At 32.8% G+C, this 72,089-nt stretch overlaps 1 non-coding gene across 1 annotated transcript; it reads left to right on the forward strand.

Annotated features, from left to right (window-relative positions):
• The first annotated feature begins 21,584 nt into the window (after nucleotides 1-21,584).
• Nucleotides 21,585-26,124, forward strand: LOC110640263 (uncharacterized). The gene is made up of 2 exons (XR_009151406.1): nucleotides 21,585-21,855; nucleotides 25,252-26,124. It is a non-coding gene; the product is annotated as an uncharacterized LOC110640263 (transcript).
• The last annotated feature ends 45,965 nt before the right edge of the window (nucleotides 26,125-72,089 follow it).

The following is a 72,089-nucleotide window of genomic DNA, read 5'->3' on the forward strand; positions in this document are numbered from 1 at the left end:
CCAACTCCCAAACTACACATGGCATTCATGGAACTTCTATAAGCAACAATTCATCTCAATTAGCTCAATTTCAAGCATAAGACAAAATCCCCAATTCATGATCACAAACCCTAATTTTAAAGTTTCAATCTCATATGTTCATCCATGCAAATCAATTTCTGCTACTTTAAACTTCATTAATCAACTTCACTAACCAAAACAAAACCATCAATTTCACTTACTTCCTAGGGCTGTCGAAAATTAGGTTTCTCCTAGGTTCAAAATTTTCTTTTGGTTTCATGTCAATTTAACTTAATTTAGCATACTTTTCATGCTTAGTAAAGAAAGAAGGTGTAGTTTAGTGCACTAACCTCTTGTAGCTCAATTTCAAGCCAAAAAAAACTTCAATCCTTTCTCTTCTTTTTGCTATAACTAGCTTCTCCAAGATGTAGGAATGATTTTTAGTGAAGTGAGTTTAGGGTTTTGGGGTAGGAAACTTAGGGAAATCCAGCTCTTGAAAACAAATATGGTGGAAGGACATCCTAAGGTGGTTCGACCAACTCTCCAAGGAAGAAGAAGGTGATGGTCTTTGGTAAATTTTGACTCATTTAATTTCCTTTCTTATCTCTTATATGCATGTGTTTTAATTTAATTGGTTTTAAATTTTTGTGATGTCATAATTAATATTTGTATTTTTAATTCTTTTTTTTTCCTTTTCTTTTTCATTTTCCATTGCACAAATTCATGTTTTAATTCATTTTAATTATTTTATTCTCTCTCATTTTGATTAGCATTTAGGTCATAATTTAACACTGGGGTTGAAATGACCAAAATACCCTTCGTTAAGCTTATCGGGTTATTTTTTGTCTGTACCGATTAATAGATTTTCTTAAATTTTTCTTTGACATTTTTAATGTTATTTATACCTCAATAAACCTTTAATTAACTCCCAAAAAATATTTCATAGGGTTCCTCGTGGGTCTGGGGTCAGCAACTGTCTTCACAGTCGCTTCCCAATATGGTCACCCATCGCCGTGAATCCCAACTCGTTTAACCGACTTGCACTTCATTTCTTTTATTTTTTCTAAATTTTTCTTGGTCATTATTTAACCAACTTACATCTTCTCACTCTAGTTTGAGTGTAGTTCCAGATATCCTGGCTGTCCGAACTGACATTAGTCGTCGGAACAGTAGAATATACGGACTACCTAAAGTGAGGGTGTTACATGGAGAACTCCCCTCTGATGCTCTAGACTGACCTCCCTTCTGAGTAGATTGAGACTTCTGTGTCTGGCTTTGGCCCTGTGAACCCTAAGACCCCCTAGGACTCTTACTATCAGTAGCTGGTGTACTAGACTGGCCCTGTCCAGAACCCCTCTTGCGCTATCTGTCCCTCTTGGACTGCTCATCATCTCTGACTCTCTCCACATTAAGGGCCGATGCCACTACTAATGTGATGTACTATGAAGTATGGTATTGTCGCTCAGACCATCCTCTAACCTATGGCATTTGTTTGCCTCCATAGGCATCATCTCCGAGGCATATCTACTTAGCCTCACAAACTCCAGCTTATACTCCAAAACTGTGAGCTGCCTCTGCCTCAATGCCAGAAACTCTCTCCTTCTGGCCTCTAGGTACATGTGATTGATATACTTCTTTCTGAACTCAGCCAGAAAGAAATCTCAAGTAATCTGTGCAGGATGCACCACTTTAGACACCATAATCCACCACTGATACGCGTCCTCCTAAAGTAGTGACAGAGCGCACCTTAACTGCTGCTCTGGGGTGCAATGTAACTGTTGTAGCACCCTCTCTGTCTACTCTGGCCAATGCTCAGGAGTGGCTAGGTCATTTTCCTTTTTACCCTTAAAGTCGATGGCCCTATACTTTCTTAACTTCTCTAGTGGAGACCTTTCTATAGGCTGTGGCTATGGCTGTGGCTGCTAGATGGCTCTGATAACCTGGCGGAGCATTTGAGTCATCTACTCCAAGAACGCCTGTTGTGCCCTCCCAACGGCACCATGAGATGACTCCTTTCTCTTGTCTCGCCCCTAACTACGGACAGGTATATGGTTGCAACCTCCTCCACCTCCTCAAGTTTAAAAGACCCTTGCTCTAAAGGATCAGACTCTATCAATCCTGTAAAACAGGTAAGAGAACAGATCTGCATTAGTGTCACCTTAACTCCTAAATAAAGGCCCATGCATGTTATGCCCATTCTATCTATCTAGGTATAGGACCGCCTAAACCTTTACTTTGATACCACTAAATGTAACACCCCTTACCCGTCTACAGTGTAGCCAAGCAAGGCGTGCCACATTCGATACCAGAGCACCCTATTTTGTCTTGTCTTGTGCATTATTAATTTAAATTCTATTTATTTATATTACTTCATGTGTTTAAATTTTTTTTAACACAATTTATTTATATGGAGACCCAGACATAGTATCCTCTATTTTATTAGCGTTTGGCGGGTTCTGTTAGTAGTATGCCCTAGAGCATATCATTTTGTATGTATCTTGGATATAATTTTATTAATAAAAGGCAATTACACTTTTCGATTTACATGATCTATTTATGTGTAATTGAAAAGGTCCATTGATATTTTGTTAGAAATTCTATTCTTAAGTTATTAAGAATATGAGTGACAGTATTTCTAGCATAAAGTTTCATAAATTAGCTCACAATCGAGGATACTTTACAAAGGACATGACTTATCTAGAAAGATTATTGTCATGTTTATTCCCAAAGTATTAATATAAGTTATTAATAAGTTGGAATGGCGAGTCTTATGCCACATAACAAATATGATAGGCACTTATATATGATAAGTAGGCCAAACCAATAACGATTATGACAAGCAGGTGGGGTTTGCTCTTGTCAATGTATTGTCATATATCATATCAGTGCATATAATCTTTAGACCTGAGATAACATTGTTATCTTGTATATAGGTGGTTTGAGTTTGATACTACTTTCATACTTGTACTGTGTATGGGTATATGGGCATGTGTTGGCTCCTACTAGTTATATATGGAGATAGGTGTTGATCAAGATGGGATTCGTTACCTTAAGTAAATAGGGATAAAATCCTATGTTCATTTAATTATTCTTGATGATTTAAGTTCCTAGCCAGGACAGATAGACTTATCCAGAAAGAAGTTCATGACAAGAAAGTGTGATTAATCAAGAATTGGAATTAAAAGAGAACATTAGATTCATAGCAAATGGAGTTTGACATTAACCATGATTCCAGTTAGAATTGGGATTTTATAATGGTGAGATCTCAGTGCATGGTAACATATGATTAAAGGTTCATTTAAGATATTCCTTATTGTTAATTGGGTGGCCATTACATACTATACTAAGTGTTAACCATGGTTTATGAGATGCCAAAAATGATTTAGAGAAATCATTTACGGTAAGGAAGAGTTCCAATGATGTTAAGAGTTAATATCATTTCTCATTGCCAATTAATAATGAGCCTAGTAAGTCACACACCTATACAAGTAAATCAACAAGTAAAGTATGATTTAATTGATTAATTAAAGAGTTTAATCAATTAATTAAATAGGTTTTGTTTGCAATAAGATTGCAAAGTCTCTAGCATGACTTGAAACCGAATCTAGGTTGTTAGATGTATAATATAAATAAAATGGTGAAATTAATTAATAGAGATTAATTAATTAATTAATTAATATGTGATATAAATTAATTTGAGGGAGAAATTACAATTTTGGATTGAGAACTCAAAATTATAAATAAGGGCAAAATGGTAATTGCACATGGTGGCATGTGGCACCTATGTGAGTATGCCATTTGTCTTCTCATAATGGAAGATGATTAAATGAAGATTTAATTGTAGCTTGGCACTTGTTTTAATGAGATTAAGATAAATACAAAGCAAGATTGGATCTTAGCTTGACATGTGGTAAGAATTAATTCATTTTTGTCTTACATATATAAAGAAGAAAGAGAAGAAACAATTTAACTTCTTCCTTTTCTCCTTGTTGGACGGCAACACTCCCTCTCTCTCTTATTCTTTTGTTTTTCATTGATTCTTGAAAGAGAAAGCTTAGTTTTCTCTTGAATCAATCATACAAGAAAGAGTTTCTAGTTATTTTACATCCTTATACCTTCACCAAAGCATAAACCCTAAAGTATTAGTGGTTGGCAAGCTTAAAAGAGAAGATTTGGGGCAACCATTGGTGATTCTTGGTGAAACTTGTGGTAGACAAGCTAGAGGGGCAACATTTGGAGCCCTAGGAGCACCCAAAGGGAGTAAGAAAGATTGATTCAGTGCCTTAGAGGTTAGTTGAATTTAATCCCTCTTATAATTAGGATTTAGTGAGATTAAATGCTAGATACCAATTTTTAATGGCAAATGAACTCTCAATGTATGCTAAAAGTATGTTTTAGCATGCCTATGGGCATTAGAGGTTGGCTAGGTGCATAATTAATTTGGTATGCTAGCATGTAACCCTAGATGAATTTTTGAATTCTAACCTAATAATGGCCCTAACCATGCTTCCCATGCCTTCAAATGGTATCAGAACAACTATATTTGCCATTAGGATAGATTTAGGACTCAATTGTGTGATTGGATAAGGTTTAGGTGCAATTTGAACTTGGATCGGATTTAAAAACCCTAGAAAACCCTCACTGCCATAAGAAACACGGCCTGGGCGTGTCCCAGGCCGCAAGTCATGTTACTGGTCTTGTTGGCAGTGCACGGGCGTGTTGTGGTACACGGCCTGTGTTTCTCTCTGCCCGACAGAGACACGAAACATGGTCCGTGTGATTTTCGCACCCCAGCTCGTGTCGCTTCGCGTTTACATAGCCCGAGCTGTGTAAGTTGTTACACGAGTCGTGTTTTTAGCTAGTCATGTAATTTAAAATATAGGGGTGTGTTTGGCTAAATTTTGGGCTTTTTATGCAATTGTTGTATAATTTTGGACCCAAAATGAAGCCTAAACTTAATTAAATGGTTTAATTAGGATTTTCAATCATACCAATAATTTTGAATATTGTTTTCATAAAATTAAATTTGGGAAAGGTTCCTAAATTTAAGATTAATTTGAATAAGATTCAAATTAAATCCTAATTGATTATGTGATATTCAATTTAATTTTAACATGTATATTTTATTTAATTATTAAATTTTAAATATGCATGATGGATGATCATGGACAATAAAAAATCAATGTGATTAGATTTATTTCTTTTATTTTTCTTTGGGATGTAAAATAATTAATTTCATTTTAGTGATATGTATCATAAATGTTGTGATAACTTAGGATGTATTTTCATTTATTTAGGGACTTTAAAGTCCAAATTCTTGTATATTCACCTTGGTATGCCAAGGGTTACAATGTAATTGGATTGCAAGAAGAACAAGGAGGTCAAGAGCATTGGTGAGATCAGTGGGAGGAGATCAAGATCAAGGGTTGATTATGTACTCCTTCAGCAATTCTTGTAAATAAAATAGATGAAATAAACCTAAGAATACCCTAATTCAATTCTTGGTAGCTCAGAATTGAATCCTTTAGAAAGTCCATGATCATGCCATATTGTTTGTTTATCCATGTATGCATAAGATGTGTATGAATATATGCAAATATGTGATATATGCATGCCAATTGGATAATGTGCAAAGTGAGACCATAATAGTAATTAAGCAGACCACAAAATCTTCCAAATAAATGATTAAGTTGGTAATTGTATAATTATGGTAATTATATCATGGCCCTCCCTTCAGATAATTATTTTAAGAAATTTTAAGCACTTGCATTATTAGCTATGAAAACATTGGAATGATGCATTTATTTAAGAGATTTTCTTAAGAGTAATTGTTAAGCATAAGATGTTTGTAAGTATGTGAATGCTTGATTCCAATAATGGATGTGCCTGAGGTCATTAAAGTTATTTGCATGCTTACTAGCTCAATGGAATCAACTTAACTGATGCAAGATAAACCAATAATGGATGTGCCTGAGGTTTTGAGCATTAAGGGCTAAATAAATGATTGAACCTCACATGAGATGTGATGGCCAAGGAGTTGCTCACTTATAGTTTATTGTGATTCCAACAATGGATGTGCCTGAGGATGATCAATAAGAGTATAAGAATTCAATCACCCACTAGAAATCCATCCAACTAGGATTTCTGTTTCCTACTTTGGAAGTGTAGGATTCGTCAAGTTTGTGGGAGGACCAATTTGATTAAAAGACCATACTCATTTTAGTTAACTACTTGATACATTTACTAATTAATCTTGTTATTTTCTGTAATTAAAAATCTGATAATAATGAGCACACAACAACAACCACCACCATCCAATATCCTTGCGGGCATACTTGATCATAATAGGTTGACAGGACCTAATCTTTCTGATTGGCTAAGAAATCTGAAACTTGTCCTAAACCTAAAATGTATAGGATATGTTTTACATTCTAAAATTCCTAGTCCCTTATCTCCAGGGGCCATTCCAGAGGAATTAGAAACTTTGGACAAGTAGAAGGAGCATGATATGAGAGCCAGATGTGTTATGCTTGCTTCTATGACTAATGAGTTACAGAAGTAGCATGAAAACATGCAAAGTGCAAATGAGGATGTCAAAGGGACAGAATATAGGAGATCATATTCACAAGATGATTCAGCTTATAGAGCAGCCGGAACATCTTGATTTTCACATGGATTTCCAGCTACAGACGGATTTCATCCTTCAGTCTCTACTAGAGTCTTTTGGGAATTTTGTGACAAATTTCTATATGATTAAGCAAGAATGCACTCTAGTTGCCTTGCTTAACATGCTGATTATTGCCCAAAAGAATATGCTGGGCAATAAAGGAAAAGAGGTAGCTTTGGTTGCATCTTCCTCTCCTGTTGGAAAGTCCAAGAAGAAGAAGGGCAATAAGAAAAAGAAATCTCAAGTTCCTGGACCTTCCAAGAAAATAGCCAAACATAAGAGGAAGACCGAAGCTGACAAAAGCAACGGAAAGTGTTTCCACTGCCAGAAGGATGGGCACTGAAAAGGAACTGCCCAGAGTATCTTGCGTCTCTGAAGAACAAGAAAGATAAACCTTCAGAAGGTATGTCTATATTTTGTTATTTGGATTTTGATGATGCTCTTAGTTCATCTGCAGCTTGGGTTTTAGATCAAGTTCTCATAGTTCTTTTGATATGTAGGAACTAGTAAGTAGTAGCAGCTTGCAGGCACGAGATGTTAGACTCCAGATTGGTAATGGCTCAACTGTTGAAGTTTTAGCCATAGGATCTAAATCTTTGTACATGTATGGATATATTTGTATTTAGATAACATTTTGTATGAACCTGATGCTTTTAAGAACATCATTTTTGTATCTAGTTTGACTAGAAATGGTTATGAATTTCAGTTCACAAATAATGTTTGCAATATTTATTTTGAAAATAAATTTATTAGCTCAGGTTATATGCATGATGGACTTTATTATTTGGATAATAATGATAAATATAAATTTAATGCAAGCACTCTAAATGAATGTAATGCCATAATGAAAATCAACTCCAGTCCAAAATGTCTTTGGCACTTAAGATTAGGTCATATTGCAGAAGATAGGATTACAAGGCTTGATAAAATGGAGATTTTGTCTTCATTGGGTTCTAAACCTACTCCAACTTGTGAATCCTGCCTTCAAGGCAAAATGACTAGATCACCTTTTGTTGGACAAGGTTTAAGAGCTAAAAATATTTTGGAACTAATACATAGTGATGTATGTGGTCCATTTAAGGAAATGGCTAGAGGCAGTTTTCATTACTTTAATACCTTTACTGATGACAAATTAAGGTTTGGGTATTTGTATTTGATGAAATACAAACATTAATCCTTTGAAAAGTTCAAAGAATTTAAATCTGAAGTAGAAAATCAAATGGAAAAAAGTATTAAAACTCTTTGATCAGATCGTGAAGGTGAATACTTAAGTATTGAATTTGATGAATACTTAAAGGAACATGGCACTATTTCCTAGCTGACTCCTCCGGGAATGCCATAATTAAACGATGTATCTAAAAGGAAAAACTGTACCCTATCAGATATGGTACGTAGTATGATGAGCTATACTGACATGCCAATCTCCTTTTGGGGATTTGCATTAAAATCAACTTTGCATATTCTGAATAGGATTCCATCAAAGTCGGTCTCTTCCACACCTTATGAGATATGGCATAGAATAAAACCGAGTCTTTTGCATGTTAAGATTTGGGGTTGTCCAGCTTACATTAAAAAGTTGAAGACTGATAATTGGAAACCAAATCAGAAAAAAGTCAATTTGTTGGATATCCAAAAGAAAGTTTTGGGTATTATTTTTATTTGCCTACATCACAAAAGGTTGTGATAAGCAGAGATGCCATATTTCTTGAACAACAGTTTATTTAAGAAGTTGGCAAAGGAAGGCAAATAGAGTTAGAATTAGAGAATTATGACCAACCAACAAATCCGATGGATATTGATCCACGTAGTCAACCTATGCTTATTGATAATACATCTACAATAATTCCTTGCAGGTCTACCAGAATATCTCATGAACTAGAAAGATATGGTTTTCTTCGTGAAGATGAACAAGAGTTATTTGTTCATGAAGAATCAAATCATGGAGATGATCTTTTAACCTATGAAGAAGCTATATCAGATATAGATTCTTCTAAATGGATTGAAGCTATGAAATCCGAAATGGATTCCATGTATAAAAATCAAGTTTGGGATCTTGTTAATCCACCTAAAGGTATTATACCTATAGGTAATAAATGGGTTTTCAAGAGGAAAATTGGTTATGATGGAAAGGTAGAGACCTATAAAGTAAGGCTAGTTGCAAAAGGATTTCGCCAAAGGTGAGGAATCGACTATGAGGAGACTTTTTTGCCTATTGCCATAATTAAATCCATTAGGATATTATTAGTAATAGCTACATACTATGATTATGAAATTTGGCAGATGAATGTCAAAATAGCTTTTCTCAATGGAAACATTGAGGAAAACATTTTCATGAAACAACCTAAGAGTTTTAAATCTCAAGATCATTCCAAGGTGTGCAAGCTAAAATGATCCATTTATGGGTTAAAACAAGCTTCGAGGAGTTGGAACATCCGTTTTGATGAAGCAATTAAATCATTTGGTTTTATCAAAAAATGTGGATGAGCTATGTGTTTATAAGAAGGTTAGTGGGAGTGCTACTACTTTCCTTATTTTATATGTAGATGACACATTATTAATAGGCAATGACATAGGTATGTTAACAACTGTCAAGGTATGGTTGTCAAATACATTCTCCATGAAAGACTTAGGGAAAGTAGCCCATATTTTTTGAATTCGTATCTATAGAGACAGAGAGAAAAGAATAATTGTTTTATCCCAAAGTTTATACTTGGAAAAGGTGTTAAAAAGGTTTAACATGCTTGATTCCAAGAGAGGATTGTTACTAGTAAGGCATGGTATCTATCTTTCTAAGGAAATGTCTCCTAAGACACCTGAAGAAATGGAGAAAATGGCCAGGATTCTATATGCTTCGACTATTGGAAGTTTAATGTATGTAATGCTGTGTACTAGGTCGGATATCGCATATGCTGTTAGTTTGACTAGCAAGTTTCAATCAAATCCAGGTTTGAAACACTGGATAGCTATTAAGAATATCCTTAAGTATTTGAGAATAATTTATTGTTGATTTATAGAGGTGGCGACCTACAATTGGATGGTTATACAGATTCTAATTTTCAATCAGATATTGATGATAGAAAGTCTATCTCTGATTTTGTATTTATTTGTAATGGAGGTGCAATTAGTTGGAAAAGTTCTAAATAGTGTACAACTATCGACTCCACTATAGAAGTTGAGTATATTGCTGCATCAGATGCTGCAAAAGAGGCTGTTTGGATAAAGAAGTTCGTGACAGAACTTGCAGTAGTTCCTTCCATTGAGTCAGCAGTTCCTCTCTACTGTGACAACAATGGAGCGATCATTTAGCCTAGGGAACCCTAGTCTCACAAAAAATCTAAACACATAGAAAGGCGCTACCACAATGATCAGAGAGATAGTTGGGTGAGGCGATGTAGCCATGCAAAAAATAGCATCAGCTAAAAATCTAGTTGATCCATTCATTAAGGCTATGTCATAAACTCAGTTAGACTAACATCTTGAGAAGATGGGTCTAAGATACTGTAATGAATGGCTCTAGTATTAGTGGGAGATTGTTAGTAGTATGCCATAGAGCATATCATTCTATATGTATCTTGTACATAATTTTATTAATAAAAAGCAATTACACTTTTCTTTTTACATGATCTATTTATATATAATTGAAAAGGTCCATTGATATTTTGTTAGAAATTTTATTCTTAAGTTGTTAAGAATATGAGTGACAGTATTTCTAGCACAAAGTATCATAAATTGGTTCACAATCGAGGATACTTCACAAAAAACATGACTTATCCAGAAAGATTATAGTCATGCTTATTCCCAAAGTATTAATATGAGATATTAATAAGTTGGAGTGGTGAGTCTCCATGCCACATAACAAACATGATAGGCACTTATATATGATAAACAGGCCGAACCAGTGATGATTATGACAAGCACGTGGGGTTTACTCTTGTCAATGCATTGTCATATATCATATCAGTGTATATAATCTTTAGACCTGAGATAACACAGTTATCTTGTATATAAGTGGTTTGAGTTTGATACTATTTTCATACTCGTACTATGTATGGGTATATGGGCATGTGTTGGCTCCTACTTGTTATATATGGAGATAGGTGTTGATCAAGATGGGATCCATTATCCTAAGTAAATAGGGATAAAATCCTATGTTTATTTAATTGTTCTTAATGATTTAAGTTCTTGGCCAGGACAGATAGACTTAGCCAGAAAGGAGTTTCTAACAAGGAAGTCTGATTAATCAAGAATTAGAATTGAAAGAGAAAATTAGATTCATAGCAAATGGAGTTTGACATTAACCATGGTTCCAGCTAGAATTGGGAATTTATAATAGAGAGATCTTAGTGTATGGTAACATATGATTAAAGGTTCATTTAAGGTATTCCTTATTGTTAATTAGGTGGCCATGGCATGCTATGCTAGGTGTTAATCATGGTCTATGAGATGCCTAAAATGATTTAGAGAAATCATTTACGGTAGGGAAGAGTTCCAATGATGTTAAGAGTTAATATCATTTCTTATTGCCAATTAATAATGAGCCTAGTAAGTCACACACCTACACAAGTAAATAACTAATTAAAGTATGAGTTTAATTAATTAATTAAATAGGTTTGGTTTGCAATAAGGTTGCAAAGTCCCTAGCATGACTTGAAATCGAATCTAGGTTGTTGGATGTATAATATAAACAAATGGTGAAATTAATTAATGGAGATTAATTAATTAATTAATTTACATGTGATATAAATTAATTTGAGGGAGAAATTACAATTTTGGATTGAGAACTCAAAATTATAAACAAGAGCAAAATGGTAATTGCACATGGTGACTTGTGGCATCATGAGATGGTGACACATGGCACCTATGTGAGTGTGCCATTTGTCTTCTCATGCTGGAAGATGATTAAATGAAGATTTAATTGTAGCTTGACACTTGTCTTAATGAGATTAAGATAAATATATAACAAGATTGGATCTTGGCTTGACATGTGGCAAGAATTAATTCATTTTTGTCTTACATATATAAAGAAGAAAGAGAAGAAACAATTTATCTTCTTTCTTTTGTTTTTCATTGATTCTTGAAAGAGAAAGCTTGGTTTTCTCTTGAATCAATCATATAAGAAAGAGTTTCTAGTTATTTTACATCCTTATACCTTCACCAAAGCATAAACCCTAAAGTATTAGTGGTTGGCAAGCTTCAAAGAGAGGATTTGGGGCAACCATTGGTGATTCTTGGTGAAGCTTATGGTGGACAAGCTAAAGGGGCAACATTTGGAGTCCTAGGAGCACCCAAAGGGAGTAAGAAAGATTGATTCAGCGCCTTAGAGGTTTGTTGAATTTAATCCCTCTTATAATTAGGATTTACTGAGATTAAATGATAGATACCAATCTTTAATGGCAAATGAACTCGCAATGTGTGGTAAAAGTATGTTTTAGCATGCCTATGGGCATTAGAGGTTGGCTAGGTGCAAAATTAATTTGGTACGCTAGCATGTACCCTAGATGACTTTTTGAATTCCAACCTATTAATGGCCCTAACCATGCTTCCCATGCCTTCAGGTTCTACTATTCACCTGTTAAAAATACTTTCATATCCATCTCATTTTTCCATGTATCAGATCATATCATCATTTGCTCATATAAATTTCTCGTATTCATTTCCAGTAAATACATTTCATTTTTTTTATGTTAAAATGATGTACAATATTTACAAACTATTATACAATCTCAAATTTAATTACATTACTCACTTATGTACAATGATCAAAATGCAAAAGCTAAATAAACATGGGCCCTACCAAAAATACTCTGCTGAGGTGACACCGGCTCTAGTGCAGATCTGTAGTGTAGTTCCTAGTCCTCTGTCTACTGGGCTGTATCTTCAGTACCTACGAGAGGGAAAAATCCATCGCGCTAAGCATATTGCTTAGTGGTGCATAAATTTAAGTAAAAATTACTAAATAATTGAAGATAATTATTCCATGTATAATTTTATAAAGAAATGCAGATTTCATGAATTTTAAGTCATTTACATATTTATTAAACTTTGGGAGCAAATAAGTTTATCAGGATCTTTTCTGCTCATTTATTGCATGTTCAGTCTTATTAAATTCATATCAGTGCCTAAGTAACCTATAACAGATTATAAAGACTGGATACGCGGGAGTATACTAGTTAGACATCCATATGTCTATCATGTATACATCTGTTATGTCAGGCACAAGGCCAATGGGCAGGCATAAAGCCTGTAGAATTGTAACACCCTCACCATAGGTAGTCTGTATATTTTACTATTTCGAAGACTAATGTCTGTTCAAATAGTCAAAATATCTGGAACTACACTTAAATTATAGTGAGGAGGCATAAATTGAAGGAATAAATGTTGAGAAAATATAGAAAACATTTAGAGAAAATAAAATTAAAATTTAGAAAATAAAATAATTAACATAAATTAAAATTTATGAAACAAATTAGGAAAATGAGAAGAGAAAGAAAAGAAAAGAAAAGAAAAGAAAAGCTAATGACATTTTAAAAATTTAAAGTACACAAAAATTAAAAAATATATATATATATAAATAGACACATAAGACAAACCCCCCACCAACCTTCATCTTCTTCCTCCACTTCTTCTCTTTCCACGAGCCGGCTGCCCTTATTCTCTCCTTCCACCATTTTAGCTAAAGCTTCAAGCATGATTTCCATCCCATTTTCTCACTAAAACCTTTAGCACCCTTTATAAAAAATACTCCCCACTCCATAAGGAAGTTATAAATACCCATAAGAAGTAAGGAAATTGAAGTTTAGCAAGACACCCAAAAAGGTTAGTGCTCTAACTACTATTCTTTCTTTTATAAGTATAAGAAGCATGCTAAACTAAGGATAAAATTCATGAAAATCAAAAGAAAAACTTGAGAAAAGGGAGACATGATTTTCGGCAGCCATGGAACCTTAAGGTTTGATGATTTTAAATGATGAAAATGGGTTTTATGAGAATGTTTGATAAGTTTACATGTTTGGGAGTTTGATTGTGTAGTGTTTGTGCAAATTGAAACTTTGAAACTAGAGTTTGTGTACATGAATTGGGGATTTTGTGACATTGTTGAAATTGACCTAATTGAGTTGAGATTGTTGCTTATAGAAGTGCTATGAATGTTAAGTTGAAGTAAGGGAGTTGGAGGAAATTGATATTGGGAGTGTTTGATTTTCAGCAGGTTGGGACTCAATGAGTCCAGTCCATTTATTGAACCATAACTGAAAATGTGTGACTCCAATTGGTATGAGGCTAATTGGAGGTGAAATTAGACTCAAAATATCCCATTTTTGATGCAGACACCATGCCCAAATTTTGTCAAAAACTTGACCTAAACACTGCCCAAATCTGGATGACCAAACACTGAAACCCAGAAAATGACCAAATGAATAGTACGTGTTCATTTGGTCATAACTCTCTCTATACTGGTCCAAATGACCTGAATTTGATATCATTGGAAAGCTTAGATATAGGGCTACAATTTTCTTGAAGACCACTGAACCCAAAAATGCTTAGAACCTAACCTAATTGCTACCCCAAGTTGAGATACAAATCTGTCCAGAACCCTGATGTCCAGAAATTTGCTGGACATGAGCTTACCTGACCAGATATGGAAAAATGGCCATAACTTGGTCCACAAGAACTCAATTGAACAAAACCAGTGGCAAAATGTCCACAAGACACAGACCTACAAAATTGATATTTGGACCAACACCCAAAAATCAAGAGAACTAGGTCAAATAGTTAGAACAAGTCACTGCATCAAAACCTGGGATCTGACCAAACTTCACTTGAGCCCAGAATAGTTTTTTAGTCATATCTCCCTTTAGGAAAATCCAATTGAGATGAGCCATACCGGAAACCTAAGAGATAGAGCTCCAACTTTGTTTTTGAAACCTATTTCAAATTATGAAAGTAAGAACCTCAAACGTCCACTCGTAGTCACTGACCTGAATTGGAATCCTGTTGTCATAGGGTACCCAGGTCCAGGTCAGTGATTTGGATATAAATAATTCTACAAAATTTGAAAAATTGTGAAGCAAAATTTGTAATGATCATACGACATAGGGCAACAATTTCTATGAAGAACACTATGCCTACAAGTTCTGCAACATGTTCCATTAATTAGGTAAACTCTAAGTCCAAAAACTGCCTAATTAAGGAACCAGAATCTGGAAATAAGTCAGTTATGGTTATCCAACCATAACTTGAGTTCTAAAAGTCAAATTGACATGATTCCAAAGAGAAATTAAAGATAAGACATAGGGCAATAACTTCCATGAAGGAAGTGTGGCCAAACAATGGCTACAAACTGATCAAATGGATAGGTAAAAGTAAGACACAAAAACTGAATCTAAAGAAAGGTTCATGAAATAAATTTATCTTATGGTAGGAAATCAACCCTAACAAGCCATTAAACATTAAATTATATGAAACAAGTATGTGGGACCTATTTTTCCACTATAAAGTGACATGAATATTTTTAATAAATAAGTATTAATATTTAATTGCCCATAGTATACCTAAACTTATTTATTTAGTTTGGATAAATTGGTATATCAATTAGATACTACAGATAGCAGTACTTCCCATAAGAAGAATCATTAACAGATAAAATCTATCTGACATGATTGTTCTACAAGCCCAAAAAATGCCTAGAATTCTGGGTAACATTAAATCTGGCCAGCCCTATTCAAATAGTCATATCTTGGGTTACAAAACTCTAAATGGAGTGATTCAAAAAGGGAAATAAAGTTAAGACAATAAGAAACAACTTCTATGAAGAAAACTTAGCCAAATTTTAATAGCAACTTGACCAATGAAATAATGCAAAACAGGACACCAAATCTGAAATTTGGAAATTTCACCTAAAGGGACTTAAAATTTGAGGAAACAACCAAAACCAACAAATTAGGTAACCAAAATGTGGTATGTGGGTGAAATTGAATTCCCATACCTATTAAGCATGAGAAAGTTAACAAATTGACTTGAATAGTATCGTGAATAGTAAACTCGAAATGCAAATTTTAAAGAACGTCAAGTTAAGCATATTAAAGCTAGAAATAAATAGATTTGGAATTGTTTTGGATTTATGATAAATTATGATACTGAAACACTGTAAAATTGTGTGTTTTAGTTAAAAAGAATACCAGGAAAGAAGCCGAGGCATCGAGTCAAGGCCAAGAGGCGACTCGCATAAGGTTTGTGCACAACATAAAATGTTCTTTAAATTTATCTTTGCAAAGTACATGAAGTGAATTGTGATTTATTTATATTGCCAAATGCTGATTGAAATGCACACTATACTTTTGATCTAAATTGTTGGAAATTTAATGATATGTGTTTTAATTGTCAGTAAATATTTGGTAAAATGTTAAGATAGTTTTGAAACCACAATGTCATGACCATTTATTTGAAGCCTCACTAGCATGACTAGTGGGAGGGATTAGTTTTGAATTTTGATTCTCTCTCTAGCTGAAGTGTTGAGGTGTGTGCTAGTAGAGGAAGAAATTGAATGGGTAACCATAGTTTGAGCTAGCTAGCCTGTAACACCCTCCCGATAACCACTCCGTACATCCTACTGTTCCGGTGACCGGTGTCGGCCCGGACAGCTAGAATGTCCGGAAAAATATTTAAACTAAAGTCAGGAACCATAATTAACTCAAATACTAATAAGAAAAATTTAGTAAAAATTTTAGAAATAAAATACAACCAAGTTAAGCAGTAGGTGCCTAGCGATGGGTAACTGGAGGAAGTTGCGGTTCTCGCAACGAGGAGCCCTAGACCCGGGGGAAAAATTATAAAATAATTTTTGGGACTCCAGAGAAGGGTTATTGAGGTTCCCATGGCATTAGAATGCCAAGAAAATACCTAGAAAAATTTTTCAATCGGTACAGACAATTTTGACCCGTTAAGCCAAACGGAGGGCATTTTGGTCATTTTGCCTTCAGAGGTGATTTTTGGCCGACTTGTCCAGTTGAGTAAATAATTAATATGACATAAAATATGAATAAACATTACTAGAAATTAAATTGAAATTGAGTAGTGGAGGAAAGAAAAGAAATTGAGGAAAAAGGGCTATTTATGACATCATGGTGATGTCATTTATAATTACCAACCAATCACAATTAAGCCCTTATTTGACTAACTAATAAAGAGACAAATTGAAGACTAAATTCATCAAAGATCCAGCAGCCATCTCCTTCCCCAAAACCAGCCAAAAACGTAGAGAGAGAAAAGAGAGGGTTTCCACCATAGTTCAAGCTTCCAAGCTTTGAAACCTTGCTTATCTTGCACCAAAAACCCTAGATCCCTTCAATAAAAATTACCCCCACACCTTGTTGGAGTGTTTGGCAGCCAAGAAAAGCCAAGAAAGTGAAGGAATTGCTTGGGAAAAATCTGCCCTAATCAAGGTTAGTGCATTAGATACTTAAAACTCCTTTTTTCATGATTTGCAACTTGAATTGAGTAAGAATTTTAACTAAAATGAACAAGAATTTTGTGTACACATACTATGAATTTTTGGAAGCCCTTGTGAAGGAATTATTTTGATTGTTTTGATGTACTTAAAGTGGGCTATAGATCAAGTTTAAACCATGTGTGTATGTGATTATTGAAGGAGCTAATAATTAAGGTGTTGTGAAAACCTATAATGGAACTAGGGTTTTGAAGAGTGAAAAATTGGCTTGGCTTGGGAAATTGTTAGAGCACATTTTAATGGTCAATTAGTGACCATTTTAGGTAAGTTGACCATAATTAGAACTGAAAAATAGTATGGTAAAGTGAAGGTGAAATCGCCTAGGACAACAATGGATTGAGATTTCAGTCCAATTACACAGCCATAACTTTGGCTGTGTTGGTCCAATTGGTGTTTGGCCAATTGGACATGAAACTAGGCTTATAATGGCACATTTTTGCTGAAGAAACCATGCCCAAAAGACCAAAGCAAGAGGACCAAAACTTGGCCCCAATCCAGACAACCTGCAACTGATTCTGCAGAATTGACCAAATGAACAGTACCATAACTCACTGTAGATATGGTCAATTGACCTGAAATTTTTACAGAAACAAGTTAAGACATAGAAAAACAACTTTCATGAAGAAACCTACCCCAAATTATGGCCAGAACCTAACCCAAATGGCAGTGGCAGTCACTGTTCATGTTACTGTAGATATGGTAATTTTTGCAGATTGGTAATCCGGCCAGCTTGGGTTTTTGAGCCATATCTGGAGCTACAAAACTCCAAATGGAGTGATTCAAAAAAGGAAATTCAACTAGACAAAATAAGGAACAACTTTCATGTTTTACATTTCTTCAAATTCCCACAGAAACAGTGTCCAATGGAACAGTAAATTTGACTCACAAAAACTGAAAATTCTGCTTGTGTTGGTTTAAACTTTGAAATGGTATAAATGCTTAATGCCAACAAGTTTGGAATGCCAAATGTGGTACGTAGGGAGTGCCAAAGTCAATGTACATATTTTTATTCTAAAAGTCAACATTTTTGTTGACCAATAAGATGAATAGTGACACTAAAAATTTGAAATTCACAAATTGAAGAATTTAAAAGTTTCAAATGCCCTAGTATACCTAACATGATTGGTTTGGATAGTTTGGCATACCAATAGGGTTCGATTAGCGATCGCACATGGCAATATGCCATTCTGTGATTTTATGGCTTTTAGCCATTCGACTTTGTATTGAGCTTTGGCCTTGTGCACGATATATTCTGACTTGTTAGTCATTACTGCCAGGAGATGCATATATGACCGATGGTGTGTGGCCCGAGTACTTGATACGGTGCGGTTACCGTTATCGATCCGATCGTCTAGTGTAGGTTACTTGGGCAACCAAATTAATAAAATTGGACAAAGAAAAAAATATACAAATACAAAGCAAATGAAACAGATACAAGCAAAACACATATAATTTCAAGCAATTTTATTTTATTATATAATTGCACCACTAAGCATTATTGCTTAGCGCGTTGCTTTGCCACGCGTAGGTACGGAGATACAGATCGTGAGCCCGATGGGCCGTGCAGGTGAGTCCATCCTGCGATTACGCACGATGTCCGTGTCACCTCAACCTGCGATTGCATTGGTAGGACATTAGGTGTCATTTTGACATTTTGTAACTTAACTTTGTTTTCTCATATGTAATTAAACTTGTGTAATGTATATTGATGTTTATGTAAATTATGAAAATTGTACTTGTGAATGGAAAAGTAAATGTTTACTTGTGATTTATATGTGATCATCACATGTGATGGATGATTGAGAACTGGAATTGAAATGTTGTTGAGATCTTAATATTGAGATTTTGCTGATAAATTGAAGTTGGGATTGTTTGGTAATTATTTGGAAGTGTTTTTAACAGTTCAAGAAGCTATTTTCTCCATTTTTAGCTGGTACTCCGCCGGATTTTCTTTAAAATTTTCGGAACCTCAAATAAATAATAATTTCGATAAATGGCTTAAATAAATCATATTTCATAAATTGGCTTCAAAAGCATGATACAAATTAAGTAAGGTATATTAGAGTGTGCCAGTACACCGTGTGGCATTACTTACTCGGGTATACTGTACACGGGTAAGGGGTGTCACATAGCCTTGTGATTTCTCATAAGCCTCTGGCTATTGAGATGAATATTATTCTGAATGACATGATATAACTGTCTTTTTATGAATATGTTTTGAGACTATTTTGACTAAAATTATAAATTGTCTTTTGTATCCACGTTTCATTTTCAATACTGTATTTGAATAAATGTGATTTGAATTATGCATAAAATGCTATTTTAGTATGTTGTACACCACTGAGTCATAGTACTCAGCGATGGTTGTTTATTGTTGTCATAAATAGAGGGACTAGTGGAGCAGAAGAGTGAGCTTCTGAGGATTTCGGAGCTATGTCCTTGAGATTTTGTCAAGTATAATTTTATACCCTGATTGTAATGTTTATTTTGGTATATGTAAATGTATGTACATGTATAAACTGGTCATGAGTAGTTGTATAGATTTTGTAAAAATAATATTTTGGATCTTCTAATGTATATTTTGGGTTGATGAATATAAATTAATTTTTCTTTAATGAAATATGAATAAAGTTATTTAGTATTATTTTTGAAGACAATTGATTTAAGAATTGTTTTGAATTATGGAGTTGGGAGAAATGATGTTGATTTATGTTGTGGTAGTGGTTGATTTTGATGAAAGGAATTATTGGAAGTACTTTTACAGGTATTTGAAGAACTGTTTTTCTCAAATATAAACTGCACTCTACTGAAATTTTTCCAAAATTTGCTTAAAAATAAAAATGAACAAAAATTTTAACTAATTTTTAAACTTCAATTAAATATTTTTAATATCTGCTATGAACGCTCATCACTTTCAAAAAGTAAGTAAGAAAATTGTTTTAAAGTCCTTTGTAGTGTATTTAATAGGTTATCGGTAGACGAAGTCAGTAATTGATTAGGTATACTACGGATCATGTTATGCCTTACAGAGGGGTAAGGTGTGACAGTTACTACCTGTTTCCTTGAACTTCTCATCATCCAAGATAACTATGGTAACCTCCTCTACCTTTAAAGTCTCCTTCCCAACTGTTAGGGCTATTATTAAACTTTTATAAGATTGTGGGAGAGAGGTTAAAAGTAAGAGAGCTTTATCTTCTTCATCAACCTTCACACCAGCACTAGCCAATTAGGTAACTAATTTATTAAAAATATTAAAGTGATCCCTTACATCAGTACTTTCATCAATTTTGAGTTGGTACAACTCTTTTTTCAAGTACAAACAATTTGTAAGAGATTTTGACTGTATAGGCTCTGCAATTTCTTTCACAAAATAACAAGTGAAATCTTCTCCAAGACATTATACTTCGCATCTGGGGTTAATGCCAATCTAATCATACTCACAACCCTTTGTTGAAGCTCCTACCAATCATATATTTCATGGTCACCAATTGCTTCTTGTTCAATGCTTTAATTAATCCTTGTTGTAAAAGGATATCAGTAATGGTACTTTGTCATAAACTAAAATTATTTTTCTCGTCGAAGGGCTCCACCTCAAATTTTGTATTCTTTATTTTATGTGAGTATATTTTTTCATAACAAATAGTATCAGAGCTATGGTTTGAGATGTCAAAGATGACAAATACAAAATTTATTGACAGAGTACGCTTACATCGAGTCATGTTAAATTTTGTGTTCTTTATTTTGTGTGAGTATAGTTTTTTCACAACACGGATGAAATGAACATTATATAAACTAAAATTACAAAAAAAAAAATTCCACATTAATTATAGCCTTTCTATTTAAGAAGTTGGGACAGTGAAAGGGTTCTTCTATGCAGAACTTCTTCCTCTTAATATCAAGAGTAAATTCAACACCAAACCTACACTGAATGTCTTCAAATTCACCACAATTAAATATCTCAACAATCAATAATATCTAGAAAAAACATTATCTCCAATCAAAGAGCAAAAATAAAAAAAATCCAAAGTGGCTTAAGATGACCTTTTGTCATTTATTTTTTATTTTACAATTTCATATTCGCAAAAATTTTTTATAAATCCTAATATATAGTTATTTAAATAAAATTTTAAATGATTTAACCAACAAATTTGATAAGATTTGAATATCAAATACTGATACTGATTTAAATTCCTGATGTTATTTAATCAGATTAATATACCAATTATTACAAATAACTTGCATTGGATTACAATCGTCTAAGGAAAGCACTAACAAAAAATTAAGAAAGAAAAATGAATCATCCACCTCTGAAACCGGAAAGTCTAAGTAAAGAAGGATAAGGACAAGAGTGTGCGGGCCCCAAAGCGGACTATGGACCACCATTTCTGTGCATTTATTTATTACCACTTATAACGATCTGATCTGATGGAACCGTGTCTGAAACACTTTGGTCTCTTTTCTCCCGTGTGTCTCTGTAATCATTCTTTTATTCATTTCCCTGAGAGAGAGAGAGTAGACGATGATGGAGGAGCAGTGTTTAGACTATGTGCTTGTACCTATGGGCATGTTGGTGCTGGGAATATACCACTCTTGGCTTCTTTTCACCATTCACAAATATCCTCGCCGCACTGTCATTGGCATCAATGCTGATTCCCGCCATCAATGGGTTCATGCAATTATGACTGTAACTTCCCCCTTTCGATCTCCACTTTCTTCTTTTCCTTTTTTTTTTTTCTTTTTTCATTATTAGAGAGATTCCGTATTTCCCAAAAGTTGGTTATTTTCGCCTTCTATGATCCTTTGAGATCATTCTTCTTTCATCAATTCTTTGGTGGTTCTTGTTTTTATAACTGTACTCTTTTATAGCTTAATTATTAGTGGAAATGAAAACCCTTTATTCCTGTTTAACTTTAGTTAGACACTGAGATGCCTTAAAATCTGTTCTTGATTTTCCCGTTTTGCCTTTCCACTGTGATTTTTAATTTTGGAGTGTGGGGTTGGGGGCGCTGGTGTCAAATGCTTGTGGTGTTTTTCAAGATCCTGTGCCTGCTCTTTGTTAGTAGATAGGCTATTCACTTTTGGCCGCTTCTTAGTTTTCGAGAATTTCTTTCATTGAAAATTTCTTGCAGTACTTAATCTTAATAAAAAAGCTAGCTGGGTTTTGGTGAAGATCAACTCATTACATGTTTTGAACATAGGAAGAACACCGCTTTGGACTTGTCCAATAGCATTCACTGTCCTTTGCCCATGTAGATACTATTTGCTGTTTGTAACGAGTTTATGTATTTTCAAGTTAATATTTTCTGTATGTATTTTAATTATTAATTGTGTGGTTTAACTAACAAGAATACATTTCCGTTACCAGGAAGAATCCTTGTGAGTGATTATTTATTTACTTTTTATTTATTTCGTTATTTAAGAAAGAAGATAATGGCGTGTGAGGTTTGGTTGGGAACTTTAAAAATTTTATTTGTTGAAGCGAAGTGGTTCAAGAGTTCATCTTTCAATAATAAAACAATTTATTAACTAACAATAAGTGTACATATGAGACACAAGGTTACTGTTACTAGCCTACTGCATTCCAGAAATATGGAGGGTTAATTTCTTTCTTTTGCTTTTTTAAGTGTTAGCATGGTGTGGCCAGGGGTCAGTATTTCCTATTAGATTATTCATGGTATGGGAGTTAGAGTTGGTAAAGGCTTTTGGATCTTTGTACCTGGATTTGTTCTAGATAATATCAGAATCTGCTTTTGATGGACTTATTAGATTATTATAAGAGAATTTAGACCTACTATTCCTAATAAAATGAAGCATTAGCCGTCTACTTTCACTCAGGAGCCTTGGAATTAACTTTATTTGGCATCATGGATTTCTTTTTTGCCTTTTTATTTGTTTTCACTAGATTTATTTTGCAGAGTGGATGGCCGACTTCATGTGGTAGATGAAGCCGTGCTTTCCTTTATAGGTATCAGTGGCTGTTTTTTTTTTTAATCCATGATAGTTTACATATGATCCATCATACTGCTAGGAATGGCAATGGGGTGGGCCGAGAATTATTCCCCATTCATGTCTTCCCAACATTCCTCTAGTGGGATTCCCCATCTTTGTCTCTGCAGGATCCGTATTCCCCCACTTGTTTCCCTTTGTTTTTCATTAGAATTTCAGTTTTAGTTATATTGAAATTCAAATAAAATATTGATATATTACTGTTAAATCTAAACATGAGTTTTAAATTAGGTATTGGGTCCTCAGGTTTTAGGGATCCCTCCCCAGCTCTAGAACCAGACCAGTGGTTCAGCCCACTTTTTTTTTTTTTAAAGGAAAAAAATGTCAACCGTTGGATTATATCAAACTTGGAACTGAAACCTCACTGTCTTTGAACTGGTCTGGAAATGAAACCTCCATTTCTGAACAGTTTTTGAACCAGACCTATGTGGTCGGTTTAGGGCATTTCCAGCCACAAACTAGAACTTCCAATTCCAATCGGGCTGATATATATATATAGTCAACCACTAATGTATAGTTTTACCACTTCTAACTACTTTTCTTTATTTTTTATCTATTGTAATTCTAAGTGATGGAGATTGTTTGTGTTATCTCAAGAAATGTAGCCATATTTTAGTGATTGGTTGTCTCATCTTGAGGATATAGTCATGTTTTGAAGGTTGAGTGCATCATATCAGTTTGTTGTTTTATGTATGAAGATATGTCATATTATGTCAGTGGGTGATGTCTTGAAGACCAACCATGGTATCTTAAGGTGGCGGAACCATGTTAAGGAATAGAGATTGGCTGTAGCCCATGGCCAGATTTTTTAATTAAGAATTGAGCAACATTTAGGTGTTCATGGACAAAGAAAAGGAGAACTTCAACCAACTTTATTTGTGCAAAGTGGATCTCATCTCCATTAGTGTTCATGACAATTGGTAATGGAGGAATCAGCTGGGATAGAAGCTCTCTTGATTCACGAGGACTTTTGATAGAATTTGGAGCTAATCCGGATTGCAAGAGTTGAGTTTTTATCCTTTTTTTTTTTTTTGTGCCTTCTTTGGCAGGCATTATCATGACTAAATTGGGGATTAGAGCTGCATGGATGATTATCGAGGTTAAAGATACTAAACTTGTTCTTGGGCTTTTTTACAGTTTTAAGGTTGAGTGGTTTCATGGCATGATATTAGAGTTTCTTTCACCAAAAGGTCTAAAGTTTGAATATCGCTCTTCTCATTACTAAATTTCAACACAAGGTATGGCAGGGCTGCATTTTTCAAAGTAGGTCTTGTTAGAGATATTAAAACGTTTTCATGGGCCCTTACAACAAGTACAAGCTTTTAAGTTGATTCTTTTTTACCGAGTCCTGTGAGAGAGCTTTCCTAGTTTGTGAAGTTCCTCGCTCAATTTTGTAGCTGGTTAGGATTACATGGTTTGATCATTATCTAGAACTAGAAGCATCCTTGGGTGAAAATTCAAAATTATACACTTATCTTACTCTTGGATTGTAATTATGATTCATTTAAGTCTATGTAAAGGTTAATTACTGTAAACTACACCCCTCCATGGATTCAGTTCTCAATTAGCTTTACTTCTATGCTACTTTTTCTGCAATAGAACTCTATGTGTCATCTTCTTGATCGCCATTAGTAAATTCAACTTCTTCAGTTTCCATAGGTTAAAGGAGGTCTTGCCTAACTTCCATTGGTTAGAATTAAAGCTGCATTCCCTGATTGTTGATTGCTTATGGTTGGCAACAAGAAACTAGTATCGCTCCTAATCTCATTGTGAAGATTTTCTTGAAAAACACATGAAAATTAGTTTTAGATGTGCTTAAAGTAAACTTTGAACTACATGCTTGGCATATATGAAAAGCCAATGATGGTATCTACTTTGTATGGATGGCACAGACTATAATTGATGCATAGCAAGGAGATTAGAGTCCATAATCCATATTTAAGGCTTGGTTAATCGTTGTTTGAGCAAGTACTGTTTATTGTTCATCTACACTTTTTCTTCACTGAAATTTTATTTTAGAATTTAATATCTATGCAAATTCCAATTTTGACAATATTGACTTTGTAATTCTCAGGATCCCCTGAAGAATGGTGTGTTGGCAGTTCAAACAATGCGTAACAACATAATGGCATCGACGCTTTTAGCAACAACAGCAATCACTCTCAGCTCATTGATCAGTGTGTTTGTGAGCAGCACATCAAACTCTGGCAACACAGCCTCACAAATATTATATGGAAATAAGAGCTCCATTGTTTCTTCAATAAAGTATTTCTCTATTCTGCTGTGCTTCCTCGTTGCCTTTCTTTGCAATGTGCAGTCAATTAGATACTATGCTCATGTTAGCTTCCTGGCTACTGTACCTACATCAGTAGGCAAAAAGGATTCCATTGAGTATGTTGCCAGAAACTTGAATCGAGAAGTTTCTTCTGGTCCCTCGGATTGCGAGCTTTCTATCTATCGTTCCCTCTATTTCTATGGATCTTCGGGCCAATGCCCATGTTTGTGTGCTGCTGCACGATGTCATTGGTTCTTTATTTCTTGGATACGACTACTAGTTTTACCCGGCATCTGCACAATCACTCTTTCAGAGAGGAAATGAAAACTGATGATGTAGAATCAGCTGTTTGATCTTCCTAAGTGCCATTAAGGATAGAATTTACTGAGAGTGGCTGTAAGTGCTCTGAACAAACATCTTAATGTCTGCTTAAACTCCGATTAGCAACTTGTATATATATATATATATATCATTAGGTTTCTTAGTATACATACATTGTCTTCAAATAGCCTATTAACAGTATCAAGTTGTGTTCAAATGTGCATGTTCAAATTATTAAGTTGGAAATTTGTTGATATTATATGAACGCAGACACTGGTGCTTGTAGTTGGTGGATTGTAACAAAACAATTTTGAATTTTGGCCTGTAAGTTTTATTAGCAATTCTAGCTGATATCTTAAGTAGCTTATATGGTTTTTTTCTTTTTTATTTATTATATATATATATATATATATATATATATATATATATATATATATATATATATATATGAAAAGCTTTATTTGGTTACTTTGTGCTACTTTGTTTTTTTTTTTTAATTCAAAATTTGTGCATTTTATCTCATAAAAAGAAACATATATATATATATATATATATATATATATATATATATATATATATATATATATATAAAAGAAAAGCTTTATTTGGTTACTTTGTGCTACTTTGTTTTTTTTTTAATTAAAAATTTTTGCATTTTATCTCATAAAGAGAAACATATTTTGTCATGAAGTAATTATTTTACAAAAAATTAATTATTACATTAACAAAAAAATATTAACACTTTATAAAAATATAATATTAACACTTTATAAAAATATAAATATAGGATATTTTAATAAATAATATATTAAAATATTAAATTAATAATTATTTTCTATGAAAAGTAAATTATTTAATTTATTGTTATTAATTTATTATATTGTTTTATCCTATCAATTATATATATATATATATATATATATATATATATATATATATATATATATATATGAATAAAACTTTTGTTTAATTTAGTTATTAATTATTTTAGCAATTGTTTAGCTAATGAACATTTGCTATGCCATCAGGAGAGACAATGTCATGGATTGAGTAAAATTGATATAAATACTAAAGTCTATATATAATGCAAGTCTAGTACACTTTATTTTTACACTCAAATGATAAAATTATTTTTAATTTAATGATAAGTGAATATAATTGACTAAAGAGGATTTTTTTTTCTTTTAATTTATGACGAAAAATATTTAATTGGGTGTTAACATGTGAAAAAAAAAATTCATATCTTGAAATTTACTGGAAATAAAAATGCGGGTCATATTTTATTTTAAATTTTATTTTCCAATCTTTAAATTAAAATATAATTCATAATTTTATGAGCCCATCTAATACTTAAAAATATATATATATTTTAAAGTTAATTAAACTGAATTATGTGCATGAGTGTGGACATATGGGCTTCTGTATACGTGTTGCGCGTTAATAATTTAAATTTAAAATTTAAAATTTTAATCTTTTATTTAATTTAAATAAAATGAATTTTAAATTATTTATTTATATATATATTGATAAAAATTTTAATTATTATATTAATTTGTATGCGGGCATATATTAATTTATTAGTATTTTATTTAAAATCTAAATATTTTATATTTTAAATAAATTATTATTTAAACATTACCTAATATCATCTTCGTTTTATCTTATATTCCAAATTTTAATAATTATATATTTTTAGATAAATTATTTAGTTAAATATTATCTAATATCTAAGAGTGCTAATTATAATTAAAAAAATATAAATTAAAGTGAAATTTAAAATTATTATATTTATTAATTATATATCTAGAGTGTTAATTGATGGTGAAGCCAAGTGTCAAATTTTGATTAAAAATTTTGAAACTTTAAAGTTCAATCATTATATATTTTAAAATAAAATTATTTGATTAAATATTATCAAATAGTATCAATTATGCTTACAAAAATATGAATTAAAGTGAAATTTAAATTTATTATATTTATTAATTATATATGCTAACCGTCAATTAATGGTAAAGTCAAGTGTTAAATTTTAATTTAAAAAATTTAAGTCTTAACTTTCATATAAACTTTTTTTTTTTTTTGTGTTAACACGTTATACTGGTTGTTTATATTTGTAATATATATATATATATATATATATATATATATATATATATATATATATAATTTTAAAAAATTTACATAATAAATAACGAATAAATTCTAAAACATTTTAAAATGTTTTTGTTTCCTTAAGAATTAGTATATTATATAAAAAAAATTAAGATATCACCAAATTAATGAAGGCTATAAAATATACACATATATACTATCAATCTTAGATTGAAATATCAAATGTAATCATTCCAAATTCTAATAATATATATGATATATAAATTTGACCTTAATTATTTATTTATTGTGTATATAATAAAAACCAACAATAATTGAAATAGTAAAAATTGTTTATGGCATAATAATTTATCACTAAAAATATAAAAAGAAAATTTCTTTGCACTATATCGATAATTAACTAACACATTAGTGATGTAAGATTATAGGAAATAAGTATTAAATAGAGACTTACTTATAGTCAAATAGGAATAAAGTCTTGTTAAAATATTTAAATAAACCACATAATTGTATATATATATACATGTGAATAATTAGAATAAAAGAAAATGTATTCAAACAAATAGGAATCAACAAATAAAACTTTAGAAAGAAAATTTAGATTTAAATAGAAGAGAAAAACTCTCCAACAAAAAATAAAAGAAAAATAATATTAAAATTAAAGAAAATTATATCTTAAAGAAGGAGTTAATAAATTTAATAACTTTATTTGAATAGAATTTTTTCTAAATATTTAGTGCTTTACATAATAATTCATAATAAATGAAAATAACCTTAATTATTGATGACATTTTTCTTTTATAATTCAATATTGCTTTTTATTAGGTGTATAATTATTTTAATTGAAATTTCAGAGGATTTTAATATAAAAAAATTAAATAATTAAAAATATTTCTTAATAAATAAAATTTAAATTTAAATAAAAAAATTAATCTAACTAATTAAATTAAAAATTTTTATGCAATAATAAATTATAGTAGACATCATGCATTGTAATTAAATTATATCGTATTTATGTTAAAGTTAATAATAAAATATGACTTTATATAATAGTATAATAGTCTCAATACTGGCAAGGTTGTGGTGTCTTGATGTCGTTAATATTCAACCTTATTATTTAGCAATGTAAGACATATATTAAGCTCTGAGTTGCAAAAGCTATGCAGATATTGATACTCATCAAGAATCAATTTAACATTTATCTATAACTATTTCTTTTTTGAGGAAAAGTGGAAGATAGTATCTTTTATACATTGATATAAGGAGAAAGGAAATGTACATTTAGGAAATTTATCGTCTCATGATGATCATATTTTATTGATATGAGTAGAAACTTCACCCAATTTTATGGTCTTCCACTTCAAGTTTTCGAAACTTTATGGCTTGTTAAATTACATTGTTCATTAAAATTAAGTAATATATAATTTTACCTGAAAATCTTTCTAAAAAAATATCATGTCTCAAGAAATAAATTATTTAAATAGGCAAATGATTTTATATAGGAATAACTTCCCATGCATAAATGTGATTACCAAAAAATATGTGCACAATGAAGCTTAGTGCTTTGCTTGAAACGGACAGTCACAGGTTGACCAAAAAGGGGAGCATTCTAGAGAGGAAAAGGAAGACTGCATGTGTGTTGGTCTTAGGAAGTTATTTTTAGGGTACTAGGCTTGGAGAAGAGATTTGGGGGAGTTCTAAGGTGTGTCTTGTAATGAACTCTTACTCCTATATGTAGCCATCTACCCTTCCTAATAAAGCATTATAATTGGTTCCTATAATTTTAATCCAACGGTTCTTGATAATTTCCATCTACTTACCGTGATCCAAGGGTTCATATTTCTTCTTATTAATCACATTGCCTCAGTTGCTTCAATTGCCTCAACTTATTAATCACATTTCTTATCCAACGGTTCCTATTTATTCATATGCTTCACTAATCTCCATCACATGTCTTCATTATCCAATGACGATATTATCCCTTTTTGCAACGATAGGTCTGGCTAACAATGTAGTGTTTTTAAAAAAAAGTAAGATTTATGTACCAAATTTTACGAGTTTGTAAAAGAAATTTCTTTTATGATATCTTCTTGCACCTGTTGGCGTGTTCCCAGTATATTTATAATGGGCCAAGATCCGGCCCATATTTCTAGAACCTAATGGCCACAGTTAGGGAAGCCTTAAGATTGGTTGAGGGAAATAACTTTCCCATGTGCATAGTTGTTAGAGGTGTAAATGAACCAAATTGCTCATGAGTTGCTCGAGGCTCAACTTAATTCAACTCATTTTCTAAACGAGCCGAGCTTGAACTTAAATTTTAGGCTCGTTCTTGAATTTAGCAGTATTTGACTTGAATTTAAGTTTAAACTCAGCTTATTTATAGTCTCGCGAGTTGGCTCGTTGAACAGACTCGTGAATAAGTTCGTAAATAGACTCATTTTAATGCTTGTTCATAAGCTTGTGAACTAGCTTGATAACAAAAATATTTATATTAGTAATTGTAATTTATAATGTCGTAAATATATTTATTTAAAAATAATATATAAAAATATATTATTTAAAATTATAATATAATTAATATATAAAATATAGTTATTAGTAATTTATTTTTTTAAATAAAGTTAATTTGTATAAAAATAAAATAAGAATATTAAATATATGGTCCCAATATAATAAAATAATATATTATTAAATATTATATTATTATATAAAATTATGATATAATCAAAATAAAAAGTGCATTTATAAAATTAAATTATTTGTATTTTAAATATAATTTTTATAAAAAATAAGTTAATTTATAAGAAAATAAATTTAATATATATATATATATATATATATATATATATATATATATATATATATATATAAATACATAAAAATTGTTTTGAACTCTTTTTATCTATATTAAAGTATTAAATAAATCAGAACTTAATTACGTAGTTTTAGTGGTGGTCATACGATTTAAAACATGAATTCATCTCTCCTCTCTTTCTCTTTCTCTTTAGATTTTGAATTTTTAAAAGATTAAGCTATAAGTTTAATACTAATCTATTTAACTATTATTATTACTTTCTCTCTCTTTGCAGTCTCTCACATATTTTTTGTCTATTAACACTAATTAATCTCTCCATATATTATTACTCTCTATACTATCATTTTCCTAGTATTTATTTTTATAATATCCCTCTTTTTAAACCGTAAATCTTTAAGTTTATCACTAGTCAATCTTCCATATATATAACTTAAATATGTGCTTTCTGTCACGACCCAATTTTTGGGCTAGATTAACACTAGGACTTGGGTCGACATAAGACCCCCGAAACTTGTAGTAAGCTTAAGCAGTCTACAACCTAACAACAAAGCCCAAAAAGGAAGGCACAAAATCAAGAAAAAAAATAGTCAGAGTCTAGCCATAAAATAGATAATCCAACAGAGAGAAAACTCACCCTACTAGTGTCATAAACAAAATCACAATTAGAGAGTTCAGCTCGCCCTCACAAACCAAATCAATATCCAATATCAAAATGCGGAGCTTAGCTCACCCTAAATCCAATATCACACAAGCACCTTAAGTCAAATACATTAGTTTTACATTATAAGAATACCATTACAGTCATAGTGGAGTTCTAGATTTAAATAATAAAATTAACAATTAATACATTAACCATTTTAAGTTTCCTATAAGAAAGAAAGTAGGTTAACTCCAAAATAACATCCACTTGTCACTTCGAAAAAAATAATTGAATAGGGGTGAGTGTTTAATTCAGAAAATTTAGATATTGATTATAAATATAATTTCTATAGCTATTTACAACTAATGTATCCCTAAGTATGAAATGCACATCGAATATATACAACAAGTAAATCATTCAACACTCATACAAGAAGATAATTTAGAGCTACACATGTACCCAGTAAAGTATTTTCATACATAACTATGGGAGTTGATATCCTATTTAGCTCTCTTAATTCAAGACTCACGAGCGAGCTCAACTTAAGTCGGGCTTTTGCTTAAATCCAAGCGCGCGGGCCAGCGAGATCAAATGAAAGTCGTGCCTCACCCCGACTTTCCATATCCATAAGGACCGAGTTCTAGGGAGACTAGCTCAAGTCGCAACTACCCGTCCAATCCATATCTATCATATGCTATATATATCTATATATAACACACACACAATACCAAATTATCTCCAGGGTGGCAAATATAAGTAATTATCAAGAAATAAATATGCAACAATAATAGTGCTCCTAATTTATTTAACTAAGTATGTAAATATATTTAAAAAATGCATGAGCATGCCAAAAATATATAAATAAAATTAAAATTACAAAATATAATTAATATCCAACTCATAGTACAACCCAATGCTTATTGGTTCCGCTCAGAAGAAGAAAATGGTTGATTTGGATCACCTAAGTAAACATACCAAAGAACTATCAAGAATAGACCAATAATAATTAATTAAAGAAACAAAAGACTTCTTAGGCTCGTGTTAAAAATTCAGCAGAGTTTCTTCTATACCTAGAACATAACCTCCTTGTAATAAAACATAATTTATATCTCAACAACCTAAAGGCCTCAGGCTCACAACATAACACAATGCCCCTTCGGGGGCTCCTAGAACAATTGAAACTAGTGTCATTGTTCCATTCTAATTCCTTAACATATCTTACTATTATAATTAAAATTACTGCATTTCATACACTCACGTATATTTTATTAATTATCAAACTATAGCTTAACTTAAGACAAAAAGAGTGAATTTACATTTAGGGTTACCTACGTTACTTCTAACACTTGGAACGCGTCCAGGACATCTGAAAATAGTAGGAATGACTATAATATTGACCTACTTTTGAGGTTGGTTTCAAAGCCCGTGCGTCCAGACCAAAATTGTAGTTATGGGCGTAGTGGAATTTCTTGGAAATGAAAGTTCCTACCCGAAGCTCACAACATAAAAAGTTATAAAATAATTTTATTTAACTCAAAAGATGACTTTAAAGATCCAAAATCTCACCAACAAGCTCGTGAGTTTTGAAAATTTTTTCGTGTTGAAAAATTCCTGAATTTGTATCATTTTGAAGCTCTCAAAATGTACAATGTGTTGGTATACTCTGATTTTTGAGAAAAATTCTAGATTGGGAGAAATTAGTTTGGAAGTTAAAATGGGCTAAAACTTCTGAAACTAGATTTGCACAAATTGAGAAACGATACCGTGTAAACTTGGTATCTACATGATACCCATGAAGAGAGGAGCATTTTAATACCAAAAATGCTGGAGACGGTGACCGGAGAAGGAAGTTATGGCCGAGAGAGAGAGAGAGAGAATGGCAGGGGTGGGGAGGGAGGGGGGGGGGGTGCTGCTGTCACATTTTTAACCTTTTGATTTTTTTTTTTTTGGAAAGCAAAACTATAAATTGATTCATAAGCTTTTTAGATCTTCTCAAACAAGTCTAAAAATTCTTTTCTACTAAGTCCAAATCCTAATTTAATACATTTAAAATTAAATAATAATAATAATAAATTTGAAATATCTAAAATATAAAATTGCAGAATTTCACAATCAAAGAAATTTTAATTAAAATTTTGAAAATTAAATTTTAAAACTTAAAAAAAAATAATCTCGTGAAATATATTTATTTAATAAAATAATATTATAATAGTCTAATTTATAAATTATCTATTTTTAAAAAGTTTCCAGGTTATTACAATCTTCCTCTCTTAAGAAAATTCATCTTTGAATTTTAAGCAAACCAGGGATAAAGAAAAGAAGATGATTGGAATAAGTGTGAGCACTTGTTACTTTAGATTTGCATAGATGATTGAAAGCACTTTACTACTAACTGCCTCTCCTGTAGCATGTCTGTTATCGTCCTTTGTCTGAAATGAGTTAACACATCTAACTACTCATTGATTCTTTTCCTATCATCTATAGTACCCACGATGCTTCCACTACACCCTAATGTGTGGTATCTTACAACTCTAGTTTTTGTTTCCTTTTATTAGCAATCTTAGCAGTGCAAAGATTTGACTCATACAACTTGGTTTGCAAAGTGCCCTTCTGAAATAACTACTTTTATATACACCTTACCCGAGATTACTACTGATCTTGTTAGTCATTGAAGCTTTAACAAGTCTTTCTCTATACTTAAAGCACCTATACTTTTTAATTCCATGATATTATGAGCTTCTAGCATACTTTTTTTGCCATGAGGTCCTTGTACTAACTCTTGCCTGTCTTTTTGTAACCAGCTGTGCAAAGCTCCATTCAAATGCCGAACATCCATATACTATCTATCAACATCGGAAAGTGGACTGGGTCTCTTCTTTGACTTGACAAAAGTCTATGTATTCCAGAATAACTTAGTTAGCATGACTAATTTATCATTTATCATTCCTCTAGAATGAAGTTGTTTGACTTCAACCTGAAACTTCTTTACTATTTGATGCACTTTCTAACACATTGGCACTTAGATCAAGGCTCCACTACTCTCTTAACCTATCATTTCTCATAACTTTTCCTTTTTCACCCTTATGCTCTTCGTTCGAAGATGTCCATCACATCATCAAATTTGATCCTTTATTTATTTCTTAGTCTAAAATAATTACTAGCTTCATTACTTCTATAATTTTAATGATGCGATTTGTTCTTACCAACACATATTTCATGTTATATAACACTATAGTGTTGACCTACTACTTGTGCTCTATAACATTTGTAATCCACCATGGAAGGTTCCTGTTGTTCCTCCTTCCCTAGCTTGACCATTAGAACATTATTATTTCTCACTACCCTTTATAGGAAATTGCTCATTATTATTAGTTAGGGGCTCTTTAACTTATAAGTTCCACCGGAACTAACATAGCAGTGGGAAATGTGTATTGTACCATAATCTCAAACAAGATATTTCACATGTTCATTCGCCTTGATATAGCTACATCTATTGCCCACAACTTTTCAAACTTTAGCCTTAAATTTGCCCATCAGTAAAGTTTCATCCATCAAATCCCACCGCAGATAGCACTTCCTCTAGCTAATAGTTCAGAAGGGCTACAAGCCCTAGTAACTAACTTGATCTAACTCTTGTTACTACCCTGATCATCTATCCATCCTTAACATTAGGTATGCACTTATCGTCATTCCCATATCAGGAGATTGTGTATGAACTGGTGCCTACAAAATTCATAAATAACTGGCTACCTTGACCCAATCTCCATTCCTTATATAATCTTCTAGAGCCAAAAGCACAAGTTAAACTTAAAGAGAAGGAGAAATATCCTCTTACAGTCAACTACATGCAATTATTTGTATAATAATGTTTAACCCATGTCTCTTGGTCTTTCTTTTCAAATTTTATCATCTCCTTGCAAAAATTATGCTCTACCTATATGGTATCAGCCGCACCGGCCCTCTATTATACTATCGTCCTACCTAACATAAAATTTTGTAATTTATTAACTTTGCTTACACTCGATCTATAATGCATACGTATCATTCATATTTGATGGGTGTTGAATCCACCAAAAATTAAATTAACTGAAATTACCAATTATGAAATATTTTCTATAGCAAGTGGTAAATCCAGGTCAAACCCTAGAGACTGAATTATTAAATTTCGTGCACTTGTGTAATGGAAAACGAAAGAGACAAAGATTGGGGGGGGGGGTTTATAACATAAAATCAGAAGAAATCAGAAATTCAAGAACTAAATATGAAAATATCAATTTAAACAAACTTCAGTCCAAGATAATTCGCATTTCAATGCATTGATTTGATCATAGACAAAAGAAATACAATTATCTCTTATTGAATACTTAACATAGATTTACCAAATAGCGAGGTAAACCCCTGACTTCCCTATACCCATCAATTCGAGCTTAGCACTCTTATCGACTCTAATTATTAACTAAGTTGGTATTAAGCAATCCTCATCAAATTAATAACTGCTCTAAGAAAAGGAAGTAGTTAAGCTGAATAATAATTTATGAAGCATAAATCATTTAATCCACCCTATTGTTTCCTTAGGTTATTATCGAAAATTGGGATCATAATCAATAAAACCTAACTGCTACTCTTGTTCAATCTTACATAACAATTACGGATTATGAAGATAAACTAGTAATTGATCTCATCAAACAATTAACTAATAGGTCTTTTTAGCAAATCATTCAATAGATCAAAGACAAAGAAATCAGAAAATAATAGATATTCAAAAAGACATAAATTAAATTAAGAACCTGGTCTCACAAATCAAGTAAAAGAACTTGCATCCCTTGAACTGAATTAAAAACTTAGCCACTCATGTTCATGGCTTAAAGAAAAATAAAGAAGAAGAATAAAGAAAAAGAATAAAGAAGAATTCTAAAAGATGAATGGAAAGGCTGCTGAATTGTGTTGGAAGGCTGCTCAATTGGGATTCCCTGAGTCAGCTGCTACCTCTTCTATTTATAATAAATGCTTAGGTTTTTTATAGTCTTTGTCAAAAACTACAACTTGAGCAAAATCAGGAAACTAATTATCGACGGATACACGGCCCGTGTAACACTACATGGCCCAGGGCCGTGTAACTTACTGGAGCTGAATGGGCTTGTTTCGTACTGGCACAGAAAGTTACACGGGTCTCCAAGATTTACACGGGTCAAGTTACACTGCCCGTGTACTTTGTTTCTTCCTCGGTTCTCTGGATTTCTTCTGGCAGAATGTTACACGGGTCTATGGTTGTGCTTACACGACCCGTGTACTTTGTATCAACAATGCTTCTCAGTCCTTCGACCTTTCCAAGTTTCCTTCCATACTTCTATGCTCTGGAACTTCACCAAAACCCTGAAAAATACAGAAAGAGTCAAATTAATGCAAATGCTGAAAATTTCTCCATTTAACACAATTATTTCAACAACTCTCTAAACATATGCCTAGATGATAAATATACTTAACCAACTGAATTAAACATAAAAACATAATAGAAATACTAAATGTGATGAGAGTAAAATTAATAAATTATACACTTATCAATATTGTGTCTTTGACTTTTGTTGTATTCTAAAAGATGCCTCTCACTAATAGATTCTTTCAGTACTAACTCCACCCTTACCTATAACTATTATTTTGATCCTTGAACTTCTTAGTGACTTATAACCACCTATGCCTATCGCTTCCCATTCTACCCCTACTATTGTTCTGTCATTATTGCTTTAATGTAAAGTGACTCTATTGATCACACTAAAGACATTCGCCTAACATTCATAACGAACCTCTGTCTACTTTCTTACTATCTCAAAAGTCTAACCTAAAACCTATGTGTCATTATCTATCATTCTTTTCTCTCATCATGCCTATTTGATCCATTAGATTGACTTTTATTCAACTTACTATATACTAACTTCTTTTCTCTGCCTGATAAGATAATTCAGAACACCATTGCACACCTTTTAGCTTTTACTCATTATTATTGTATTCCTCGATTAACCTTCTCGATACTGTTAACAGGTTAAAGGAATCTTGCTCCATTGCTATCCACTTCACCTTAGGAATGGGGAGCAAGTAGAGGCTGATCTAATCTTATAACTTAAAGCTCCACATTTTGGCCCCTAACACTGCCCCAACTATGACCTGTTCTAAGTCTTGCACTTCTGGGTTATATATGTTGAGAATTGTTCTCAGTAATGTAGCCCTATCCTAGACTCTTTAGTTTTACTTTTTAATTCACCTCATTTACCTTATCCATACTAACACTTTCACTATTGTATTTCTTGATTTTTTAACTACGATCTCTGTCATGTCATTTACACTTCTATGTTACTTAGAATTGGTCCTTTTGTCACACTTTACCCCTCTGTAAGGCATAACATGATCCCGTAGAATACCTAATGAACTACCGAACTTCACCTACCGATAACTCATTAAGTATCCTACAAGGGATTTTAAAATAATTTTCTTATTTTTAATAAGTGGTGAGCATTTTCTAATGAGTATTTAAAACATGTAATTAAGTTGAAAGTTAGTTGGAAATTTTGGCCCATTTTATTTTTCCGTAAATTTTATAAAAATTTTGACAGAGTTCTGTCTATATTTTGAGAAAGCAGTTCTTCAATACCTGTAAAAAGCACTTCTAAAAATTTTTCTCAACCACTGCTTCACTTTCACAATCAAACTCATTCAATTTCAACAATTCCACAATCATTTCAATCAATTTCTCAAGTTTAAAATTCAATAATCCTCAGAATACTAGCAATACATTTCATTCAAATTAAATAAAATAGTTCCATTCATATTTCATTAGAGACAAAACAATTTATATATATACATCATTACAAAATTTACATCAAAAGAATTACAAACTAAACTTTATTACAGACTTCATACAAATTTTGTACAAGCTGCTTAAGACCCATATACATGTCCATACATTTATGTGCAATACATACATCAAAAGAAATATTTACAATTAGGGTATAAATTATACCCGATGACTACAAGCTGATAGCTCCTCACACCTCAACGATTCATCACTTGCTCCTCTAGTCTCTCAGAATCGCGGCAAAGAATAGAAGCTATCGCTGAGTACTAGGACTCAGTGGTGCACAACATACTAAAATAATCTTTATGCAGAAATAAAATCACATTTATTCAAAATTTGAACTGAGCATGCGAGTTAAACACAAAACATAATTTATGAGATTTTAATCCCAAACAATTTCATTTTGAAGTGTCAAATCACATTTCATAAAACCCACAGTTAGATCATGCCATTCGAAACAAATAGAATCTCAATAGCCAGAGGCTAAAGAGAAATCACATCACAAGGCTAGCTAGCTCAAATATATGGATATCCATTCACATCCTCTTCTACTGGCACACCTCAACACTTCTCCAGAGAAGGAATCAAAATTCGAAACTAATTACCCCCACTAGTCGTGCTAGTGAGGTGTTCAAATATATGGTCATGACACTGTGGTTTCAAAACTTATCTTAACAATTTGTTAAACATTGTCATTTCAAATATACACAGTAACTTTCACAATTTAAATCAAAACATCATAAATAAGGTCACAATACTTTCAACAATTGAAATCAAAAGTAAAATGCATATTTCATTCACTTTTTAAAGCATAGTGATGTTGTGCACAAACCTCAAGCGAGTCACCTCTTGGCCTTGACTCGGTTCCTCGGATTCTTTTCCAGTTTTCTTTTCAACTGAAACACACAATTTTATAGTGTTTCAGTACCATAATTTAACATAAATCCAAAAATAAATTTAACTTCACTTTTATCTAGCTCTAACGTGCTAAATTCGACGCTCTTGAAATTTTGTGTTTCGGGTTACTATTCACTACACTATTCAAGTCAAATTATTGACTTTCTAAGGCTTAATAGGTATGGGAATTTCAACTTCACCCACATACCACATTTTGGTCACTAAACTTGTTGGTTTTGGTCATTTTCTCAAAGCTTAAGTCCTTTAGGCAAAATTGTCAAATTTTCAGTTTTGGTGTCCCTAGTTGCATTGTTCCATTGGTAATTTTACTGTTGGAATTTGGTAAAATTTTCTTCATAGAAAATGTTCCTTATTGTCTTAAGTTTATTCTCATTTTTGAATCACCCCAATTAGAGTTTTGTAGCTCAAGTTATGGCCATTTGAACCATGGCTGCCGGATTGGAAACAACCCAGATTTTCTGGGCAAATTTGGTGCTGGCAGTTTTGGGTCACCAACTTGGGGTGGCCAAATGACTTGGTTGCTTGCAGAATTTGGGTTTGTGTTCTTCATAAAAGTTTTAGGTCTATATCTCATCTAATCACTGGTAAAATTTCAGGTCATTTGGACCTGCCTAGCTCGAGTTATGACCAAATAAACAAACACTGTTCATTTAGTCAGTTTGTACAGGGCAGCCTGCACTTATCCAAATTTGGTCAATTTGTTCACTAGGTTTTGGTCACTTTTTGGGCATGGTTCCTAAATGAAAATTGTGTCATTTTATGTCTATTTTCATGCCCAATTGGTGCCACATCAATTGGACTTGTAAAATTTTATTTTTGGTCCTTCAAAGTTGACTTGGTCATGCTGCTAGCAGCATGACCACACTCCCTCCGAATTTAGCTTTCACTCCAACCATTCCAACACAATTCATTTGGTCATAAATGACCATTCTTCACTTCACAATAGGTCAAAGACACCATTTACTCATTTCTTACATTTTTGGTTCATAAACCCTAAGTCCCAAAACCCTAACTTACTAAATTGTTGTATTTAACCACATTTAAGCATTTTTCTAAGTTAACTAAGTTATAAACACAAGTAATAAACTCATTTGCAACTTAAATCACTAACCTTTGTGTAGCAACTTCTAACTCACCTTTTCTCCAATTTTCTTTCTTCTTTTCTTCTTTCTTTGATGACCAATCTTCTTGTCAAGTTGCCCAGACAAGCTTTAACTATGGTGGCTTACTTTTCTATGGTGAAATCTTATAATATGCAAGCTCAAAATTGAGCTTTAATGGAGGTTTTGGTGTGGGAGAGGGAGAGTGATGTTTTTTAAGAAGACTTTTGTATTTTTTTTTCTTTTCTTTTATGTCTTAAGAAGACCAAAAATCAATTTAAGTAAATTTATTAATTATATTCTTTATGGCATCATGCATGATGTCATCTCCCTACACCTTTTTCATTTTCTCTTTTTTTTTTTATATTTATTTTCTATTAGTTCTTTAATTTAATTTCTGACTTCGAAATTTTCTTTTCTCCGATTTTATTTGACAGTTAGGTTAGGAGTCAGCTCTCGGGGTCAATTGACCAAATTGCCCCTCGCCGGTTCATCCCGGTTTGCAATTAATTCCATATTTCTTCCTGCTTCCTGACCTAATTATTTGACTGGCTTAACAGTTATTTTTCGCGATTTTCTCTTTTCCACCGTGTTTATAAGGGTCCTAAGGACCGCAGCGTCACTTTTTATGGTTCGAAATTTGAGTTTAAAATGACTTCGCAGTCATTCCCGAGAAGGTCACCCATCGCTGTGACTCACAGCTCGTTTAACTTCTTATTTTCTGTTTTTCTTACTTATACTTAACTAATTGGCAATTACTAATTATTTGTATTTATGGCTTCTCTAGTTGTCTTAAGTGTGGCTCTAATCCCCTTAATTGTCCGGACCGACTCCGGTCACTGGAACAGTGAAATCTACTAGGCTATGCAAACGAGGGTGTTACACCATTGACCATTGTGATTAGTAGCCCACCAGTACTTGAGATTTTTACCCTCCAATCACTAAACCTTAACTACACTGCACACTTCTTGTCATGACTTTTCTCCACTTTCTATTCTGATCCTAAAATTCATACTCTTAACTACCTTGAGGAATGGAGCTACATGAGTTCCATCTTCTATTCTACTTAATCAATCAAAACTTAGGGTACTAGGTACCTAATTCCCATCCCCAAGTTTAAAAGAACCACATCTGTCATGATTTGATCACTTATAACTCCTACAATGGAACTTGTATCCTCCTCAGGGTACTTAAGCCAATAACTTTCTATCACTTTACAGTCCCATCTAGGACATCATTTTATAGGTCACTACTCTAGTTATAGCCTTTTATCGTTCCTAATATACTACAACCATATTAAAACCTCTATTCTCGTGATAACTCAAGCTATATCTCTGTGCTCAAGTTAGGATAGCTAAGTCATTGACTCTAGTTATCACCCAAAATCAACATCTGATACTCTATCCCAAGGGTTCTAAATCATGACTAGGAGTTTCCAACTCTTCTATAAGAACAAAATTCTGTTATGGCGCAACTATACTACAATAGAAACTATTTGCAAAACCTCATCATGGAACACCATGGGAATGTACACAACTCTACATAATAATCTCATGTCTGTACTATAATCTGCATCTTATAATACAAACAGCGAGAGCATTGCATAGGTTAGTATGGTACGTCCCAACAGACTATCATCTCTAACCCTTTGCACCTCTATAAAAACCATATGGAAAACTATCTTGATGGAATACTCAATTAATACCATAAACTTACCCTAATTAAGTAGTTCACAGTGGTACCCACACCTTCACTTAGGGCAACTACACTATCATGACTCATTCTATGTACTTATGCCTTACACTAATTAGGCACGCCATATGGCCCCATACTGACTAATCACATCATCTCTTAGGGTACTTATCACTATGGCAGATATTATATCACTTGTACTTCCATGAGAACTGATACACTAAACAAACATTGTAACATGATACCCAAGGAGTAATGCTGATACTATAAGTAAGGAATCATAGAATAGATGAAATAAGATTCTATATTTTGCATGTAACAAACCCAAGATCACAATTCCCATGAATTTAGAGCCTAAGCTCTAATACCAACTTTGTCACAACCTAATTTTTGAGCTAGATTAGCACCAAGACTTGGGTCAACATAAGGCCCCCAAAGCCTATAGTAAGCCTAAGCAGTCTACAACCTAACAATAAAGCCTAAAAAGGAAGGCCTAAAATTAAGAAAACAAACAGATAGAGTTTGGTCATAAAATGGACAATCCAACGGGGAGAAAACTCGCTCGCCCTGTATCATAAACAAAATTACAATTGCGGAGCTCAACTCACTCTCACAAACCAAATTAACATCCTATGTCAAAATGGAGAGCTCAGCTCATCCTAAATGCAACATCACACAAGCATCTTAAGTCAAATACATTAGTTTTACATTATAAGAATACCATTACAGTCACTACGGAGTTCTAAATTTGAATAATAAAATTAACAATTAATATACTAACCATTTTAAGTTCCCTGTGAGAAAGAAAGTAAGTTCACTAAAAAATAACATACACCTATCATCTGGGAAAAAATAATTAAATAGGGGTGAGCATTCAACTCAGAAAGTTTAGATATTGATTATAAATATAATTTCTATAGCTTTCTATAACTAATGCATCCCTAAGAATGAAATGCACACCAAACATATACAATAGGTAAATCATCTAATAGTTTCACAAGAAGATAATTTGGAGCTACACATGCACCTAATAAAGTATTTTCATACATAACTATGAGAGTTAATCCCGTATTCAACTTTCTTAATCCAAGACCTGCTAGTGAGTTTAATTCAAGCTGGACTTTCACTTAAATTCAAGTGAGGGGGCCAACGAGATAAACTAAAAGCAGTGTCTCACCCCGACTTTCCTTATCCATAAGGATCGAGTTCTAGCGAGACTAGCTCAAGCCATGACTATCCATCATATGCCATATATATCTATATATAACACATACTGAGCTCCAAATATCTCCAAGGTGGCAAACACAAATAACTATCAAGAAATAAATATTCAACAATAAGAATGCTCCTAATTTATTTAACTAAGCATGTAAATATATTTATAAAATGCATGAGCATACCAAAAATATGTAAATAATATTGAAATTACAAAATATAATCAATATCTAACTCACAGTGCAACCCAATGCTTATTGGTTTGCTCAGAAGAAGAAAATGGTTGATTTGGATCACCTAAGCAAACATACCAAAGAATTATCTAGAACAGACCAACAATAATTAATTAAAGAAACAAAAGACTTCTTAGGTTCACATCGAAAATTTAGTAGAGTTTTCCCTATGCTTAGGACTTAACCTCTCTATAAGAAAACACAATTTGTATCTCAACAACCTAAAGACCTCAATCCCACAACATAACAAAATGCTCCTTTAGGGCCTCCTAGAACAACCTAAACTAGTGTTATTGTTCCATTCCAATTTAGATGCTTAAACTCAACTATTATTCAAAATTATCCAAACCAACTCTAAAAATTCTATAAACATTGGTGGAGGTCCTTAATAATATTATCTTAATATTAAAATTAAAATGACTACATTTCATACACTTACGAATATTTTATTAATTATCAAATTGTAGCTCAACTTAAGACAAAAAGAGTGAATTTGCATTTGGAGTTACCTATGCTATTTTTGGCACTTGGAACCCATTTGGGCATATGAAAATGGTAGGAACAACTATAATATTGACATACTTTCAAGGTGGGTCTCAAAGCCCATGCGTCTAGACCAAAATTGCAGTCCTAGGCATCAGTGGAATTTCTTCAAAATGAAAGTTTCTACACAAAGCCCACAATATAAAGAGTTAGAAAATAATTTTATTTAACTCAAAAGATGACTTTAAATACCCAAAATCTCACCAGCAAGCTCCTAAGCCTTGAAAATTTTTTAGTGTCGAAAAATTCCTGAATTGGTATCATTTTGAAACTCTCAAAATGTATAACATACTGGTATACTCTGGTTTTTGAGAAAAATTCCAGTTTGAGAGAAATTAGTTCAAAAGTCAAAATGGGCTAAAACTTCAGAAGCTCGACTCACAAAAATTGGGAAACGATACCGTGCAAACTTAGTATCTACACGATGCCCATGATGAGAAGAGTATTTTGATACCAAGAATGCCGAAAACGATGACTGGAGAAGGAATTTATGGCTGGAAAAAGAGAGAGAGAGTGTCACGACCCAACCTATGGGCCGGACCGGCACTAGGATCTTGGCCGGCCTAAAGCCCCCAAAGCTCGTAGTAAGCCTAACTATTCTTTAACCCAATCCTAAGGCCCATTTTAGGCCCAATTCAAGAATTCAACCAGATAGAGTCCGACCGTAACATGGACTATGCAACGGGGAGTTTTTGACTCACCTGACTTGTAATCACAATATATAATCATCTGGGGAGCTCAGCTCACCCTCCACATGCTTATAATATCATAAAATCCAATGGTAGCTTAGCTCCCTCATCCAATCCAGTCATGCATGCATATAATGTTCTTACAAATTTGACATAATATTATACTACAGTCCCGAATTAATTAAAGTACTACTAACACATGCAGAGTCTAGAATTTGACTAAATTATACAAAATACATCAGGTATTAATAATCAACCTGCGAAGAAGGGGAGCAAAATTAATCCTCCTATAGCCTGGAAAAATAAGGTGAACAAGAGTGAGCATTCAACTCAGAGAGTAAAATACCAATTTTAACCATAATTTCTATAGCTATCTAAAACTAATGCATCCTAAAAAGTGGAATGCAACACCATCAAATACATCCATACAAGTCACATCATAACAACAATAAGGGTAATTTGGAGTACTCACACACCCAATAATATTCAAACAATACATATACAGGAGCTGATCCCCTATACAGCTCTCTTAATCCGACCTCTGCCAGCGTGTGTCTCTCAAGCTGGACTTTTGCTTAATAAACCAAATGCTGGGGCCAGCGAGTGTCTCTCAAGCCATGCCTACCTCGACTTATCCATAAAGGATCGGGTCCCAGCGAGTGTCTCTCAAGCCGTGTCTACCTGTCCTGTCCATATCCACACCACATACACACACCAACGCATGCACACTGCTTCAAATTACCATAAACAATATTCATGGCATTTCATCAATTAAAGATGCAATGTAAAATGTGCCTAATGTTTATCTACATAAATATATATTTATAAGTGATGCATGGCATGCTTGAACATATAATAATATTGAAATTATAATTAAAATTAATATTTTACTCACAGACTTTAATCGAGGTCACTGCAGCAGCTGGGCTGAGGAAGAAGGCTGTCTCGGCTCACCTGATAATTCCATTATAATTGTTTAATATTTTTGACTCAATACAAGTTTAGAAAAGACCAAAGATGCCCTAAGTCGTGTCGAAAATCTGGTAAAATCTCTCCTATACCTAGGACCTAACCAACCTGCAAAAGGGTTCAAAATACACTTATATATTTACAAGTCACACATCCAAAACTCAATCACATCACATGAATGGACCAACAGCCACAATTTGAAAAATTATAGTTTAGTCCCTATGACCAACTACCCAAATGAGCTCTGAAAATTCTAAAATTTTGCCCCACGGTCCTTAGCAATATTATTAAGCTAATGCAAAAGGAATTATAATTTTCTAACCTACTACGAATATTTTATAGATTTTTAATTGTAATCAAGCACTAGATAATTGGGAAAAAGTAAGGTTCGGGACTACCTATGCCAATTATGACCTTGGGAATGCATTTGGGATATCTGACAACGGTGGGGTAGCTAAAATCTCGACCAAATTCTAAGACTTTTTCAATAGCTTGTCTGCCCGGCCTGAAATTTATAGACCTAGGCAATTGTTGAATTTTTGTGAATTGAAGGTACCTACATGAAGCCACAACACAGGGGTTAGTATATAATTTTTATGAAATTTTCTAAGCTCATTTAATGCTCGAGAAAACACTGCGAAGTTTTATGAGACCCACCAAAAAATGGTATCAAAAAATTTTGAAATTGGTATTACCGTGAAGCTCTCGCCGAGGGGAGCACTCCGGTACTCTCAGATTTCTCGTGGGGTTCATAGTTTGCGAGAAATTTAGCTCAAAAGTCGAAATGGGCTAAAACTTCTCGGACAAAAATTGGACAAACCGCTCAATAGATTTTCGTGTTCTTGGTGTCTATGGAAAGCTCTCAAGGTGTAGAAGTGTTTTGTGATAAGAACTGGTCCGATTAGTGGCTGGATTGACGAGAATCAGCTTGGGAAGGTGAAAAGTCGTGCACGCGCAGGGATGGTTTCGCGTGACGTTTCCGGCAGCCTAGAAGTTTGTCGGCGGCAGGGGAGCGGCGGGAGAGTGCGCCGGCGAGCTGGGGAGGCTGGGGCGGCGAGAGGTGGAGGGAGGAGAGAGAAAACGAGGAGAGAAGGGGAGGGGTCGGGATGCGCGGGGGAAGGGGAAAGAAAAAAAGGAAAGCGTCGATCTGATTCGATAGGTCCGACCCGATCCAGTTCAATTTGAGATACTCGAAATTGAATTTTTTACTTTGCCTTGGGACAAAAAATGAGACTCAAAAATTCCAGAAAACTTAGAAAAATTCGTAGAGTTAAAATATATTTTTAGTTTTGTCGCGTGGTCTTTAAATTAATTTTTAAAAATCATCAAAGTTTTATATTTTCGGAAAATCAAACCCAATTTCAAAAATTTGAAAAATTTCAAAAAATTTTCCAAATTTTAAATAAAATAAATTATTAATATCTACCCATAAAATAAAATATTTAATATTAGGGGTGTTATACAGAGAGGGGAAGAGAGAGAGAGAGAGAAGGGGTGGAGAGGGGGGGGGGTTGGTGGGGGAGCTGCTGCCACGCTTTTAACCTTTTGATTTGTATTTTTTTTTCTAAAGTAAAACTATAAATTGATCCTTAAACTTTCTTGATCTTCTCAAACAAGTCTAAAAATTATCTTCAACTAAGTCCAAATTCTAATTTAATACATTTATAATAATAATAATAATAATAATAATAATAATAATAAAATTGTAGAATTTTACAATCAAAGAAATCTTAATTAAAAGTTCAAAAATTAAAATTTAAAACTTAAAAAAAATCTCATGAAATATATTTATTTAACAAAATAATATTATAATAGTCTAATTTATAAATTATCTATTCTTAAAAATTTTCCGGTTATTGCACTTTCATAATTACTATTATACTTAATATTAATTGTCTACTTATTTCATACAAATTAATTTATTCATATCTTAAATAGAGTATTAGTAAAAGGTATAAAGCACCAAATATAATTTGATATATTAAATAATTTAATATATTTAATCTTTTTAAACTTGTTTAAATAAATTAAATATAAAAATAGTAAAAAACTCAAATTATAATATATTTATATGAAAATTTAATAAAAGGTATTAATAACATGAATTAGTTAATAATACAAAAAGTAATATATTTTATCAAAATAATATTAAAAGAAATAAAATAACAATTTAATTATAATTACATAAAATTTATAATGTAATTTTCAAATTACATAGTTTTGATTTTTTTAAAACTATGTAGTTTTGATTTGAAAGAATAAAGAATAATTAATTTTATTTGAATTATGATGGTGTTGTAATTTTTGTTATCTTAAAATAACTTGCAATGTGTTTTAAACTATTTTTTTGTTATTTTCAATTATTTTGATGATGGACTTATGTAATAATGTATTATAAAAATAATTGTGATTTAAAATAGGTATAATAATAGTTGAACTCAAGCTTATTGAATTCAAAATCGAGCTTGAGCTTGAACTTATTGAACTTGAATCGTGCTTGACCTTATCAAGCTTGCGTTCAAGTTCATTTTAATAGTTTATCGAACTTGACACGAGCAGAGCTCCAGTTTGGCTCGTTAATATAATAAATAATTTAAAAATGAGCCGAGCTCGAATCGAGCTGAAACTGAACATAGTTTAAATGAGCGGAGCTTCAACCTTAATGTTAAAGCTTGAATCGAGTTCGAGCTTGAACCAATATTAATGAACTAAGCCTAAACAAGTCAAAACTCAACTCAGCCTGATTCGTTTACACCTCTAATGGCTACCTAAAATTATTATTTATGTTGTCCCTTGTAGCAACCCAGGGGGGGGGGGCTGAAGTGGGTTTTAATTGAAATAATTTGAAGGGTAGATGGAGATTTTTAAGAGAAAGTGCACAAGAAAAAGAAAAAAAGATGGAACACAGAAATTTTATAGAGGTTTGACCATCCCAAGCCAATGTCCTCTCCTCAAGGCCCTCTTTGAGAGTTAACTCCACTATAATTCTTTTTTGGGTGAAGAATAAACCCCTTACAATCACCATAAGAGCAAACCCTTGCTATTTTATAAATCCCTTTACACTCAAGAGCTATTTAGAGCTCTATCACACTCAAATAACAATAAATGTTTACAATAACCTTAAATTAACTCTCAGAACAAAGAAATTATGGCTCAAAATTTCAAGTTCTCAATAATCAATTATGGTAGCTCAAGTTCTGGAAAGAGAGAAGAGGAAAAAATGTTTTGAACATAATAAATTCTCAAAGAAATAGTTATTGTCTCTTCCCTCCAGTCATAAATGGTCTCTATTTATGATTTTGGCAAGAAAATGATCCTTGGGGGTGCATTAAATGTAAATATAGCCATTGTAACACCCCTTACCTGCCTACAGTGTATCCGAACAAGGTGTGCTACATTCGGTGCCAGAGCACCTTATCTTATCTTATCGTGTACATTATTAATTTAATGTCCATTTATTTATATTTTTCCATGTGTAGAGTCTTTTTTTTTTTTATCACATTTCATTCTTATGGAGACCCAGACAGAGTCTCCTCTGTTTTATTAGTGTATGGCGAGTTCCACTATCCACCTGTTGAAACCATTTATATCCATTTCATATGTTCATACATCACATCATTACTCATATCAATTTTCAAGAAAACATATTTCATTCATATAGAATTTACATACAATAAAGTACAAATTATGTATAATCCCAAAATTTAATTACATGTCTCAAAATAATTTACATCATTTGCTTATATACAAGGATCAAAATGCAACATCTAATATATACATGAGCCCTCCCAAAATAACTGATGAGATGACACAAACACTCTAGCAGATCTGATCAACTCTCTATCTATACTCTACTGCTACTGCTACGGCTGCTGGTGGTCTCTAGTACCTATGCGAGGAAACAATCCATCGTACTAAGCATTTCTGCTTAGTGGTGCAATAATTTGAAATAAAAATAACTAATAATTGAAATAATTATTCCATATAAAATTTACTAAATTTTTTTAATTAATTACATATTTATGAAACTTTGGGACCAAATAATTTATCGGGCTTTTTATATTCATATATTGCATATTCAGTCTTATTAAATCCATAATAGTGATCTCTTCATATGCTTAGTTAAATTTTAAGTGTATTACTCATATCTGTGCCCAAGTAACCTATGACAGACTATAAAGACTGGATACACGGGAGTATACTAGTTAGACATCTCATATATTTATCAAGTATAAAACGGTCATGTCAGGCACTAGGCCAGCAAGTAGGCATAAAGCTAGTAGAACAATCATATCAGACAGATATTGTCTATCAATGATCATTCCTGTATGCAGTATTGCAATATGTAGTTCCTAATTGGTATACTAATCGATCCATGCTAGATAAATAAGTGTAGGTATACTTTGGGCAAAATAGTATTTTTAAGTACTTATAGTTTCATTATTTCACATTATGTGTTAATTGTATTTCATAACATTTTCATGTCACTTGTAATGGGAAATATAGGTCCCACATGCATATTCATGTCATTTTTGTGTTTAGCAAATTATTTTAGTTCATTCCATATCATGTGCCGAATTATTTTATGAATCTTTCTCAAGGTCCAAATTTGGTGTCTTATTTTCACCTAGCAAATTGGCCAAGATGCAGCCACTGTTTGGCTACACTTCCTAGATGGAAGTTGTCCCTCTATGTCTTATCTTTGTTTTCCTTTTTGAATCATGTCATTTGGAGTTGTAAAACTTAAGTTATGGTCAAATAACCACAACTGGTTTATTGTTTCTTTCTGGGTCCAGAATTAGGCATATTATGAAGTCAACTTTGTCTAATTAATTGGACATGTTACAACCACTTTTAGGCCTAATGTTCTTTATAGAAGTTGCTACCCTATGTCTTATGATCACTCATATTTTTGAATTATAATTTTCATGTTATATAGAATGAGTTATGGTCAATTTACTGGCCTGAACTCATGTAGCCTGTGGCTTAAGGAATCTAGGTTCAGGTCAGTAGCTTTGACTCACATTTTAGGGTTTTTACACTCAAATTTGAGGAAAGTCTCTAAATAAAAGTTGGAGCCCTATTTCTTAGGTTTACAGAACAGTTTGGCTCATCCCAATTAAAGTTTTCTACTAAAAGTTATGGTATAAAAACTATTCTGGGGTCAGATGGTAGTTTGGTCAAATTCTAAGATTTGGCATACTGACTTGACTTATCCAATTGGCCAAGTTCCATTTGGTTCTGGGTTTTGGTCAAAATACCAAAGTTGTAGATCTAGGTTTTATGGAAATTGGGCTTTGGTTTCACTATATTTGCAGCTTTGTGGACCAGGTTATGACTTTTTTGCCAAAACTGGTCGGATAGGCCTAAGTCCAAAATTTTAGGTCAGTTTGGTTCTGGACAGTTTTGGTGATCTAAATCTAACTTGTGCTAGAAATTTGGTTGGGTTAAGGGCAGAATTAGGCTCTATGTTCTTCATTAAAATGTGCTCCTATGTCTAACCTTTCCAATGGTTTAAGAATCAGGTCATTCTAACATTCCTAGAGTGAGTTATGTCCATTTGAACATTTACTGTTCATTTGGTCATTTTTCCAGGGCCAGCATTTGGTCACCCAGATTCAAGCAGTTTTTAGGTCAAGTTGGGGACAGTTTTTGCGTATGGTCTCTTCATGAAAAATGGGGCATTTTGACCTAGTTTCATCTGCAATTGACCTGATACCAATTGGAGCAACACAACTCTACTTATAGTCTGAAAATCAGACTTGACTCATAGGTTCAATATCCTGTAAGAAAATTCAGCACTCCCAATTTCATTTTCTCTCAATTCCCAAACTTCAATTGACAATCATAGCACTTCTAATAGTCAACAATTCATCTCAATATCATCAATTTCAAGTCATACACAAATTCCCCTAAAGTTAGGTCAAAACCCTAACTCAAATTTATAATTTCTTGCAAACACATGCTAATCAACTTAATCATCATATATACTCATCAACAACACTAATAAACTCAATTAATTTCACCAAAAATTCATCAAATCCCTACTCAATTCATGGCTGCTGAAAATTAGTGTTCCATATACCCAAGGTATTCTTTTCAATTTCATGAAATTTTGACTTAGTTTTGTATGTTAACAACTATAAAAGAAAGAAGGAAAGTTATATAGTGCACTAACCTCTTTGGAGCTCAACTTGACCTTCCCTAAACTTAAATTTTCCTTCACTTCTTGGCTGCCACTATCTTCCTCAAGGTGTGGGATTATTTTTTGTGAAGGGACTTATGGTTTTGGAGTGAGAAAAGGAGGAGAAATCAAGCTTGGGAAGACAAAAATGGAAGAGAGAAAAACCTTTAAGGAGTTCAGCCATGAGATAAAAAAAAAAAAAAAGAAGAAGATGATGAGCTTTTGGTTTTTATTTAATTAAATAAAATTTGTCTCTATTTATATAAGCTTGTCTAAATGTAATTGGTCTAAAATTTTAATGATGTCATTATTAGCTTTTTAGTTTTATTTTATTTTATTTTATTTTCTTCTTTCTTTTATCATTTTTAATTAAATTTTTAGCAATATTTATTCATATTTTAAGACATGGATCTCACTTTCTTAAATGGACAAGTTGGTAAAAAATCATCTTAGAAGGTGAAATGACCAAAATGCCCTTTGAATAGCTTATTGAGTTAAAATTGTCTGTACCAATTTATAAAATTTTCTTAGCATTTTCTTGGCATTCTATTGCCATCTAAACCTTAATAATTCTTTACTGGAGTCCTAAAAATTATTTCACAGGGTTTCCCACGGGTTTAGGATTGCTAACTGTCTTTATAGTCGCTTCCTGTTAGGTCACCCATCGCCGTAACTCCGGCTCATTTAACCGAGTTGCACTTTGCTTCTTTTATTTTTTCTTTAATTTTACTTAGTCTTTATTTAACCATCTTATGACTCCTCACTCTAGTTCAAGTATAGTTCCAGATATCCTGGCTGTCCGAATAAACATTAGTCATTGGAATAGTCGAATGTATGAACTACCTAAAGTGAGGGCATTACAGCCGTTCAACCACCTAAAACCTTGTTTTATCAAGTTTTAGATACCCAGGTTAGGCTATTATAGTCCTTTACTTTGGCTACCAAAGGTTGGGGCTCCAAAAAACATTATTTAAAAAGTAAATTCGGCTGCTGAAGGTCCCATTTTTGGCTGCTGAAGTGCTCTCTGGATAAAAGGCACAAAAATGACACTTAAGCTTTAAAAACTCGTAACTTTATGACCCAAATTTGGATTTTTTATCTATTTCAACCGTTGAAAAGCTAATTTGATAAACTTTTCAATGAAAACACTTTCAAAAACAAATTTGCATTTCTCAAAAGTGAAAATTTCATTTTAATCCCCCTTGGTAAAAAAAATAAGTTGAAAACTCTTAACTTTTTGACCTGAACTCGAATTTTCGATTCGTTTAAACTATTGGAAAGAAAACTTGATAAACTTTTCAATGAAAACACTTTTAAAAACTAATTTGCATTGCTCAAAAGTTAAAATTTCATTTTACTCCCCCTTAGTCAAGAAAAAGTTGAAAATAAAGACACTAAAAAATTTAGAGAAACCTAGACTTGAGCTAACATAACCAACCATTTGAGATTCACAAGATAAAAGAAAAAATTTACATTGTAGTGTCTCCTTGATCTTTACTTCAATTTCTTGCTCTCTTTTAATCTTGATTTGAAACAATTTCTCAATTTTAAACTTGGGACCTACAATCTTAACACAAACACTTTCAAGGTAGATTAGTAGTGCACTAATTATTTATTATCACCAAAATATGGATTAAGACCTCTAAGTCTAACAATCTCCTCCTTTTTAATGATGATAAATAATTAGTGGATGAGGAAAATTGAGCACAAGTGAAGTGTGTGTTTCTCAGAAATTCTCCCCCGTAATGTACTTTCCCTCTCATAAACAATTTATGTCTTAATAATTAAAATTGGGAGAGCACATAAGAGAGGTTTTGACTCAATAAATATAATGCCATAATGTTATGAGTCCTAGATGAATGATGATACAAAGATATAACAATCCAATAGATTAGAAAGCATCATATAAATATACCAATAATATGTATGCCATAAAAAAACATGTATACCATATAAATATACTAAAATCATGTATCCCACCAAAACCATGTGCACCAGGTATATACTATGTATAAAGGTATACTATGTACAAAGGTAATTATAGAATCTAGAACTATATATCCACTATGTACATATCTCCCCCTTTTGGCATCATTAAAATACACTTCAAAGGGGAAGATGAACAAGGTTCTTTCTCAAGAAAACACAAAGAGTCCATAACCAAGTCAAAAGTAGGATAAAATGAACCATTCATCAAACGATTGCCAAGCCAGGGCACAAAAGCCATAAGATATTGCCTCTCAAAGTTAACAATATAGAATTATGTAGCAAAAACAATAATATTATGCAAGCCAAATCAACTTAGGCAATATAAGTCAAACATGTGAAGATATAGAAACACATGGTAATATATGAAGATTACAGGAACACTTATTATAATGGAAAACTCAAAAGGTGCATTTCCAAGGCAAGGAATAACTTACTTAATTTGAATCCTAACATGACTGTAAGTGTATAGTTTAGACACTTAAACTACATATACAATGTATGCTCATTCTAGAACCAGAGAACAAAAGCAAATATACCATATATGATCACATGGAGCATGTTGAAATTTGATAAAAATATAAATTCAAGTATTGTTTTATGCAAACTAAAAATGATTCACAAGAATATCTCAAAAAGAACTAAAAAGTAGCAATACATATTTCCATAATACAAATTTAATAATTTCATGTGAATACAACTTGTAAAATCATCATAGAGTCTATTCAAAGGAACAATAGAATTTTGGCAAATAACGTTTTTAAGATAATCAAAGAGAACAATCTAAATTAATGAGAAATAGTATTATGATCATGTGGTAGCCAAAATAAAAAACCAATATTCTGTTCATGTGAACAGTAAATGACAATATGTATGCAACGTCATAAAGCAAGCATAGGTATGAACTAATAAGTAAAGAGAAATCTAACTCATAACAAATAAGACAAATGACTTAAATTAGGCAAATTTTGAACATTGGACTTCAGAATCCATATATATATCAAATAGATGTTTGTAGGCATGATTGTATTGCCTTTCATAGCATTTAGGTAGTTAATCACATGCATTCTAGCTAATTTCATTATTTTTTTTTTTGTTAAAGTAGTTAATTTCCAATAAATTTCATGTTTTCTCTATCTTTTCAGGTGTTCTAAAAGAAATCCAAGGCATAGGAGTAAACTAGACAAGTTTGAAAAGAAGGAAAAGCAAGGCAAGTTGCTGTACCAAAGTACATGGGTCATGTAAGGAAAAACCTAGATTCGTGTAACCTTCTAGTAGGAGAAAAATGAAGGAAGCATGAAAAGTCACAGTACACGGGTCGTGTAAATGACCCCGTGTACCCCTCTAAGACCCGTGTAACCCTTTGGATGACTAAGCTTAAAAAGTTAAGGGAGGAAAGCAGTACACGGGCCATGTACCTTAACCTATGTAAACCCTATGTACCCCGTATAATCTTCTACCTCCCATCAGAAAGAAGCCAAATGCAGTTTGTAGACTTATATGCCCCTGGGCTGTGTAGTGCGACATGGGCCATGTGCTATGCAGCAGTAAACTTCCTTATTCGATTCTAGCTCTAGTTTTTGCATGCCGAACAGACTTCTAATGCCTTTGGGAGTTTAAAACATAACCCTAGGATGCCCAATATAAATACCAGAAGATAGAAAGCATGAGAGAGAGAGAGCCACCTTTGATAGAAGAATTCCAATTTAGCATAAAAACCATAGTTTCCAAACCATTCGAAGGAGAACCGCATAAGCATCAAAGAGGAGATCTCTCAGTCAAAGTTCCACAAGTCCAAAGCTGCACACAAATCCAAAGCTCCAGAATCTTTCTCCGGGTCCTTTTGTTTCAATTCTTCATATTAGTTTTATGTTCTTTTACTTTAATTACATTATGTTTGTTAAACTTACCATAAGTGAGTAGTTTCTTTAATTCTAGAATTAGGAGAGTAGCACTTTTAATTTTTGTTATAGATACAAATTGAGTTTTATTTAATGGAATTAAGTTTTATGCTTTAATTCAATATTCTGTTTCCTTAATGCATGCTATATGTGTTAGTACCCACCTGGCTATGATCTAAGATACTAATTGAAAAACTGAAAGGTAAAGATTAGTATTGGAAAATTAGGATCTTGAACCTAGGAAATCTGACCTAGAGATAGGCTGATAACCTTTGTGGAATTCCATAATTAATCAAAGATCTAAAAGGGTTTTAATTAAGATTGACCACCATGAAAGTAGGGTTCAGATTAATTAAAATACACCTTAGATGCCTTAAGAGAGGATCTAGGATACTTTAGGATTAATTTCCATCAAAGTGACAACACTCAATCCATTGAATGAGCAAGGTTAAAACCATAATAGGGTTAAAGTGTGAAATTTTAATTCTGGAATTGTTTACTTCATAGAATCTTTTAAATTCTCAGCTTTATTTTCTCTTGCTTTCCAATATTCTCAGCAGTAGTTTAGATTTAATTCCTTCATACCCTTCGATAGTTTAAACAGTCAAAATTACTGTCTAGCTTAGTGCTTACGCCTATAAATTCCTTGTGGGAATGATACTCTACTCATCACTTTATTACTTGTTTGTGATCCGTGCACTTGTGAGGTTGTAAAATTAGCAAACAAGTTTTTAGCACCATTGCTGGAGAATTTTAGTAACATTAAGCGATAGGCAATTTAACTGCTTTTGACATTTTTTTTTTGTTATTATAAATTAATTAATTTGACTTTACCTTTTTTTTCTTTTTCAGGTTCTTAGTTTAGTTTATAACTAGAACCAAGCTTGAAGAAGAATTGGTTGAGTTGGATCCTGAAATAGACAAGACTCTAAGAGCCATCAGGAGAGAAAGGAGAAACCAAGAACTAGAACCAAAACCTAAAATTCTTGAAACTCCCGTCATGGCCAACAACAACAGTAGGCTAAAACCCTTGAAGGACTATGGAGCTCTGACTATCCAAGGATTCCAATCCAGTGTTACCAGGCCTACAATGAAGGCCAATAATTTTGAACTTAAACTAGCATGGGTCCAGATGATTCAACAAACTCAATTTGGAGGCTCACTTATGGAAGATTCGCACTATCACCTATAGTGCTTTCTTGCATTGTGCGACACTTTGAAGATGAATGGGGTCTCTGATCAAGCTATTAGACTTAGGACATTCCCATTCTCACTTCAAGATAAGGCAAGATAGTGGTTCCTTTTGCAGCCAGCTGGAACATTCACCACCTGGGAGGATCTCTCACAAGTCTTCTTAGCAAGGTACTTTCCACCTGCAAAGACTGCAAAATTGAGGTTAAAACTAAATACTTTTAGACAAAGGTAAGGAGAATCACTCTATGATCCATGGGAAAGATACAAAGACCTACAAAGGAAGTGTCCACACCATGGCATAGAAGACTGGCTCCTCATTCAAAATTTCTATAATGGGCTGCTACCATCCATAAGGAGTATTATCGATTCAGTAGCAGGAGGAGACCTCATGGAGAAAACAGTAGCTGATGCTTTAGAACTACTGGAAAGGGTTGCCTATGTCACACCCTACCACCATGTAAGATGTAACATGATCCCGTAGTACACCTAATGAATTACCGTACTTCGCCTACCGATAACCCATTATATATACTACAAGGGATTTTAAAACAATTTTCGTGAAATTTCAAAGACCACTTTTAACACTTACCAAACTCAACATTCAAGCCAATTCTGGTTTGTACCATAACCTAAACATAATTCACAACACATTATAGGTCATTTTGGCAGCTTACAATTACATTCAACATACACCATAAAGTGCAGAATTTATCAAACTCATTTTACAACAATTCAATCACCTAACCATAACACTTTTTTCATGTCCAACTTCACACCATCATATATACACTCAAACTGCCCTAACATCCAACACAATTCAACATTAATATACCATAAACCAAGCATGAATTCCAGCATTCTTCAAGAGTCAACAAACTGCCGCAATGATACATTTACATTCCATTAATTTCCAAGCTTCAAATTTCAATACACATTTACATATACTAAGTATAATCACCCAAATAATTTCCTACACAATATACATTTAATCAATCCTTTAATTCACCATTTACAAGAAAAAATAAACTGTCTTCAAGGTATTTCCATGGCTGCCAAAAGTACACTTCTCCATTCAACATCAAACCTCAAAAATTTCTCCATAAATCAAACACCCATAACATCCTTACAAACTTTAATTAAACAAAAATCAAAAACACAAACTTACCACTTTGGAAATTCTTCAAAACTCCACAAAAACTTTCCTTTCTTGCTGCCTATCTACTGCCCATGGTGTGAGGATCAAAATTAATGAAGACAAGTAAACAAAATCTAGCTTGAAAATGGGTATAATGAGCCATGCATTTGGTAGGCCATGGGAGGGTTTTGGAGTTCTTGAATTCGGAAATGGTGTGTTGAATGAGGAAGATGAAGGTGCTGCATGAAGTGGCTATCCGCTTAGGTGTAAATGGCTCCCACTAACTCTCCACTAAAGTTTATTTAATTAATATTATATGTTAAAGTTTGATTATTCAAGTTATTTCCCATTTCTTTCAACATTTATATTATGTACCACAATTTTAATTTTTCATTATATTTTCCAAGTGTAATATTATTTATTTTTAATGGGCATTTAGGTCAAAAGACAACTCAGGATGTCAAATGACAACAATGCCCCTGTTCGGGTTGCATTCCCGATTTTTCTGTAACACCGGGTTTTGTCCGTTTTTCGATTTCTCACTTTTCTTTGTACTAATTAATTAATTTTCTTTGATATTTCTAATGGCATTTATACTTCAATAGACATTTATTTAAGTCCTAAAAATATTTTTCAGAGTTCCTCGCGGTCCAGGGCTTCTCAACGGTCCACGCCGTGACTTCTCGGTGCGGTCACCCATCGCTAGGGTTGTCGGCTCGCTTAACTTGGTTACATTTCTTTGCTATTATTTTTCCTTTGTTTTTCTTGTATTTTCTTTTCTTGTATTTCATTATTTTATGTCTCCTCACTCATATCGAAGTGTAGTTCTAGGCATCCTAGCTGTCCGGACAACACTGGTCACTGGAAAAGTAGAACGCACTACCGAACATAGGGGTGTTACAGCCTATCACAACTTTGAGTGGTCAAATGAGAGGGGAGATGTAAGAAGAACAGCAGGGATCCTAAAATTGGATGCCCTTAGCATGATTAATGCCTAGTTTGACCAGCTCATAAAAGTCTTGAAAGGATGTAGGCTAATACAGTAGGGTCAAGCAACCAACACTATGATAATTATGGAGGAGGTCACACAACTTCAGAATGTAGCCATTACAGTGAACCTTCCATAGAGCAGATGAACTATGTAAATAATGGCGGAAGCTTCAACTATAGGCAGGTCAATAATCCATATTCAAACACTTATAACCCTGGATGGAGGAATCAGCCCAATTTCTCATGGTCCAATTCATAGAATCAACAAAATTAGCCTATAAACAACCAATAGGGATACAAGCCACCACCACCACATGGTTTTCAGAATAGAGGTCAAAACTTAGTGTAACCACCACCACCACCACCACCTTAACTTTAATAGCCAGAATCTAAGTTGACCATGGAATCTGTGACACCCCTCACCTGTCTACAGTGTAGCTGAGCAAGGCGTATCAGTGTGCCGGAGCACCTTTTCTTATCTTATTTCAATTTATTATTCCTTAATATATTTATTAAAAATCAATAAGTGAAATTTATACCATTTATGTCATTTATTAAAATTATGAATTAATTTGAAATTCTGAAAATTTTACTAAAAATTCGGTAGAGTGCCAGCTAAAAATGGGAAAAACAGTTCTTCGGAACCTGTGGAAAACACTCCCAAATATATTTAACACATCCCCAACCTCTTAATAAATGCAACACAGTCCCAACATTTCTCATCATTTTTTTTTAATTTTCATCATTCAGTTCATATCATACTCATGCTCAATTTATGAAGAAATACTCAAATTTTATTTATGAACACAATTTACAGATAATTACATTAATACATAATTACATGAGTTTATAGTGTACAGGGCAAAATGGAAGTCTAATTACAAAAATTTACAAAAATATAAAATACAAAATGTAGCCTAGTGTTCTACCAATGCACTACAGATATGAGGTGACTCTGGACACTAAAATGTAGATCTGACTCTCACTCAGTCTGTGGTCTGCTGGGTTCTCGCTCCATGTCTCCAGTACCTACGCATTGCAAATAGCAACGAGCTAAGCAATATAGCTTAGTGTTGCCAATAATAATTAAAAATAAAATAAGATAAATAAATACGCAGAATTTATGTTATGATTATGAGCATACTAAAATTTTTGGTAACTATTAATATTATTATTAATTAATTTAATACTTCTATGTTTATTATTTGATAATAATTTATTAAGGCTTAATTTAATTGCCCAAGTAACCTATGCAATTGACCGGACTGGATAAATAAGTAAACTAGCACTGGGTACCAAGTACCTCGGGCCATCACACCATCGATCACAAAGTGTCTTCAGGTGTGCAACAGAACAGCTAATAAGCCGTAGTAATCATCGGGCACAAGGCCCAGTAAATCAACAATCAAGAATATCAAATTGGTTATAAGCCATCATATCACAGAATTGCCACAAAAGCCATAAATTACAGAATGGTATATTGCCATATGCAGTACTGCTATCAGAACCCTATTAGCATGCCAACCAATCCAAACCAATCATACTAGGCATACTAAGGCATGTTACAAAATTAATTGTGTAATTCTTTGTATTTGATATTTATTAGTTACTATTTACTTGGCTAGTCAATCAAAATATTGACTTTTTCATACACAATAGGTATGTTAGTGCTAACAACACCAACATACCACATTTTGTATTCTAAAATTATTGGCATTTGTTGCAAATTCTATTTCAAAGCTCATTGAATGTTATTTCCAATTTTCAGATTTTATGGCTTATATTTACTATTCCATTGGATATTGCTACAGTAGGAATTTACCTAAACTCTCTTCATCAAAGTTATTCCTTATTGTGTCTTCTTTAATCCCCTTTTTGAATCACTCCATTTGGAGTTTTGTAACTCAAGTTATACTAATTTCATTAGGGCTGGCCAGATTGGCCTTTACCCAGAATTTCTGGGCAGAAAAGGGTGCTGGCAGTTTTGGTACCCTAACTTTGGCTAGCATTTCAGATGGGTTATGGTCAGAATTTAAGTTGGTGTTCTTCATGAAAGTTGTTCTAAATTGTCTAAGCTTTCCATTGATATAAAATTATGTCAATTGGACATTTCTACATTGAATTATGATTTGAACAAATACTATTCATTTGGTCATTTTCCAAGGCCAACAGGTTGGTTAGCTGGATTGAGGCAAAATTTAGGTTATCCTAAGTTAGTTTTCTGGGCAGGGTTTCTTCATCAAAGTTGTGTCATTATGTGTTTAGTTTAACCTCCAAGTGGCCTTACACTAATTAAAGTTCTACAAATCAAGATATTGCTGCCCAACCACACTGGACTCAAGTCTAGTGATTCTGGCACCTTAAAGGTAGCATACCAAATCAATCTCCAATGCACTAATTCACTTCAATTTATGGTCAAATCTTACCAAATGGTCACTAGTTGACCATTAAAATGTTTATTCACCATTACATGAGCAAAGCCCTAATTTTTTTTCTCAAAACCCTAATTCCCAATTCCAGTTCATACAACATACATCAATTAAGCATTCTAATTCATTATCAATTTACATCTACACTTCAAACACCATTTCTAATCCACTTTAAATCCATCAAAACAATCAGAGCCACCACCCTCATAAGGCTACCAAAATTCACCATATACCCTAGCATGCATAATTTTCTTCAATTCCCACAAATTCCTAGCTTAACTTAGTGTTTTAACATGAATATCAAAAGAAAGAGAGAGAAAGATGACACTAACCTCACTTATGTATTACCCAATCTTATTAAAACCTCTTAATTTCTTCTTCTTTTTGCTGCCTAGAAGTTGTTTAAGGGGTAAGAAGCAGTTTTTGTGAAGCAGGCTTATGATTTTAGGGGGTTTTATATGGAAATTTTAGGGAGAAAAGAAAGCTTCCATGGAGTAAGAGGGAGAGAAGAGTTCGGCTGGTCTAAGAAGGAAGAAGAAGGTAGATTTTTCCTTTAAATTTTACCCCATTTAACTCTTTTTAAATTGGTTTAATAATGCTTATTGTAATTTGATTGGTGGAGAACATTTTAATTACATTATGCTTACTCAAGCATGATGCAATAATTAAACATTTCTTTCCTTTTTCTTTTTCTTACTTTCCTACTCATTTTTAATTAAATTTTTGATAATGTTTATTCACATTTTATGTCATATAATTTATTTACTTAATTGGATAAGTTAGTTAAAAATCATCTCTGAAGGTGAAATTGTAACACCCTCACTATAGCAATTCCGTACATTCCACTATTCCGGATATCGGTGTCAGTCCGGATAGCTAGAACATTTGGAAAAATATTTAAATTAGAGTGAGGAATCATGAATAACTCAAATATTAATAAGAAAAATTTAGAAAAAATTTTAGAAATAAAATACAACCAAGTTAAATGAGCCGGTGCCCTAACGATGGTTAACCCAATGGGAAGTTACGGTCTTCGCAATTAGAAGCCCTAAACCCAGGAGAAAATTCATGAAATAACTTTTGGGACTCCAGAGAAGAGTCATTGAGGTTTCTATGGCATTAGAATGCCAAGAAAAGGCTTAGGAAAATTTTTCGATCGGTACAGACAATTTTAGTCTGTTAAGCCAAACGGAGGGCATTTTGGTCATTTCGTCTTCAGAGATGATTTTGGCCAACTTGTCCAGTTAAATAAATAATTATTATGATCTAAAATATGAATAAATATTGCTAAAAATTTAATTGAAAATGAGTAGGAAAGAAAAGAAAAGAAAATGAAGTTTAATTTGATTTATGACATAAGCATGATGTCATAAATGAATAAAGATTAAATTTATAGCCAATGGAAATTCAACAAACAAACAAGAGGAGATAATTATGTATTTAAAAAGACTTAAAATGAAATAAAAATAACACTTCTTCTTCTCCTACACTCCATGGCCGTAGCTCCCTTAAACAAATCCATTTTTTCTTTTCTTTTAAGCTTATTTTCTTAAGATTTTCTCAACTTAAAACCCTAATTGGCCTTCACTAAAATTTCTCCCCACCCCATAAGGAAGCCATTAATAGTAAAAAGAAGGAGTAGAAGTGAAGTTGTTAAGTCACCAAGTGAGGTTAGTGCCTATACTTATTTCCCTCTCTTTTTAATCTTTGTTAGGAAGACAAATTAAATGAGAATTTGTGGTAAAATTGAACAAAACATTTATAGTGAAGTATGTATGAAAATTGGCAGCTATGGGAGAAGGATGAGATTTGTTAATTTGTATGAATTGAATTGTTTAGAAGTGGTTTATGAGCTACCCTTGGCATGAGATGAGTGATTGAACATGTAAGTGTAAGTGTAATGCAAGTGTAATGCATGAATGGAACTTGGAAACTTGGACATCTGAACAACATTAGGGTTTGCTCATGTAATGGTATATTAACATTGTAATGGTCAATTAGTGACCATTTGAATGTGTGTGAGGGGGAATTGAAGTGAGTAAAGATAATAGAGTTGAGCTTAGGCATGCTGCCCTTGGTGACCTGCAGGACTGGGTGTGAGTCCAGCAGGTTTGGGCAGCTATAACTAGAGTTGTATAGGTTCAATTGGTGCAAGGCCAATTGAAAATAAAACTAGACACATAATGGCACAACTTTGGTGAAGAAACCCTGCCCAAAAACCAAACCAAGTTGACCAAAAAATTACCCTAATCTGGGTGATCAACATGCTATCCTTGGAGAATGATCAAATGAATAGTGTTTGTTCAAATGGTCATAACTCAGTGTAGAAAAGTTCAATTGATCTGAAATTTTACTAGCAGAAAGCTGAGACATAGCCCTACAACTTTCATGAAGAAAACAAACCTAAATTTTGATCATAACATGTCCAAAAATTGACCTGCAATCAGTGTATAAAAACTGTAGAATTGATTCTGAACAGAAAATCTGAAAAATTGTAATCCGACCAGTTATGGTGTTTAGGCCATAACTTGAGCTACAAAACTCCAAATGGAGTGATTCAAAAAAAGAAATGTAACTAGACACAATAAGGAACAACTTTCATTGAGACAATTTTGTCAAATTCCCACTGTACAAATGACCAATGGAATAGTAAACTTAGTGCTTGAAATATGAAAATTGTTAAGTAACCAACACTAAGCTTTGAAATGGTATTGGCAACTAATACCAACAACTTTAGAATGCAAAATGTGGTATCTTGGTGAACTTAGGTTCAATAAATTTATTATGTATTAAAAATTTAACAATTTGAGTGAATAGTAATGCAAAGACACAAAGTGTAATAACTAAATTGGTAGAGGAAATTAAGGTATGAAATTTGGAATCCATGAAACATTCATGGATTACTTAGAATAAAAATAGTAATTCACCTAAATAACTTAATGAACATTTAAGTTATGTGAGTATATAGTTAAGATTTGTATTCCCATTACTAGTAGGTCTAATAAAACATAAGTAATACCACTTGAATATGAAATGAAATTAACCTAGATGGATTGTTGAGTATAAATGGGATGAGGTTTACATTAGGATTTATGTTTCCATTACAAATAATATAATAACACATTGTATGAGTTATGAATTTATATAAATATTGTAATGAATAAATGAATCACATGAAAATATGAATGAAACATTAGTTTTCTTTATAAGAGAAAGGAAGAATGTTTTAAGTATAATGGTATATGAACACCATTATTGTGAATTGTGATCAATATGAATGATGTAAGGAATATATGAATATTATGATGAATGTATAAATTATGGAATTTATCATGAAATAATGAAGTCATAAAACATAATATATTAATATTTAATGATATTATGTGCGCTTGTATTGCCTAGACATGTGTGTCAGATTGGATAGAATGACATGCCGATAGGGTATTGTTTTAGCAGTACTGCGAAAGGCTTTATGCCTGGATTCATAGCTTTATGCCCGCATTCATGGCTTTATGCCCGCATTCATGGTTTTTATGTCCGATTATGTGTTATCATGGCTTTTTAGCCATACTGACTGCATATGTGGTTGACATTCCGCTTCCCATGGTATGACGGCCCGAGGCATCACGGTGTCTAGTGCCAATGACCCGTTATCCAGTTTAGTAAGCCTGTTATAGGTTACTTGCGCAGTGAAATTTATTAAAATAAGTTAAGAATATTAGCAATTAAAAATATTAGAAATTAAATAAAATAAATGAGTAAGATGACCTAAAATAAATTAGAATAGTTATTTATTAGAAATAATCAAAATGAATTGGACCGATATTAAAATTTACTTATTATGAGATAATCTGAGACAACCTAGCAAGTATTGAGAAAATGCTAAAAGATTAGCAAAGAAAATTATAACATAAATAAATATTGTAAATGTCACTTTTATAATAATATAAGCATAAATTTATTATTTTTAGATCATTTTTCTTTGTACATTATTACTGTACATTGGCGAAATAAACACTTCCAAAGAAGACTAAATTAGGATAAAACATATTAAATTTTAGAAACTGCATGTGAAGTATAAATAAATCTTAATTATCCGAATTTTGTTTCTATATTTATTTGTATATTATTTCCTTGTTATATTATTGCACCACTAAGCAGCAATGCTTAGCGCGATGGAATTGTTTCCTTTGCGCAGGTACTGAAGCTAGAACTCAATGGACATTTGACTGGGAATTTTGGGAGTCCAGATCTGCAGAGTGTCAAAGGTTGTCACCTCCTCAGCAATGCATGTAGCTAGGGCCCATGTATATCACTTTATGTATTTTATATGTTATAAATATTTTGTATGTTGTAATTTGTATATTGTAATGTAAATTAAGAATTTGTAAGTAATTATGTGATGTAAATTTATAAATTGATTATTTCATATGTAATTAAATTGTATATCATGTAAATTAATAAAGATTGAAAATTATCATATATGAGTTGAGAATGAAGAATATGAAATTGAATTATATAGAGGATATTCGAATTGATGAGATAATTATGATTAGTATAGATAAGATTTTATTATGAAAATATTGTTAAATTTCCAAGCAGGTAAATAATGGAATGCGCCAAATAGAAATAAAATAGGGGAAACTCCGCTGGTTTCTCCATAGAAAAATAAGTGATATTAAATTAAACGAATTCAAAATTACTAAAATAATAAAGTAAGATAAGATAGGGTACTCCGGCACCGAATGTAGTACACTCTGCTCGGCTACACTGTAGTCGGGTGAGGGGTGTTACAGAAATGACCAAAATGCCAGTCGTTTAGCTTAATGAACTAAAATTGTCTGTATCGATTATTTTAATTTTCCTTATATTTTCTTAGCAATCTGTTGTCATCAAAACCTCACTAATTCTTTATTGGAGTCCCAAAAATTATTTCACAGGGTTTCCCCACAGTTATAGGGTTGAACTGTCTTCGCCGTCACTTTCCGTTAGGTCACTCATTGCCGGAGCACCAGCTTATTTAACTTTGTTGTATTTTATTTCTAAAATTTTTCCTTAATTCTTATTACCATTATTTGAGTTATTTATGAATCCTAACTATAGCCTATATATAGTTTCATATATTCTGACTGTCCGGACCAACATTGGTTATCGGAACAGTAAAATGTACGGACTAGCTAAAGTGAGGGCGTTATAGCTCTTCCTCTCTAATAAAAATTTCTTTCTTGAAATTTATCTGATGCAAACAGTTGAGGGAACAATTGCCTCATTGTCTCTTCACTTTCCCAAGTTGCCTCCTCGGTGTTGTGGTGCTTCCAAAGTACTTTCACCATTGGAATCTGCTTGTTCCGCAGTTCTTTCACTTCCTGAGCTAGAATCCGTATTGGTTCCTCTTTATATGTCAATTCCGATTGAATTTCAATTTCTTCCATGGAAATGACATGTGAATGGTGTAACACCCCTCACCCGTCTACAGTATAGCCGAGTGAGGTGTGCTACATTCGGTGCCGGAGCACCTTATCCTGTCTTATCGTGCATAATGTTAATTTAATTATATTATCTCATGTGTAAATTTTTTTTATCACATCTTATTTTTGTGGAGACCTAGACAGAGCCTCCTCTGTTTTATTAGTGCTTGGTGGGTTTCCTTATTTACCTGTTAAAACGATTTATATCCATTTCATATATCCATTTATCACATCATTTCTCATTACTCATATCAATTTTCAAGAAATAAATTTGATTTCATTGATATAATATTCATACATTCATATTAAATTTGTATACAATAATTTACAATTTATTTACAATAGCAAAATGATTTACATCATTTAATTATACACAATAACCAAAATGCAAAATTCAACTATACATGAGCCCTACCAAAATGGACTGTTGAGGTGACAATCTATACTGTTGCAAATATGATCAAGTCCTGTCTAGGCTCTACTGCTACTGCTACTGCTCTCTTGTACCTACGCGTGGTAAGAACCAACGCGCTAAGCGTAACGCTTAGTGGTGCATAAATTGAAATAAAAATAAACTAGTAATTGAAATAATTATTCTACATATAATCTTATAAGGGAATATAGAATTTTATAAAATTTTAGGTCTTTTACATGTTTATAGAACTTTGGAAAAATTAAATTAATCGGGATCTTTTTATCATGTATCTTATATTTAGTCTTCTTAAATTCACACTAATAATCTTCTCATGTATTTATTTAAATTAAAGATTTCTTACATATTTTTATGCCCAAGTAACCTATGACAGACTATAAAGATTGGATATACGAGAGTATACAAGTTAGACATCTGTATGTCTATCAAGTATACAACGGTCATGTCAAGCACAAGGCCAGCAGGCAGGCATGAAGCCAGAAAACATAATATCAGGCACAATGGCCATCGGGCAGGCATAAAGCCAGTAGAATAATCATATCAGACATATATTGTCTATTAATGATCATTCCCTGTGGGTAGTACTGCAATATATAATCCCTAATTGGTATACCAATCGATCCATACTATATAAATAAGTCTAGGTATACTTTGGGCAATTTAGTGTTAATAAGCATTTATAGTTTCATTAGTTTATATTATGTACTAGTTATGTTTCATAGCATTTTCATGTCACTTATAATGGGAAACATAAGTCCCACATGCATATTCATGTCACTTTTATGTTTAGCATTTCATTTTGATTACTTCCATATCATGTGCTAAGTTATTTCATGAACCTTTCTCAAGGTCCAAATTTGATATCTTAAATTCATCTAGCAAATTAGTTAAGATGCAGCCACTGTTTGGCCACACTCCCTTCATGGAAGTTGTTCTCTTATGTTTTGTCTTTATTTTCCTTTTTGAATAATGTCATTTGAAGTTTTAGAACTAAAGTTATGGTCAAATAACCACAACTGATTCATTTCCCTATTCCGGTTCCATAACTAGGCAGATTTTGGAGTTACATTTTACCTAATTAATTGGACATGTTGTAGCCACTTTTAGGCTTAGTGTTCTGCATAGAAATCATTACCCTATTTCTTATGGTCCCTCAGAATTTTGAATCACAATTTTTTAAGTTTTTTGGAATTATTTATAGCCAATTAACTAACTTGGACTTAGATACCCTATGCTAACAGGATTCCAGTTCAGGTTAGTGGATTTGACTCCAATTTCAGGGTCCTTATACTTACAATTTGAGGAAGATTTCTAAAACAAAGTTGGAGCCTTATTTCTTAGGTTTCTGGAAAGGTATGGCTCATCCCAATTGGAGTTTATTAGTGGGAGATATTATAAAAGACTGTTCTGGGGTCAAGAGGTCACTTAGTTAATTTCCAAAATTTGTATGCTAATTCTACCTAGCCAATTGACCTAGTTTGCTTGATTTTTGGGTTTTGGTCAAAATACCAATATTGTAGATCTATGTCTTGTGCAAATTTTTCCACTGGTTTTATTGCATTTAGATTTTTGTAGGCCAAGTTATGGCCTTTTTGCCAAAATTGGTCGGGTAAGCCTATGTCCAGTAATTTCTGGACAACATGGTTCTGGACAGTTTTGTGTCCCAATTTGGGTTAGCAATTTGGTTTGGTTAGAGGCATTTATGAGCTCTGTGTTTTTCATGAAAGTTGTATTCCTATGTCTAAGCTTTCCAATGATATAAAATTCAAGTCATTTGGACCTGTCTAGAGAAAGTTATGGCCAAATGAAAGAGTACTATTTATTTGGTCATTTTTCTAGGTTCATTGTATGGTCAGCCGAATTGGAATAGTAATTTGGTCAAGTTTTGGATAGAATTTGGACATGGTTTCTTCATGAAAAATGGAGTGTTTTGGGTCTAGTTTCATCTCCAATTTGCCTTATACCAATTGGAGTCACACAATTTCAAATATAAGTCAACAACCAAACTGGACTCATTGAGTCCTACAACCTGCACAAGAGAGCACTCCCAAATTTTTAATATCCTCCAACTCCTTTACTTTAATTAGCATACATAGTGCTTCAAAATAGCAACAATCAATCTCAATTTGGTCAAATTCCAATAATTGCACAAAATCCCCAATTGTTAGGCCAAACCCTAACTCTAAGTTTACAATCTCATGCAATTTCCTTCCAATTTAAGTTGTTAACATAGAATAAAGAGAGAAAGAAGAGATATTAGCACTAACCTCAACTTGTGAGAATTCTTGTCTTACCAAACATCAATTATACCTCTTCTAATTACTATCACTAGCTTCCTTAGGATGTGGGGACTCATTTTTGTGAAGGGACTTGTGAGGATCATGGTGAGAATGGAAGGAATTGAAGCTTGAATGAAGAGAAATCATGGAGGAAAAATAAAGAACAAGGTTCGACCATGGTGAGGAAGAAATGAGGAAGATGACTTTTTAATTTTGTTTTATCTCCTTTTATCTCTTTCTTATCCCTTAGTAAGTATTTTTCAAATTCCCATTGGTCAAAAATTTTATATGATGTCATAATTACATTTAATTTTCTTTTCTTTCATTTCTTTTCTTTTCTTCTTTCTTTTCTTTTCTCATTTCCATAAATAAATTTCATGATTTTAATTCATTTTATGTATTTTAATCTCTCTCATTTTAATTGATATTTAGGTCAAAATTCAACTCTAGAGTTGAAATGACCCAAATGCCCTTCGTTAAGCTTATCGGGTTATTTTTTATCTATACCGATTAACTAAATTTTCTTTGATATTTTTAATGTCATTTGTATCTCAGTAAACCTTTAATTAAGTCCTAAAAATTATTTCCTAGGGTTTCTCATGGGTCTGGGGTCAGTAACTGTCTTCACAGTCACTTCCCAGTATGGTCACCCATCGCCGGGAATCCCGGCTCATTTAATCGAGTTGTACTTCGCTTCTTTTACTTTTCCTTTAGTCTTTATTTAACCAATTTACGTCTCCTCACTCTAGTTTGAGTGTAGTTCCAGACATCCTGGCTGTCCGAGTAGATATTAGTCATTAAAACAGTAGAATGTACGGACTACCTAAAGTGAAGGCGTTATAAAGGGTCTGATTTGTACCTTCTCAGCATAGATACATAAAATACATTGTGAATCTTGTTCAGATCTAGTGGTAAAGCTAGCCTGTAGGCCACTGGTCCCACACGCTCAATAACTTCATATGGGCTAATAAACCTAGGACTTAACTTACCCTTTCTTCCAAATCTCAACACCTTCTTCCGTGGTGAGACTTTAAGGAACACTTTGTCGCCAATTGCATACTCTATATCTTTTCTCTTCAAGTCAGCATAAGACTTCTGTCTATCTGAGGCAACCTTCAAATTGGCTTTGATTAGTTTCACTTTCTCCTTAGTCTGTTTCACCAAGTCTGGTCCCACAAGTTTATCTTCACCCAGCTCAGTCCAACACACTGGTGTTCTGCACCTCCTCTCATACAGTGCCTCATACGGAGCCATCTGAATACTAGCTTGGTAGTTATTATTGTATGCAAATTCTGCCAGTGAAAGATATCTATCCCAGCTTCTCTCAAACTCAATAACATAACTCCTTATGTCACACTCTGCCCATCTGTAAGGCATAACATGATCCCGTAGTATACCTAATGATTACCGACTTCGTCTACTGATAACCCATTAAATACACTACAAGGGATTTTAAAACTTTTCTTACTTCTTTTTACAGTGGTGAGCACTATTTACAGGTGTTAAAAACTTTTTGAACTGAAGTGAAACAGCTAACACATTTGAATTATTACTAATTTCTGTAAAAATTTTGGCGGTGTGCCATCTGTATTTTGAATAAAGCAGTTCTTCAAAAACCTGTAAAAAGCACTTCAAATATATTTCTCAATCTCAAACTCCAACAGTTAATCAACACAATATGTTTCTCAACTCAAATCCTCAATACTTTTTCAATATTTCCAAAGGCTGAAATAAAAGAAATATAGTACAAATTTTACAAGCCAAAATAATTCACAATTTATTTTACAACTTCAATGTACAATTTTAATTTACAACAGCTCAAAACGAAAAAAAAAATACTATATACATACAGTGAACATACATTACAATATAAAATGTGAAATACGGTACATTCAATATACCCGATGATCTCTCAGTGTTGCCCTAGCAGTCTAGTCTGCTGCCCTGTCAGTCTGTCTACCTGCGACAGCAATGAAAAGCTATCGCTGAGACAATGTTTTAGTGGTGCACAATATTAACCAAATACAACTTTAAATCACAAATCATAAGTCACATAAATAATGGATACATAAAATCATAGTTAAATTCAAAGACAATGAATTTCAATAAGAATTTAAACTCCATTTCACAATCTCACAATACATATCAATAAATCACACACAGCTTAATCATGTTCCAAAGTTCAATTCGTCCCAAAAGCCGATGGCTAATGAGGAATTCAATTCGTCCCAAAAGCCAATGGCTAATGAGAAATAACATAGCTAGCCAGCAAAAATATGAGTACTCATTCTATAAGTCCTCAACAGGCACACACCTCAACACTTCAGCCAGAGAGGGAATTCAATTCGTCCCACTAGACAAGATAGCGATGAATTCAATCAATATATATGATAGCTGTGGTTTCAAACCATTTGCAATGCTTTTCAATCAATAAGTATCCATCAAATATCATTCAAACAATTTTTCACAGTTTCAAACCATTTACAATGCTTTTCAAGCAATAAGTATCCATTCAAACACATTTCCACAATTTAAAACAATAAT

Source organism: Hevea brasiliensis, chromosome 9 (assembly GCF_030052815.1).
Source record: "Hevea brasiliensis isolate MT/VB/25A 57/8 chromosome 9, ASM3005281v1, whole genome shotgun sequence".
NCBI lineage: Eukaryota > Viridiplantae > Streptophyta > Magnoliopsida > Malpighiales > Euphorbiaceae > Hevea > Hevea brasiliensis.